A 72,089-nucleotide genomic window follows, 5' to 3' on the forward strand; every position below is an offset into this window, starting at 1 on the left:
TTGATCTTAATTAAGCTTAATCTATTCAATCTTCTCTTAATTCTCTACTCTTTCTCTACAATTGTTCAGTTCTCTCTCTATCTCTAAATTTTCAGCACATGAAGGTGTAGAAAATGAGGTCTTAAGTGTGATTAACACACACACACACATATATAGGTTGATTAAGGCCTCACTAATCACATATGATTAAGATTAATCAATTGGGCTTAGTCTAATCAATTATGATTATTTTATTTTAATTATTTTGATCTGAATCAAATTTTAATTAAACTTACCATATGATTTTAAATATTTCAACTAACATATTGAATTAATCAATTTTGGTTTCTAAATCCATTTGGCCTTCAATTTCGAATTCTAAGTTGACAATTAAACAGATAATTTACAAGCAAACATATAAGTACCAAACAAACACATAACTATGCAAATTATGCCTAATAAAATAATATATAAAAATAATATGAAGGGCCACACTCTCGCCCTTTAACATTTTAATTTGAAATTCCATATTTAAGATTGTGTTTTGCAAACAAGAACTCTTAGCAAAAAATAAAAATTGAAAAACAGAATTCATTTTTTACCTATGTCAAACTACTTTTTCATTCGTTCAAAAAAAAAAAAAAAAAACAAAACAAAAAACCTTTTTCATTCATTTCAAAATTGTCTTAACTTTTTTTAAATATTTCTAAAGCCCTTTTTACTAGCATTTACCTTTTAAGATTTGGATGACTGATCAACAATTTTTTTTCACAAAAATAAGTGAGAACAACTTAAAGTAATAATATGTGTGTTTTGTTTTAGTTTTTTAAATTCAGTTTTCTAAAAATTGTATCTTTTTGTTTTTCGTATTTTTTTGTTTTTAGTGAATATTTTAAAAATTTTAAGTATTTTTTTTTAAAACTTTTTTAGATGCACCACTTAGATATATCTAAAAAATAATTTGTGAAAAAATATTTTTAAAAATTAATAAATACACAAAAATATGAAAAAATATCCTGAATTTTTATATATATATTTTTGTATTTTAGATATTTAGTGAATTTTTTAAAGATTTTTTTTATGAAAATTATACTTTTTAAGTGTATTTATGTTAGATTTGTCTAAAAATTAAAAAAATTACTTAAAATATTAAAAATATTTAGTAAAAACAGAAAAAATATGAAAAATAAGAAAGTAAAAATTTTTGAAAAGTGTTTTTAAAAAACTGTAAGCAAACATAATGAATACTTTCATGAAAATACGAGTCGGAGCAAATGAGAGTTTTGTCGCATGCCACAAATTCTTTTGGTACCAAATTGAAATGCATGCCCATATGTATGAAGTTAACATTACAGGGTTGATCTTCATTTCTTTTTGCATTTTTTTTTCTTCTCTGATTTCCATATGACATTTCAATCAGATAATCTCACTTCATATATGTAAGCAATGAGCAGTCACACTGTACAAGGCAGAACCCACACTGTGATTATCTAAACAATAGTTTCCTACCTCACAAAGAAATATAAATAATTTTTTTAAAAAAAAGAAATAAAAGACAGTTGTAGTTCTAAAGTATGTGTTATTTTTTTATTTTAGTTTTTTAAGTTTTAATTTTGTCATTTTGATATTTAAAGTTGACAATTTGAGTCAATTTTGTCCTAAATTTAACGTCCGCCTACATTGATAATAAAAATGTAGATAAATGACAATTTTGATCTTTAAAGTATGCATTTCTTGAGTCAATATTGTCCTAGATCTAACGTCGGTCTACATTGTTAACAGAATTATTAATAAAAGATAGTTTTGGTCCTTAAAGTACGCATTTCTTGTCATTTTAGTCGCTCAAATTTTTAATTGTATTTTGATCCTCAAAATTGTTAATTTGAGTTGATCAAATTGGCAATTTTGAAGATCAAAATGACAAAATTTTAAACTTGATGGACTAAGGGACCAAAATTGTATTCTATCCAAAGATAAAATACATTTTCTGTTATCAATGTAAATAGACATTAGAGATAGGTCTAAATTTACAATTTTAAAAATTAAAATGAAAAAAATTAAAATTTAAGAGACTAAAATGACCTAAAAAAAATATATATATATTTTAAGAACTAAAATTGTCTTTTATGATATATATATATATATATACCCATTGCAGCGTCAGTGACTGTTAAAGGCCAACTATGGACCCAAAAAAGTAGCTACACCATAGAAAGGCCAAACTAGAGTTACCCACAATTTCACCTTCCACAACCCCCTAAGTTAGTTAGAGTGGAAACATTTCTCCTCTAAGCCCTCTCTTCCTGGTAGATTCTCTTATAGCTTTCAATTGCTCCAACTTGGGTATAGAGTACTTACTATACATAACCCATCTCCCACCTACATTCATTTTATTTTTCCCTTCTAAAAGCTTCCCATACAATCACATATTAGCAAAGTTCATCTTTTCTTGTATAGTGCAATGGAGCAAGCCCGGTATTGGATGTGGTCCAGGCGAAAACAAAGTTTGAGTTCTCATCTTCAAGCATCGTCGACCAACCCTTTGTATGGTGATTCATGGGAAGAACAGGCTTTTGTAGAAGACGCGGCCGGGCCTCTTGGAGGTTGTACATGGCCTCCAAGATCTTATTCTTGTAGCTTTTGTAGCAGAGAATTTAGGTCAGCTCAAGCTCTAGGAGGCCACATGAATGTCCACAGGAGGGATAGAGCTAGACTAAAGCAATCACCACCAAGTCCCCATGATCATGAAGTTCAAGTTCTTCATCATCATAACCCTATTCTGAATCATCAATACCCATCTCAGATTTGCACCATGGTTTATAACCCTAACCCTAATTCGGATCGTGTTGTTTTTGCATCACCTTCCTCATCTTGTAGGGTTTCACATGCACCTACACAAGAGCTTAGTAATGAAAAGACCTTCATCCCTCTTTTCTCTTCTCCTATTCTTGGAGAACATCATAAGAAGCCCTCTATATATTCTCCTCCATCATGGTCAAACCGGTATTTTCATATGACGGATCTGAATAATGAAGAGAAGAATTCAAAATTCATAGGTTCAAACAGTAGGGGTATGGAGGATTGTGTCGCAGAAGATTTGTCTGTGAGCTTGAATTTGGTTGTTCGTCGAACACGCCCAACCTCATCTGGAGGTCAGGCGGAGGCTATTGGTTGCAAAAGAAGGAGAATTGATTCAACACCATTACTATCCTTCCCAAAATCAAATTCAGGTGATGGACAACATGTCCTTCCATCAGAAGCACTTGAACGTAGCTCAGGCTCAGTAGAAGAATTAGATCTTGAGCTAAGACTTGGTGATCGGCCAGAGGTGAAGTAGAACGGCGAACTTTGTGCTTATATAAAGATGCAACTTGTTCTTTTGTGCACTTGTGTTTTTTTGTTTTTCCCTCACTTTTTTCCTCACCTACTTCCCTTTGGTCTAAGAGCCAAGGCCTCTTAGCTTTTAGATTGATGACTAATTGCCTCTCCTTTTCTTTGGGTACTTGTGAATTTGCATGGGGGGTAACAACAATATAAGCATATGGAATTCAATGAAAAATATTGAAATATTATAGTTGTCATATATTAATTATGATGCCCGGATAAATAAATCTTGATATATTTATTTATTGTACCTAGTTTGGATATCAATCGAATTCATCGGTATTAACTAGACATTTTGGCCAGGGAAAACATAGAAATTAACTATCCATGACTGCAGAAGAAAAGTAAAAGTACTTGTCTTCTTGCGATCAATTGATGATTTATAGTATAAAGAGGTAATGTAAGTTAATAATGTAATCAGGGTATGAGACTATTATTCATGTTTTGAGAGAAGAGATGATTTTCTTTTGTGTTAAAGTCCGACAACAAGAAATATCATGCATACATCTACGCACACAGACCACTCCAACTTAAGTGAAGCTTGAAGAAGTTATTTGTAAGAAGGTAATTTTTGTTGAAATTTGGATAAAACTTACATGCATTTTCATGCGTCAATAGATGAGTGCATGTCCAGCAATGTGCTCAAAAAAAAAAAAAAAAAAAAAAAAAAAAATTCCAAAATGTTTTCAAAAAATAAAGTGTGTGGACCAAATTCTTTAAGTACAATCATGTCACACTGTATTTAAATTTATATCATACACTTTATTTTCTAACTATTTTCTGAGCTTTTGTTATGAGAAATTGAGAGAGGGAGGGAGAGAGATCATGTTGAAGTTCAACGCATGGTTTTTAATATGGTATGTATCACATTTTTGTCATTTTGATATTGATTCGTTCAGGAATATATCCATTCACAACTGATTCACATTCAATATGATTGGTTTATAGTCAATAAGATTAAATAGACTATTATAAAAGTTCACCCTTTTTATTTATTTATTTTTTTTTTCACTTTATGAATTTAAAAATTCACAGCCGCGGCTAATTCCTGATATATATGACTCAATACTTTCAATATTTTTTGAATCGAAAAAAAGTACTTTCAATATTTTTCATTCCCAGCAAATATTGCAATTGACACGTCTCCGAATATCACTAAATTTAAAATCATGGTTTTACATTATTAAACCAATGAGTTAAGTAGGTAGGTATATATGTGGGGATTAAGTGGTGAAAGAAACTGACTAAAACCACATGGAATAGAGATATATTTAAAATCATGGTTTTACATTATTTAACCAATGAGTTAAGTAGGTAGGTATATATGTGGGGATTAAGGAGTGAAAGAAACTGACTAAAACCACATGGAATAGAGAGAGAGAGAGAGAGAGAGAGCGATCGCTCTTTTTCCCATTCAGTACCTCACTGACATTCCATCAGAAAACACAACTTAAACTAACCCACAAACCACCCAGACATACACAGTTGTGTTTTCAAGGACAAATAAGTCAGATACATCACAACATGGATTCCCTTTTCTCTTGTACTATTATCATCATCATCAACATCATCATCAGAGTTTACAGATTTTACAGTATCTTCAATTCACATATATCCACTGACTTGTTTCTCTTTTCTCACTTTTTTTCTCTCATACTTCTCAATCCTTCCAAAATTGCCACCAACTCCGTGGAATCAATCCATTTAAGTATTACACACAATTCATCTTCTGTTTTTTAATCACTAAAGAGAATATTATCGCATCATGACTTGTAGGCGCTAACTACGCTTCTTTTGTTTGTTCTTCTGTATCAAGAAATTAGTTATACAACCTATCAACAAAGAAGAATTATTCGAATAAAGAATGAAGAGTGAAGAATAAAGAATGAAAAACTCTTCAAAACCCTAACCCTAGCTGTGGTATGCTAGCGGCTTGTGGCAAATTTGCATTGCTTGAAATCTTGCAGGATACACGGCAATCATTTTGTACACTACTTTCTTTTTAAGAAAAAAATATGATTTTGGAGTTGGATGCATTTAATAACCATTTTATTTGACATAACACATAAGAAATTACCTAAAAAATAAAATATTTGGGTATTATATTGTCACTAATTGTGCGACTTTCATTAGGATGGATAAGACACAAAATACACAAAACAAGATTTAGGTGGTTGAGTCCAAAATTAGAGATACATGCACGGTCACTTTGATTTCACTAAGATAATCTTTCTCCACAACTACATATACATATAATTAGCATTACATGTCACAAGTTGTATTTTCAAGAATCCCGCCTATATGTGGATTGGAGAGGTGCAATTTGGGTCTTGGAGCTCATTTCAAGCCTCATTTAATGAATTTATTTATATTATAAGCTTTTTCCTAAATCATATATGAAAAAAAAAGCTATATTAATTCTATAATTGTAATCACGTAATTTAATCATATTTTTCTGGAAAAATGGATGTCAATTGTAATTTCGAAAACAAAACATTTTTGATGAAATCATGTCACTACGATTATCAAATAAAATTGCCCCTTTTTTTTTTTTTTTTTGGAATGATCTATACATAAGAACATAAAATATGAACATATTAAATATATTAAAAAATTCCATAATAAGCCCAAAAGCTTCGATTGCACCTCTCTAGTGTACCCAAGCATTAGAGAGAAGCCAACACCTATCAAGAAAGTTGATAGAACATTGCTTTTGACTTAAATGGGCCTGCAGATAAACTGAGAAAGAGCTGTTAATTCAGAGGAATTAAGTCGCGCGCAAACAAAAATATCCCAACAAAGGCAATGAATTGAAGATTGTCTTAATGATTTTGAGGGTATTTCTTATGTGGGTAATTTGTATTCTACTATGCATATTGTGAAAGTGAAAGAAAGAGAGAGAAAAGTAAGAAAGACTAGAGCAAAATAGGTGTTATTACATGGATAGCGAAATTTTTTTTTGCTTTGGTTTTGACAAAGTTCTACATCTGTGTAAGATGGGTTTTAAAGTTGATTGGTTAGGGCTTGTCTTCTTTAGGGTTGTTGAGTTGGATGGGTTTGATTAGTAGTAGTAAGTAACAGCTAGCTATAGAAAAGGTCTGATCAGTTGCAGAGAAAGTCTGTTAAGTTTTTTAGAGGGGAGTGAGTGGCCAGAAGTGCACATGGGGCATCAGATGTCATTTTTGTACTCTTACATGGACGCTTTACTATCAAATCTTGTAAAGGAATTGTGGGTTATACTTGGCTAGAATTTTTGTGATTTTGGGTATTTGAAAAATTCCGTTGGATTGATAAAGTATTTTCAGGAAAATATATTATAACAGTATAATCTAAATTTGGGTGCTTTGGAGCAATTGTTTACAATTGTTTCGACAACTAAGGGTATATTTGCATGGGAGAGGGATCCTCCCAATCTCTTACAAGCTCAAAATGTAACATCAATTTTAAAATAGACAAATTATCTCTCTCACATATGGGGGGTGAGTAGATTAAGTATAGAATTGGAACACAAAAAATACAACTATCTTTTTTTTTTGTTGATCAACCAAAGAAACTTTATTAATAGGCATAGACAAAAAATACAAATACTTAAACGTGAGTAAAGCAATTTCTTCAATAATAGACCCCACATCTATATGTATAACAACTTCCATTTTCTATGATTGATTGGTTTTGTATTGTAGAATTATTGGTGGATGAATACAAATACTTAAACGTGAGTAAAGCAATTTCTTCAATAATAGACCCCACATCTATATGTGTAACAACTTCCATTTTCTATGATTGATTGGTTTTGTATTGTAGAATTATTGATGGATGGATCCGAGAAAATTTTTAAATGCTCGTGAAATAACATTCAATACAAATTATCAATTGACATGTTAAATGTTGTCTCTTGAAATAACAATACAAAAGTGACAACTGTATTGATTAAATCAATAACTATCAAATTAAAGTACAACTGGTAAATTTACTCAAAGGTTCACTTATGTTTAGACCACATCTACAAATAGTAGTTACCAAAATTGTCTATAAATTTAAGGTTGTGAGGCCCTGTATGACTGTAGTAATAAAAGAAGTCTGTACCGTCCCACAAAATAGTGTTGTGGGCCAAAGAGCCTATAAATGGGCCTCAGCGAAGCCTTTTTCTCACATCATCAAATAGGGTAATTCGGTTTGCACCTAAATAGTAATTTAAAACGCCCAATTGAATTTTTAAGATTTTAATTCATATTATATATTAATGTAAATTTACTAATAAGTTCAATACACATTAAACTCTAAAATAAAATATTAGTTCCTATTATACCTTAATGTAAATTTACTAATAAGTTCAATGCACATTAAACTCAAAAATAAAATATTATTTTTTTCTCATGGTACACCCTAATCACATATACGTATTATCACTACAAAAAAATTGACTTTTTGCATACTTCTAATGCCGTCGCTAATACTTTTTGCGACGGCAAAATGACTTTTTGCGACGGCAAGAGGGGAGTCGCAACTGCAGGGGTTGTAAAAGAGTTTTTGCGACGGTAAGTGCCGTCGCTAATGTTTTGCGACGGCATTTTATAACTTTTGCGACGGCACCGTGCAGTCGCTAATAACGTTTGAAATTTCTTGACTTTTTTGCGACGACCCTATTTTACCGTCGCTAAAAATGTTATTTGAGACGGCAAAAAATACCGTCGCTAATAGTCTTTTTTTTAAAAAAAAAACACTATTTTTTGCGACGGTGTGGTGCCGTTGCAGAAAGTATAAAAAATATGAAATTTTCTATTTTTTGCGACAGTGTAATGCCGTCGCAAAAAATATTAAAAAATAATAAAATTTTTATTTTAAATAATAAAATTTCTATTTTTTGCGACAGTATAATGTCGTCGCAAAAAGTAAAACCTATAACAAAATTAATAAAAATATTAAAAATTTTTATTTTTTCCGACAGTGGTGCCGTCTCTCACTCTCTAAGAACTGATTATTTACATTCCATTCACAAAAACATCATAACAGAAAATAAAAATAAAAAATTGATCAAACCATCAAATTCAATATTTTACAAAGAATAATTAAACTGTACATGTTCATAAAAGCATATTTAAATTATAAAATTCACCCAAATCCTAAAAAAAAATAAAATAATAAAATAAAATATAAACTTCACCAATCAGCACATTGGATATTTAAATGCTCTTACAAAAAATAAAAAATTTCCAACAAGATCTCAATTTTGAGCCTATTTCAAAAATCAAGCTGCAAATTCCTTACTTCTAGAATCAGATCTTCCCCTCGGCAAAATTTATCCTTTGACCTACAAATAAATAGATAACAGTTGCAAATTATAATCTTTTGGAGAAACCAACTATTTAAACACCAGTAATGAAGACAATGAAAACTGTGGAAAGAACACTTACGTTGTCATCAGGAACAACTGCATATCTCTCAATTGGAGAAACCAAAGCTTTCCCTGCTCACAAATAATAATAATAATAATAATAATAATAATAATAATAATAATAACAATAACAATGGAATTCAATGTAGTCCAAAATAGTGTAATAAACTCTTATTGTAATATACCTGGGGAATTTTTTCATGTCTGATGGGAGTGGGAAGGGTTGGACTTAAAGGGTTCCTACCTATCTTGGATTGTAGAATACACAAATTTATTTGTAGGAACTCACATGCAGAGGGTCCATCATAAAGAATTGTGAGAAGAATACTAATATGTGATTACAATTAACTCTATATATGGTAGTTAATCAGGTGTAACGAGCCAAATTCAGTGGCCAATAACTTCAGACTAAATATAGACATTGTGACATTCTGCGACCTCTTAGTTTGGAAGCACCGACTGACAATTTAGTCGCCAAAATGTAAGGAATTGCCGACCAATGATTTCAGTCGCAAAGGTGTAGAATTTGCCGATCTTTTTTTTAGTCGCCAAATCTCTTTTCTTTTTTCTTTTTTTTGAAAACAATCAATTTTTGTTTATAAACATTCAATCCAATATCGAATAAAATTCATTCAACCCAACCACAATTAAGGAACAATAACATTTAAAAAAAAAAAAAACTTAGGAACAATCATTAACAAATTTCTTTTCTTGTAACTTCACTAAATCATCAAACACTAAAATAGTTTCCATCTACTAGTCTTATATGCAACTGATTAAATTGGGCAGAGTTCAGTTGTAATTTTTACCCCATGGAATGATTGCAATTACACAAAACAGTTTTCACTGCAGGGAATAGATCTAAATAGAAAAAAAAAATCACTCAAAAAAAAAAAAAAAAAGAAAAAAATTTCAACCACTCAAAAAAACATGCGTGGCATTTTAACGAATATGATAACCAAACCAAATTAAGGCTTATGTCCCAGTCAAGTAGGGTCGGCTACATAGATCTTTTTTCACCACTGTGTCGTATTGAAGACTATATGCTTAGTTGATTTTTTTTTTTTTTTTTTCCCTAAGACGTCCCATGTCTATGTAGGTCTTCCCCTCCTCATAACATTTACATTTATAGTGATTACATCACTCTTCCTTACAATTGAATCCATAGGTCTTTGTTATACATGACTAAATCATCTTAGCATCTTTTCTCTCAACTTATCTTCAACTGATAGTACTTCTACCTATTCGTGCATATATTCATTTCTAATCCTCTCTTTCACACATCCATCAGTAATCAATTTAAAGAAGATGATGACAAGGTAAAATTTTATTAAATTTAGATGATCAGATAAGGCAACAGTAACATTCACCAATCAGCATCATGGCAGAATTTGTGCATTGACAGACACATTTGAGACTACTGCATTTCCTTATCTTGGAAAAGTAAGAATTAATTTTTCAGTTAGCCCAACTAGTATGTGGATGCCAAAGCTTTGCTTATGCCCACATAGCATATGCATCATTTTGGTACTATTTTCAGATTGTCTACACCAAAACCAAAATAAAACCATCAAAACAGTCATCAAAAGAAGGTTGGTGTTACATACATCAATTATAGTTATAACAGCATCTGAAAGCAGCAGAGGTCCAACTGACGCATCATCTGTTGTTAAAGTCAACCTTGATGCTAAGTCATCTTTTGAGAGGGTTTCAACCTGCATGATATTTGAACAGTGCAATGTAAGAATAACATAAAGCAACTTCTTCCGTTTGGTGAATAGACTCTGCAGTTGACAGGATGTGAAATGAAGATGGCAAGTCATAAATGCAATGGCTCATTTAGCCCTCTTCTAAGTCAAGTGTTCTCTAAGATGGAAAGCTCTGATCTATACAAGGGGGAAAAAATGAAAATCAATTAAAATATGAGAAGCATTTAAAGAACAAATAGACAGCTAACTGAGTTTTGATCTATGCATACTACTGCATTAAGCTAACACCTAAAAGAAACTCCTTTGAAAACCATTAAAAACATGAGGATGATTAAAAGCATCTTTCGAGGAAAGGAGTATTCATATTCACTCAATGTAGCTAACACCTCATTTGGGGATCCTCTTTTTTGAAGCTACGTTTGTCTTCCTCAAAACCAACTAGTTTATTTGACACTCTACATTCTTTCCATCTACTAGGGAAATACGGTGGAATTTCGTAATTTTATCAAGGCATTGTTTGGAACTTGAAATTAGTAAGGTAAAAGGAAAGGAAAATCTTTATCCTTTGTGTTTTCCCTCCTACTTAAAGCAAAGTTAGATTGACATTTTTCATGTAATAATAAAAATTTGTGCAATGAGGAGAAGAAGAAATTATACTTGGAACAAAAAATTCCTCACATACTTTCAAACAAGGAACAATAATTTCCTTAGCATTATCTTTTACTTTTCCCTTTACCAAATTCATGAACCAAATGGATCATAAAAGAATTTTAATTTGAATACACACTTTTTTGTGGAATTACAAGAGGGTGGAGTATAACTAAAAGAGAGGTTGATGGTAAGTTTAAAATAGTGAGAATAACTACTCATACAATGCAAAGAGAAGTGGCAACTTTAAAAGAAAATCATTTAAATGGAAAAGAAATTGTTGGACAATGTTAAATTAAAGTGAGTGGTGCATGACACTGTTCTATGAAGGTAGACTCATATTCCAAAATTTGCTATTCAAAAAATATGGAAAAACAAGAGACCTATGAAACTTGAAAGGCAATGCCATATAAACAGATTTCCAAATGGGAGTGAGATCAAAATCATTTTACCATCAATTTCACAATTAAACAATTGATGTTGTCTCCATAGTTCAAAAGTAAATGGAAGTAGCATTTTTCTTCTAATATAACAAGCTATCTTCACACAACAGTCTCATTCCATGGTGACAAATCAACAAATAAGGAAGAGTAATGGCAGATTGTTTAGGCACATCTTACAGATAAACTACTAGTAAACAGTTCACTTGAGTTTTTGAGACTTAACCTGGGAAACAACGAAGTCTACAGAATCAGCAATAAATGGTTCATGGGGAACATCTCGCTTCAGCAAAAAAGAAGGGGCCCAACCAACACTGCCAGCCACAATAGAACAGGTTAGCAAGTGAAGTTTTGATATATTCAGGGAACATATGGGAACTTGACTTCTTGAGGTAATGATTGAAGAATTACTAAGCTTTACTCTAATAGTCATTCTCTATCAAATTTTATTGTCCTTAGATAATTTATTGCTTGTACCAGAATAACCTAAACATTAATAATTACAACATTATTTTAGCTAACAGTTTTTAAAGTTAGTAATATTAATTTCACTATTTGACTTATAAAAATATGTCTGTTATATGAAAAGTATAGTGATACGACATGCAAAACTAATACTTGATGGAGAGGATTATTTCATTGTTGGCGACATCTACTGACCATAAGAACAATTCAGCCCACCATAAAACAAACTACAACTTGATGGTAGTTAAATTTTCAAAATTCACATCATTCTAAACCAGGGTTCACAGTCTAAAGAAAAAGAAAAAGAAAACTACTTCATCAGGTAAGTAGAATCCATGTTGTCTACAAAAAAAAAAAATGTAAAAATTCTTCATACAACATTCAAACCCATCACAAAGATAGCATGCTTATCAATTAACAATCAGAATCAATTTTCAGATCAAACAAAACAAATTCATATTTCAGATTCAGATTTAGATTTCAGAATTAATAAAATTAACATACAGATTTCAGATTTCACAACTAAGATCAACATTACACAGTGTGAGACACAACTAAGATAAGATTTTAGATTACACAGTGTGATCAACTAAGATCAACATTTCAGATTCAGATTAACATACAGACATTATAGACATCACTGAATGAGGGAGACATTACACACACAGATTCGATCGGTGCAGTGCAGAGATGAGAGATCAGGGAGAGAGAGAGAGAGAGAGAGAGAGAGAGGCTTACCTGTGAGACAGTGTGAGTCTATCGGGGCAAGAGAGAGAGGGACAGAGATGAGACTGATCTGATGAGATGAGAGAGTGAGGGAGACAGATTAGATCAGAGATATATCTGATATATATATATATATATAACAACCATTGGGCAAGGAGAGAGAGAGAGAGAGACATAGATTGAGAGAGAGAGTTTACCTGTGAGTAGATCGGCGGTGCGATGAACGGTGCGAATCGATGAGATGAGCAACGAGAGAGTAAGAGAGTGATCGGTGCAGAGATGAACGAGATCGGTGCAGAGATAAACGAGAGGGTGAGAGAGAGAGAGAGAGAGAGAGAGAGAGAGAGAGGCGACTGAGAGAGTGATGTGAGAGAGACGATTAGATTTAGGGTTTTTTTTTTGTTCTAAAGAGATTGGGGATTTTGGGGCGCGGGAATGGAAAAAATGGGGGGAACCGAGCGGGCGGGATGGAAAAAAAAAAATCATCATAAATAAATATTTAAATAATAAAAATAAATAAATAATAATTTTTTATTTTCTTTCCATTATTAAGGTTGATTTGTTTCATATATATTTTAATGAAAAATATTTTCACTAAAATAAAAGTTAATTTTCTGTAGTCAATGAAAAATATTTTTCTGCGGTCTATTTTTTTTTATTACTAAAAATCATGAACTAATTTTTTGTAGTAGAGGAAAAGGAGCGGCAGCAGTAGTGAAGGTAGTGGATAAGAGATGATGGTGGTGGTGGTGGTGATGGTGATGGTGTAACAGATTAGTGGTGAAGTTGTGGTAGTGGTAGTGTAAATGGAGTGTCAGGGGTGAAAGAGAGATAATGGTAGTAGTAGTGGTAGTGGTGGTAGTGGAGTGGTGGCGATAGTAGTAGTAATGGTAGTCGTAGAGGTGAAGTGGCTACAATAGAAATAATGGTGGTGGTGGAATGGTGTTTGCAGTAGTGGTGAAGGTGGTAGAGGAGATGGGTGGTGAGAGAGAGAAATGAGTGAGAGACAGATAGAGAAGAGAGAGAAAGACAGAGTGATGAGCGAGAGAGAGATAAAGAGAGAAAAAGATATAGAGAGAGACAGAGAGGCAGAGAGAGAAATCGATAGAGAGAGACATATAGAAAAATAGAGATAAACAAGAGATGAGAGAGACATATAGAAAGAGAGCGAAAAGAGATGAACGATAGAGAGAATAGAAAAATAGAGAGATAGAGAGAAAAGAGATGAGCGAGAGAGACAAAGAGAGAAAAGAGATGAGAGAGATAGAGAGAAGAGAGATGAGCGAGGAAGACATAGAGAGAAGACAAATGAGAGAGATAGAGAGAAGAAAGATGAACGAAAGACACACAGACAAACAGATAGATAGACAAACAGACAGAGAAATAAGAGTGATGAGTGAAAAAGAGAAAGAGAAGAGTGGTGGTAGTTGAATGGCATTTGTAGTAGTGGTAAATGTGGTAGAGAAGATGGGTAGTGAGAGAGAAAGATGAGTGAGAGACGAATAGAGAAAAGAGATAGAGAGACAGAGTGATGAGTGAGAAAGAGACAAAGTGGTCGCTAAAAATGCATTTTCTTGTAGTGGATCGATAAATCGATAGGGAGCTCAATAAATAAAGAAGACAGATAATTCAAAACTCTGTTCAAAACTTAATTCAAATCAATTTTTTAAATATTTAAATATTTTATAAATATTTTAATTTTGTGAGAGACAGATAAAGAAGAGAGATAGAGAGAGAGACACAGAGATAGAGTGATGAGCAAGAGAGAGAGATAGACAAAGTGGTTGCTAAAAGTGTATTTTCTTATAGTGGATCGATAAATCAAGAAGGAGCTCGATAAATAGAGAAGATAGGAGTAAGAGAGTGAGCAAGTCGAACATAGTGAGGGAGAAATAGACAAATAGACAAGTAGACACAGAGAGAGAAAAGAGTGATGAGTGAGAGAGAGACAGGGAGAGAGAGATAGACAGAAAAAGAGATAGAGAGAGAAAGAAAGAGAGAGATGGAAAGATAGAAAAAGAGAGAGAAACAAGAGATGAGCGAGAGATAGACAAAAAAAGAGAGAAATAGAGCGAAAAGAGATGAGCGAGAGAGAGACACAGAAAAAGAGAGAGACAGAAGGAGAAGAGAAATGAGCGAGAGAGATAAAGAGAGATAGAAAGATAAGAGAGAGAGAAAGAGAGAGAAAAAAAAAGAAATGAGAGAGATAGAGATAAGAGAGATGAGCGAGAGAGACAGAGAGAGAAAACAGATGAGAGAGATAGAGAGAAGAGAGATAGACGAGAGACACAGAAAGAAAATGAGAGAGAGAGAAACAGGCAGACATAGAAAGAGAGAGAGATAGAGATAGAGAGAAATGAATGAAAAGAGATAAAGAGACTAGAGAGAGATAGAGACAGAGAGACAGGAAAATGAAAAAATGAATGAAAAGAGAAATGTTATATCAAAAGAGTAAGACGACATTGTTTTTTTTAATTTTTTTTGCGACAGAAAAATACCTTTGAATTTATTCAAATCATTTTGTGACTGTATATATATGAAGCTATCTCAAAACCACAATCACCAAAATCTTTTAAAAATTCACTAAATACCAAAAATACAAAAAAAAAAAAAATCATAATTCAATACATTTTTTTTTTGTATTTTTATGTATTTATTAATTTTTAAAAATATTTTTTCATAAATTTTTTATTTTTTAGATACATCTAAGTAAGGTACATTTAAAAAAAATATTTAAAATTTTAAAAATATTTACTAAAAAAAAAACACGAAAGCCACTTTTTGTGACGGCAGAAAATGCCGTCTCAAAAAAGCAGAGTATTTGCGACGGCACCATTTGCCGTCTCAAAAAAGCAAAGCATTTGCGACGGCAGTATTTGCCGTCTCAAAAAATGAGAGTATTTGCGACGGCAGAAAATACCATCGCAAATACTCTCATTTTTTGAGACGGCAAATAGTGCCGTCGCAAATGCTCTGCTTTTTTGAGACGACAAATGGTGCCGTCGCAAATACTCTGCTTTTTTGAGACAGCATTTTCTGCCGTCACAAAAAGTGACTTTTTGAGACGGCAAGTGTGCCGTCGCAAATAGTTCCGTCTCATATACCCAGTTTTCTTGTAATGTATTGATATTCAAGTCTCTCCATCTTTTTCTTGAAATGTCAATTATTTTTTTTAATATTCTTCCTTACTCCAAAACTCCAATCCACCCTAAAACTCATTATTATTATAAATATCATTGTTTCTTATTATGTTATTTGAACAACATCAATAAAACCTGAGTGATGAGTACTTAATAATGAAAGTTATAAAAAATAATAAAACCTTACCAGTCGAAAATAAATTGCATTACCTTAGGAAAAGAAACTGTGGTAAACAAAATAGTGTATGTTTTTTTTTTTTTTTTTTTTTTTCTTTTGATCAACAAAAAGAAACTTTATTGATGAAGAAAGCAATATATGCAAAAACTTACATTAACAAAGAGGGAAGTGTAAAAAGTATCAATGCTAACCTTAACAATCTCAACTAGGTTGACATCGCTAAGGAAGCACTATCTTTTTCTAACATTTGACCCAAGATTGGTGAGAAACCAATCAAAAGAAACCAAAAAACAGAGAAGAAAAACAAAAACAGAACAACACAACCAGCAGCATCCGAGCAACAGACCGGCAGCCAACCAGCAGCATACAGCCTTAGACCTGCACTGCTAATCAACACACATCAACAGAACTCAGCAGCTCCTAAGAGCTACACTCCCCTATGTCATAGCAGCAGACAGCAGTTCAAAACAAAAAGCACAAATTGAAATCTGTAGTATACAACATTAACAATATATTGCAGGTCAATACAACAGTAGACAATCTCATAATAGCATCAAACATCAGCAGGCCTCCCAAGCCATACCACTCTCACCTGCAGTAACAACCAATAAGCAATACCCCAGCTGTAGCAAACAGACCAGCAACCGCAAACAGACCAGTGACAGCATCCCAATGCTCCTCAGCTCTGAGGCAGCCAATACCTCACTGCTTAGCAGCAATCACACATTCACATTTCCACCCATGCAAACTCTAATCTGATTCATGTTAAAAATAAAATCGTTAATTGAAAACTGGGCTAGTTTAGGTGATGTCTTCGCCTATATAGCAACTCTTATCTTGACCAACTCAATGACTTCATTAAGACTAGGATTTGAGTTCTTGAATTTACACTCATTTCTGAGCTTCCAAATAGACCACAACACTGCAAGAGGTATGTTTTTCCATATCACTTTCTCTGATTTCCCAACTTTGGCTCCACCCCACCAGAGAAGCACCTTTTCCATGGCATTCGGCAATGCCCCAAAAAAACCCCACCACTTTAACATAACAGCCCAAATATGCCAAGAAAAAGGACACAAAAGAAGGACATGGCGAGCAAACTCAGACTCAGACTCAGCTTTGCAAAGAATGCATTTAATATCTGAATTGCTATTCAAGACCCCAATTTTCTACAGAAACTCGGCAGATTTGATTCTGTTCTTCCAAGCCAACCATCTAAAGAATTGGACTTTGGGTAGGATAGGCTTAAACCATACCAACCTGCAACCCCTAACTAAAGAACCAAAATTATCAGAACAGAATTTATACACAGAATAAGTGGAAAACACTATTGAGGATGTCGCAGCCCAACAAGGTGCATCGGCAAAACCAGGTCTGAAGGGAGGCGTTGCTGCTAGTAGATTAAGCAATCTTGATACTTTCAATTTCTTCCACTCATACAGAACCCTTCTGAAAGGTATCACTCATTATACTGAATTTCCTTTTAAATCAGAGTAATACTTAACAGAACCTTCCTTATTTTGAGCAAGGCTGAATAGACCGAAAAATTCTCTCTTGAGACATACATTCCCACACCAATTATCATACCAGAATCTGGTTCTAGATCCATCCCCAACTTGAATCTGAAAGTTCTGCTAAAAAAACTCAACCAAGTCCCATCTCTGATCAACGATGACAATGATGTATTTCTAAATGGTAGAATATCTACTACTTAGATTAAAATAAGGACTGCACTTGTCAATCTCAATTCTATATTTACTATAAATCACTCTCCTCCAAAGAGCACCTGCTTGAAGACCAAATCTCCGCCACATGAGTAAACCATTGTTCACCTCCCTGATTCTCCTAATCCCCAACCTACCTTGATCAACCCTTTTTGTGATCTCCTCCCATTTCACCATATGAATATTCCTTTTCAGGTCATAGCCACCCCATAAGAAAGATGCTTGAAGCCTTTCAATTTCCTTGCTACTCCCTTTGGTATTCTAAACAATGACACATAGTACACAGGTAAGCTAGACATAACTGCTTTGATCAATGTGAGCCTACCTGTAAATGATAGAAGCTTCCTCTTCCACCCAGCAAGTATGGATCTAACTTTGTCCAATATAGGTTGCCATGTTGCTTTTCTTTTAGGATTGGCCTCAAGAGGTAACCCAAGATACTTGATGGGAAAATTCTGGGCAGTGCAATTTAACAGAGAAGCAAAGTTTGCTAGATTGTCATTAGATACACCAACACCACACACCATACTTTTGTGATAGTTAATTTTCAAACCAGATAATATCTCAAATCACCTCAAAATCCTCTTTAAGTTCACCACTTCATCATCACCAGCTTCACAAAATAGAATTGAGTCATTAGCAAATTGTAAGTGAGAGATTAACACATCATTGGATCCAACCTTTACACATTTAATCAGTCCTATATGTAGAGCTCTTGATAACAAGATGTTCAATCCTTCAGCCATTATATTAAATAGGAAAAGGGAGAAGGGGTCACCTTGCCTCAGACCTCTCTGAGGATAGAACTCCTTAGTTGGGGAACCATTAACAAGTATAGATAATTTCATAGTGGTCACACACTCCTTAATCCAAGAGATCTATTTGTGCCCAAATCCAAAATTTGAAAGCATGGCGAATAGAAATTCCCAATTGATAGCATCACAGGCTTTTTGAAAATCCAGTTTAATGATTAACCCCTTTTTCCTTTATTTCTTCCAACAGTCCACTACCTCATTGGCAATCAAGACTCCATCAAGTATATTTCTACCACCCAAAAATTCTGACTATGCTTCACTGATAATTACAGGTAAGACAACCTTCAATCTACTAGTAAGTACCTTAGCTAAGATCTTATACAGTGAGCCCACTAGACTTATTGGTCTAAAATCTGCTAGTTCCATAGAGTTCTCCTTTTTTGGAATCAAGGTTATGAAAGAGCTATTGATGCCTTTTACCAGACTTTCATTTCTATGAAAATCCTTCAAAAATTGAACCATATCACCCTTTATAAGCTTCCAAAACTTCTTAAAATAAAACAAAGTAAAACCATATGTTCTTGAAGCTTTGTTGCCATCACACTCTTTGACAGCTGATAGGATTTCAAGTTCTGTAAACATTGCGTCCAAACTATCAAACATAGGGCTATGGCTGACAAGTTTGAAATCCCCACCAAGTGTACATCTACATTGCCATGACTCTGAAAATTGCTTGACAAAATGAAGTCTCACTTTCTGATATGGAAAAATCTAGTATTTTTATTGCCATTCAAGAGCTAGTTTAGCCTAGATTTTTGTAGCTAAAACCTATCTACCATCCTGCATAACTTCCAAACTTCCCCCCTCACTATAGCCTCCTCCTCTTTTCATCTTCATCAGCTCTTTGATTTCAGCTTCTAAATCAAAGGCATGCAACTCAGTCTCAGCTTGTTTCAACTTTGTATTCATATTCCCAAACACTTCCAAATTCCACTGCTTAAGAGCTAGCTTTAGAGATTTGAGCTTAACTTGGAGCTTGTATCCAGCCCAACCCTCCACATTTGTTTTATTCCACACTTTCTTCACAAAATGAGAGAAATCTGGATGCATAGTCTAAGCATTGATAAATCTAAAAGGCCTAGGGCCCCAATCCCTCTCATCCTCCATCATTAATAATGGGCAATGGTTAGAAATTATATTGGGTAAACCCCACAATTTTACTTTGAAATGTTCCAGCCATTCTGGATTAACCATAAACCTATCAATCCTACTCCATTTTCCACCATCATGGCCATTACACCAAGTGAACTTCCTTTCTAGCAAATTTAGATCTGTAACCTCACATCTATCAATGAAATTATTTAAATCTCTCATACCTCTGTCCTTCCTAGAGCACCCTCTTCTTTCACCCATGTTTCTAATTTCATTGAAGTCTTCCTCTAAACACCATGGTTTAGAAAAATCCCTTCTTAACATGATCAGGTTGTCCCAGAGCTTGCCTCTTATCCCTACATCATTTGGTGCATACATATTTGTAATTACACACTCAAAAGTATAGAAGAGAGTACTTGATAGCAAGATAAAGCTTTACTGCTGCAGCAGTCAACAAGTTAAAAAACCCCAGGGTCCCATATGCATAGAAGACCCCCTGCAAGCTCATCTGTGTTAACAACCATGTATTCCATTTTATCTCTTGCCCATAATGATTGAACCACATCATCAGACTCAACTGCCTTCTCAGTCTCCTGAAATAAAGCACTATCAATTTCCCTCTCTTTAATTATCTTTCTGAGCATCCCTCTCTTCTCTTGCCTTCTCAAACCCCTAATGTTCCAAGATAGTATCTTCATAATAACCAATAATAATACACTCTAGAGACCCCAACTGTGTGCCGTTTACACAACATCAACAACCCTCCCTACTGCCTTTTCCTTATCTTGCAATTCCAGCTCAAGAATTTTCCTTGCCACCTCCTTTTCCTTCCCTTTATAATTGATACCCAATAATTTCCCCATTTCTATTGTTGTTTGAGTTTCATTAAGGATGTGTCTACCTTCTCCAGCCCCGCACTCAATTGATGCAGAGAGGGAAAGTGCTGCAACTGCAACTCTGAAAACCACACTTTTTTTTGATGGATTTGCTAGAGGAAACACCTTTATGACCATATCCTTTGGCTAAATCAAGAGTGGACCTTTCAAATTTAAGTGAGTCCTTCTTCCATACCTGACTTTCTTCTTCCCTTTACTCTTTTTTGGACTGGGTGTATAGCTTTTGGCTCGAGTGCTTCCTCTCATTGGCTTAACTTGGGTCAGTCATTATTCTCTAGAACCCAATTCAGCATGCCTTATGGATGCAAAAACTTCTACTTCATTTGATCTACTAACTCTAGAAATTGGCACAGCAAGCCGTTCTTTTGAATGGGCTTGGCCCAATTTAACTTCTAAGTTTATACCAGGCCCTTTCATACCTGGTTCACTTAGACTCTTCATAAAGCCCTCTATGACAATGTAATCATCTACCTTCTGACACCTGACAAAGGAGCTGTTGATGTTATTTCCCAGCATAATCAATGAGCTGCATGCTCTTCCCTCGATTGCAATGTCTTCTCCACTCTTAGTCTCTTCAACTTTCGTATCATTTTTCCAGCATTGCTCTTTTTCCACCTCATACCTCCTCCTTCTGCCATTTGGATCTCTTTTCAGTACCACCTCATGTCCATGCTCTATGTCATTAGGTGAGTCATTGTCTCTAACACCTTCTTCCTTATCCTCTCCATACTAGTTAACACTGTTTTGTTCTTCCAGATTTGTGAGGCTTTGATCAATAGCCTTATCCGTTGTTTTGCTGAAAGTGTAGTGATCCTCGAACACCCTTACTAGATAGGAGTAACCATTACACTCCAGATTAAGAACTAGATTAATCAGTTCCATACATTTTGTGGCAATTTGAACTTTGCAGCAAGCAAAGAATGCTGGATGACTCATAGTATCTTCAATATTCACCACGTCCCCCCTAAATGCATCCAATCTTGGTTATGGTATCATAACTCCAAAGATTGAGAGGTATGCCATGGCAACTGAGCCATACATATCTCTCTTGATCAAGCACACAGCCTGGCTTCCACTTAGATATGAACTCACATCATTCTTTTAACCATTCATTGATCACTTGCATTTGCTTAACCTTATCCTCTTTTGAACTAAAGGTTAACACAACAGTTCGACCACCTCTTTCCCTAATCAAGACATTCTTGATCTCTCTTGTTTCCAACTCCTTCTTCACACTAAAATTAGCAAATTCTAGTTTCAATCTAATGACCATACTTTCGTTAAGCCACCAATTTCCAATCTCCTTGGCTTCGATGCTAATGATTTTTCTTGCATCAGATTCCTTCCCTTTCGCCATATCAGTGTATGTCCTCAACTGACCATCTGAACCTTGATCATTCCTCCTGCCAGCACTAGGTACACTGCTTCTAATTATCTAATCATGCTTTGGGTTTTTCACCATAGCATCGTCTTTCCCATACTGTACATCTTTGACTGCCAAAGTTTTATCATCAATCCAAAGCCCATTAGCTTTTTGAACTACAACTCTTGCTGCAACCAGACAATCAAATCTGACAAAACCAAAACGTGAGTTTGTCATTTTCCTTCTCTTGTTTGGAATAAACACATCTTTCACTACTCCAAATGTGGTAAAAAGCTGGAACAGTCCTTTAGGATCCATCATGTTTGGTAAATTATCCACAAACAAAGTAAACAGCCTCCCCCTGCTTGCCCCTTCTGTACTGCTTGCCTACCCCTTTGATTGACAATGAGAATCCACCCTCCATTCTGGTCCACCCTCCCTCTGGTCCATTCTCCATTCTGGTCCATGCAGCTTTTCTAATACTCAAAATCTAGAGATTAAATAGTGTATGTACTAGTTATAACCTAACATATCATACCTATGAATTGAGTTTCCTTCCACAAGTAATGTAATAAATCAGTGAACATGTTTTCCGCAAAAACTGGATAAATATCAATCTAATAAAAATGTTATAAAAAAGAAAAAGAAAAAGATTAACAGAATGATATATCTATAGTTCGTAGAGATATGACTTGGGCATGTTATAGAATTTCTCTGTTTGGTTTCATAAAACTTTCTTGAATTGATTTTGAATTGATTTGTTTATTATTTGAATGTATCACAAATTATGATTTTATCTTGAAAGCTAATTTGTGAAAAAACATAGGGTGTATTGAGAGAAAATTATAATTCTAAATAATTTAATAGGAAGCACTAAGAAATTGATCATACTGAATGATTTTTTGGGTGCAAATAGAATCACCCCATTAGATACCATGTACGGTAATGAAACTTCGGCCCAGGGTCATTAATTCAGAAACTGGATTGGGTAGTGATTCTCTACTATAATGAGACTCATAGGGGTGTTTGTTTAGAAGGATTGGAGGGGGGATTGGATATAATTTTTCTTATATGAGTGTGGAACTCACAAAAATATGGAATCCATTTTATATGAAAGAGTTGTGTCAAGTTCTATAATTGATTTATGTATTTCTAGACTTTCCCAACAATAAATAAATATATAAAAATAAAAGTAAAAATAAAAATTGAAGGGAATCAAAGAGTAACAAAATTAAGAAGCTAAATTTTAAGGATAGATGATAAATCCATTGGAAATCACATAACCACTATCAAATTATGAATAAAAATTATTTTCCCCCCACTTTCCCCCAATTTACACAAATGAATATCTTTTACTTTAATATGTTCCAGCAAACTTAGGAACAAAAGGTTTCTTTTGAGCCACATTACTACAAAAAATGACAAGACACTACAACAAACTACACAGTTGGTGACTAAAATTGGCGACCAAAACAATTTTAGTCGCCAAAAACGGCATATTGGGCGACTAAAAACCTGATTTAGTCGGCATTGATTTAATATTTTTAGCTACTAAATTATTTTAGTCACCATATAGTCTTATTGGCGACCAAACTTAGTTTTAGTCGTTGTTTGTTACCATTTTACGCTACTAAAATTTCATTTAGTCACCGTATAATAACATTTTGTGACAACAAATTTTTGTCGCCAAAAAATAGGCGTATTTTTGATGAATTTTGGATGACCAAAACTAAGTTAGTCGTTGTATATTAAACATTCCCGACAAAAATTTGAAATTAGTAGCCAAATAGGATGCTTTTGGCGACCAATTTTTAGTCGCTGTTAAGGATATTTGGCGACAAATAATCATTTAGTCGCTAAAGCTTCAAAATTTTTTTAGAGGGAAACTCATTAATATTGACGCCCAGTATATATATTACACAAACACACATTTTTTTTTCTATTTTGTCTCACACACCAACATACAGAGCAGTCAATACCAAACCTCACCGCCGCTCACTACCGCCGATCATCACCACCGCCGATCATCACCATCACTGGCCACCGGCGCTCGCCACCACGGCCACTGCAAATTGGCCCCACCACTGATTACAGGTATTTGTCTCTCGTCTTTGTCCCTCTCTGTCGATCTGGGTCTATCTGTTTGTATCTCTTTTTCGCTGTCTCTTCCATCCCCGTGTCTCACGATTTCTGTAGGGTTTTTATATGTCTTTTTTCTTTCATTTTTTGTTGATTTCGTAAACAATTTTTTAAGGTTTTTTTCTGATTTCGTGAATGGGTTTGGTTGAATTTTGGATTGTGGATTTTGGATTCTCGATTTTGGATTGTTGAACTATATGACCAAATGTGCCTCTATTTCTGGAATATTCCAAACTAACCCTATATATATATATATATATATGCATGCATAGGTGAGAAATCTAATTAATGTTTTAGCTTGTTTTGTGTGTTAATGAGAGGACCTAAGACCACAAGGAGAAAGCCTCTGCAATCTAAGTAAGCTAAAGAGCTTAAAGTGACATTCCAGTTCCCTTCTGGTTTGCTTTTTGGAGATTTAAGGTACCTTTCTTTGAAAAAAATTTCACTCTAATTTTCTTATAATTTTTTTTTGGTTTGCTCTGATGATTAAAATCCTATTTATGTTGTTCCAACCATTTAGAACAACATATGTTTTGAATGTAATCAAACACTCAAATTTAGAGTAATAGAAAAAAATAATTTATTAGTTGGTTAAATTTGATGTCTTTGTTGAGAATGAAAATCAAACAAGGAAGTATTCTCCATTGCAGGTGTTTGTAAGGCACTTATTGGGGAAATTAAGTTCCTTAATTTTTTTGGTTTTATATATGTCTATAAATATATGAAAATGGTTACATCTTAAATTATCAAACAAGACACTTTATCATTAATCTTAAACTCTCGACAAATTAGAAAGAGGGCAAACATGCTTTTAGTGGATACAAAAATAGTCCTATCCTACACTACACCTCTTTACTTCTCTCAATCAAGACAGAAAAAATGCCTCTTCATCATAATTATTTTGATTGTGAACGTTAGATATCTTATAAATTTAAAAAAAAATTATATCATCAAAAAATTACAACTACATTATAAAAAACTAGAGAGAGCCCCAATAATTTTTAAATATCTACAATTTTTACATACACTAGCAGCACTTGGACGGGGTAGTGGCGGCCATCCTACTATAACCTGCTGCTTATTCAATACCCTATCTCATCCACTATGGATTTAGTAGTAGTATATGGAAAAATAAAAATAAAATAACAAAAAAACTAAACAGAGGATATAACTAAGGTTAACATTCAAAGTAGTGGCAACCATTAAAAAAACTAGGAGTCTAGTCACTCAGATTTCACAGGTGCACCTGATGATGATAACTTCCATTCTGAAGGCAGAGGTTGTTGGCCACCAATGAATCACTAACCAACACAACATTAACTTCATCAAAATTCAGATTAAGTGAATGGCTCAGATTAGGAGGGCATGGCCCAGATTTGTGTATTATATATGCCCCTGAATCTTCAAATATCATTATGGGAGTGTGTCCATTTAATTAGCTTCAGTTGTAATTTCTTAAAAAGTTAGCCTTAGTTGAGAAATCTGTGTCCAAAACATAAGAAATTAGGATTAGAAAGTGTGATTAATCAATAGCCTAAATACTCTCACATCTTTCTAGTGCAAACCTTTGCAACTCCATAGAAACAACAAAGGATAATTTGGTCAATATGACGATTAAAGAACAGGGTCGTCCTTTCACTCAGGATTTGTTGAAAAAAGACGAAAAATAATATCTCTGATCTCCTGGGATAGCTGTAGCCTTTCAACCATACTGTTGATTCTGAAAGCACCTAACTTTACAATCTAAGTTGCACAAGAAGTTGTACTATGCTAGTGTGGAATGGGGACAATAATAGAATGAAAATGGCTAATGTAAGGCAACAAACCATATTCTAACTAGATTTTTTTTGTCTAAGCCCTCAATAGGCTTGAGCCATCTCTGTTGTAGACCAAAATGCCTTTACTGCAAGAACACAAAAGCCATCAGAAAGTAGAGAACTCATAAAGGGGTGGTAATCTATGTAAATATATCACATTCGAACATTCTAGACCAAATGTAGAATGTAATTAGTAGTAGTTGTTGGGCTTGAATTTTGGATTTTAGTAATTGATTATTAGATTTTGTTGACTTTTAACTATTTTAAGTTAATAGTCTGTTTCATGTAATATTTTTCATGAATTTTAAAATTATTTTTCTACTGCTTGGAACAAATATATGGAAATTAGTATAATGTTTGTTAAATATAAATTAATCTTGCACCAAGACTAGCAAATGCCCTTATTAATTAATATAGAATTGATGAATCATATTAAGGGTATATATTTGAAATACTACTTAGAAGGAACAATCAATCCATGTAGTTAAATTAAATATTTTGTAATATGAAAATAAATTTGTTCACACACTTTTTTAGTATATGAACAATACAAAATATAATTATAGTTGAAACATAATTGTTGTCAACTTGATTAACACTATTCTCTAATGAAAAGAAGAAAAAATATCCCAAATAATAGCCTATTGACATATTATGCACAAAATTAGACCCTTTCAACAATCTAACATCTTCGAGCTACCTTCAAAACACATAAACGTCAACTTATTAAAAAATATTATATATTTTTCACAACTTTAGACCCAAATATGCAAGCAGCAAATAGCCAATGGTCATCTACTACACTATACTCACATGAACTTGTACTTTGTCTAGTATTGAATACACTACAACTAGTGCGTAATGCTTAAAAGAGCCTTGAATACACTCTTATTTGTGAATAATGCATAAAAATAGTATTGAATACACTAATATTTGGAGGTGTTAGTTTCACATATGGAAAAGAGCATCTGCTGATTGCATCTTTAATGGGAGTCGCACCAACTAGACTTTTTTGGGTCTTTGTTCTTTGTGATTTGTGCATAACAACCAAATTAATGTATAAAGCAATTACTTTATTTTTTTCAATGTTTCAAAACTTTAAAATTTCGTTACTTTTGTTTTACCCATCTGATTTTCATAAAATTTATGTTTACAAAATGTATTGCTGAGATCTATTCAAGTCCAATCTATATTGAATATCAAATTTAATTTCTCTTTAAATTTGGTTACAATTATATGTCTCCCTCTAAGATGACTTCACATAGAATTGTTCGTGTATGTCACATTTGCGTATGAATACATGCCTAGTTACTAGTGAAATTAGCCAACTATATGCAATTGACAAATAGGCAAAACATCCCTATCTGTTATTACTATTTCATTCACTTCAAAAAGCAATACCATTTCGTTATACAGTTGCACTTGATTCGAAGAGGAATTGCATGTTTTTATCGAACTTGGGTGCACCATGGGAAACATGTTCCCATGTTTCGTGCTCATTCTATTATGTGAAACGATGATATTGAAAGCAACCGAGCTGGAATGACAGCCAATCACGAAAATGTGGGTGAACTTCCGACCATGTTAGAAGAGATTTACATGAGTGGCCCGTAATATTAATGCCTTACAATTTACTCCCATGGAAGCGTATGAAAGATCCATTTGTCATGATGTCATTGCTTATTCCCGGACGATCCGCACTTAGAAGAGACATCGATGTTTACTTGCAACCATTAGTAGAAGAGTTAACTAATCTGTGGGAGCATGGTGTGCAAACATATGATGCCTCAAACGGCCAAATATTTACAGTGCATGCAACAGTCATGTGGACCATCAATGACTTCCCTGCATATGGTTCCTTGTCTGGTTGGAGTACAAAAGGTTACCTGGCCTGCCCTAATTGTAACATGGGTGCATCATCTCAGAGTTTACGAAGTAACATAGGGTATATGGGTGCTCGGCGGTACTTATCTGAGAACCATAATTGGCGAAGAAGTAAGCTATTCAATGGTGAAATTGAGAATCGGTCCAAACCTGTGGAGTTATCAGGAGAACAAATACTGGAGCAAATTAATTTGGGGATGTACAGGCCGTATGGAAAGCATCAAACCATCCAAAAAAGACAAATGACTGAAAATCCAACTCTGAACTGGACAAAAAGAAGCATTTTGTTCGACCTACCCTATTGGAAAACACTTAATCTTCGACATAACCTTGATGTCATGCACATAGAGAAGAATATATGTGACAATCTGCTTGGGACACTATTGAGCATAGATGGCAAGAACAAGGACACAGACAAAGCACGTTTGGATTTGGAGGACATGCGAATACGAAAGGAGTTACACTTGATAAGGCATGCGAATGGCTCTTTCGAAAAGCCTCCGGCATTGTACACATTGTCCCCGGCAGAGAGACAAGGGTTTTCTGATTTCTTGAAATTGATTAAGTATCCTGATGACTATGCGGCAAATGTATCCAATTGTGTTATCGTGAATGGTGGTAAGTTAGTTGGCCTCAAGAGTCATGACTGTCATGTCCTTCTACAACGAAACGACTTCTTCCCATTTGGGATGCGAGGATACCTTCCTACTGAGATTGGGACCACATTGTTTGAGTTGGGAACTTTTTTCAAATAGTTGTGCTCAAAGACATTGAGGGTGACTGATTTGGAGAAATTGCAAGAACAAATCGTACTTATACTTTGTAAGCTTGAGAAGGTTTTTCCTCCTACTTTTTTCGATGTCATGGTCCACTTGATAATTCATTTTCCTTACGAGGCTAGGCTTGGAGGGCCTGTGCAATATCGATGGATGTATCTTATTGAGAGGTATAACTACGAGTCAGAACTTTTTTTTAATTATAGTTCAATATGACCATACTAACGATCAGGCTGATGTTTACATGTAGGATGCTCGGGCTTCTTAAAGGATTTGTGGGCAATAAAGCTCGGCTAGAAGGTTCCATTGCGGAGGGCTATATATTGAAAGAGTGTAGACGTTTTGTTCAATGTATTTGCATGGAGTTCAAATGGTGTTTAACCAGGAAGAAAGGAACTACGATGGGGGTGACAATGGCCCGGGGTTGGCGATTTTCACTCAAAATGTTCGTCCTTTTGGTCAACTCTCAAGGGCAATTGATGTGTCCGTAGCTGACCGTGAATTGGCTCATTGGTTTGTCCTACACAATAGTTTGAAAGTGGACGAATATCTAGAGTATAATTCCTCATCATATATGCAACATACATTTTCTACATGATTTTTATTTTTTAAAGTCTTCATTATTCCAATTACTTATGAATTACATTGTATTAACTAGGGAACACAAGCTCATGTTACAACAAAAATATGGAAGTTCATGCAACATTGCAACGCGAAAATGCAAAGAATTTCCTAAATGGTTCAAAGATCGCGTAAGCTAAAACTCGTTAGTGTATAGTTTGCAGATAACGTTTAATTATTCTAAGTTTGAATTAACATGACATACTTTCTTGTGTAGATGAACCAATTGTGAAATCAAAAATCACCCGAAGCAACCGATGAGATGTGGTCATTAGCCAATGGACCTAATGCCTTAGTGAGCACATATTCGGGATGCATTTTTAATGGCATCCGATTACATACTATTGACTGTGATAACCGTCGTAAATGTCAAAATAGTGGGTTAGTAGTGGAAGGCGATCACCAAGGCCAATTGATAAAGTTCTACGGCCACCTTTGTAAAGTGTGGGAACTGACATATTTATTTAGACATCGGGGTTTTTTTTTTTTTCCAATGTGAATGGTAGAACACCTGTAGTAGTCGAACTTTGCGTGTCGAACCACATGTGACAATTGTTGACGTAAGAAGTCGATGGTATAAAGACGACTCGTTTGTGTTCCCAAGCCAAATTCAACAAGTTTTCTATGTTCATGATACGAAGTTAGGGCCGAATTGGCGAGTCATAGAAAAGTTTCAACATCAATGAATTTGGGATGTGCCAAAGCTAGATGTGCCAGAATTTGATGAAGTGTTGCAAGATGATGAAACCACTACTGTTGTACCAACTGAGCCTATTGATGATGATGTTGTTTTGCGTCGGGATGACATTGAACTTGAAATTATTTCAATGGAAGTTTCTCAGTCCAATAAGCTTGTACAACCCGAGGGCGTTATGGATGATGTTTTCATTTGTGATGACGATGATGAACTAACAATCGCGGGTGATGACGAAGAAGAAGATGAGATAGAAAGTGATTTTAATACAGATACGGACATAGAGTTTTAACTCAGTTTGTTATAAAATTACTTTATGTGTTCTCTAAGTAGATTGTTTCTTTGTTTCTTTGTCCAGCTTGTTTTGTTGATGTAATGGGGGCAATTAAGAATATAGTGTTTGTTCTTCTTGTATTACGTTGTCAGATGTTATGTACAATTCCTTAATTTTGTGCAATGTTCAACCTTTTAAATTGATGAACCTTGTAATTTGAATTTCATGCCTACTCTTGGTTCTTCAGTAAATTAGCTTTAAATGTGAGTAGACTAATTATGTCTTGATTCTTCTTCCTCTTCGGACCCCAATTTCCCAAGTACATTCATATTCTATGAACTTAATACCCTTGTAATTAATTTCCTCTACGATTTCTATGAACTTTGGCAGAAAATTGAAAATCAAATTCATACTCAAGCCAGATTTTCCATTCGGTCAGCTGTGCTGTTTGGTGGACTTTCCCAGAATCTGTGGCAAATTTACTCATCTACTCTGTCTCTGTTTGCTGACTTGGAGAGTTTGCTGCTGTTTTTGTCCACTTTGGTTGCTTGATGCTTGACTGCTAAGCTTAGGTGCTTGCCAATGGTAGGATGGTTGATTGGCTGAGTTAGGATGTCGTGTTAGTTGCTTAAATGTATTCATGCAGCTCTGCTGAGGCCTTGTTTTGTTGTTTTGTGTGCTGCTATTTGGTTGTTAATCTGTTTAGTTGTTATTCATGTTGTGTTGGTTGTTAATCTAACACAATATTTAGTCATTTGAAAATATATTTACTTGCATCAACTGGCCCTCTTATGCATATAATCTCTTTAAAATGTCATCCTTTCCTGTTGGAGTCCTTGGTGTTTGATCAATTATTGTAAGTAGTTCTTGACGTGTATATAGGTCTGTGTACTTGGTGAATCAAATGATTCCAAAAGTACATATCTAACATCTCACAATTGTTTGTTGGCAAGATATTTTCATGCTTGTGATATCCATACATAACACAGTTACCTTGTTCAAATTCTAGAATACATTTATTAAATTTGGATTTCTCTATTTGTAGTGCCTAATTGTCATGGCTTTGTTTTCTTAATACATATGGGATTACATACTGTTGAAGGATACCCATTTTACTTTTCTAAATAGCTTTGTTTGTTCTTGTCTTCTGGTTTTACTAAATATAATACATAAATTTACAGGGAATTCTTTTGACTGGAGCACCTGGAACAGGCAAAACTCTCCTTGCTAAGGTAAGGTGTTACATATTCTTACAAATGTTTCATGGACTTATTGTCTTTTATTTTTGAATTAAGTGCTTGACCAATTGATAAGTTGCTAGGGTTCAGAGTTAATACCTATGTTTCTTTCTCTTTTAATTCTAACTTTGATACACCTCACCTGCTTGCATGTAATGAAGCTGTTTGACACAGTAATTCCATGAGTTCTGTATAAATTGTTGCATGCTATTTAGTTTTTTGAAGTTTGGTCATCAGAAAATTCAGTTCTAGCTTGATAAAGGATCAGAAATGCTAAGGAATTTTGAAATCTAAATGCACTAGGTTTTAATGGTTTCTTTAACCCTTGCATAGTGAGTGTGATTTGAATACAAATTGGTGGCCTGTTTAATTTTCATGTTTGCTTTAGAGCTGAACCTTACTTTTCTAAGTACACATACTAAATGACAACATATTTGTATTTGTTGGGACATATTTTGGATAACTTTCTTTAATCCTTAGGCATGCAGACATTCTTTTTCTTTTTCTTTTTCTTTTTCTTCTTCTTCTTCTTCTACTTCTACTTCTAACACACCACTGGTCTGTAGGTCCCCCTATTTTTAAACATAGATGGTACAAGATGTATGAGTGAACAAAGCCATGGTTAACGAGCAATTTATTATTGAACTTTGACATGTTGTGTCATTATTGAGGAAACTGATCTACTAAAACATTTTGTGTTACTTGGAGATGTGGATGGTTCAATAATTTGGTTGGTTATTAGAATGCAAAAGTAGATGCAATTTACTAGTGTTATTATTTTCAATGTTATGTTACTTTACACAGAGGCTCTACTAAACATTATAAGCAATTACAGCAGTTACACTACTAATGTATGTGACGTTTATTATTCATTTATGTTTGTTACTTAATGTAGGTGCCATGGTTCCTGGAATCAAGACAGGACGGCAGAAGAGAGCAACAAGTGGCAACGTATTATCAGCCTCTAAAGCATGTCCACAGGAGAATGGCACCCCGCTGACGTTCTCTGATGAGACGCAACCACCAGATGATACACAAACAGTGGTGGAGGAGACGCAGCCAGGTGGAGTGGGTAAGAGCATTGAACTTAGTTATTTAAAAAAAATTTGTTTTTTTTTTTTGGGTGCATAAGTCATAAAGTAAGGCAATGAAAACCCCATAAAGACAAAGAAAAACAAAGAAAAAAAAACATTACTTTACACATAACAAGGACACTTACACAACAAAGAAAATATTAGATAAACAAGCTTCAAATCAACTACAATAGCAGCAACAGCCAAATTGAATGTTGCCCCAGCTGCATCGATAGCAGCAAAATCCAAGTTGTAGCATAATTTACCAAGACTTTATGCAGCCAAATAGTAGTAGGCAGCAACAAAACTAACAGAACCCATAACCAGCATTTTTTTTTCCACTTTCATTAGCAATGTTTGTAATTTGTGACTTCCTTCCCCTTTTGTACCAGGGTGAACAAGGTCAACTCGTGTACGAGGACCTACATTAGGCAAAGGAGTGCAGAAAAAATAGCTAGGAAAAAAGGAGAGAAATTACATGTCTATGTCAATCGGGTGTTGAACACAATCACAGGAGGGAATGCCACCCCAGCGACGAATGAGTTGGGATTACAAATTAGACGGTTGTGCCCTCTTCAGAGCGTGAAGTCATGGAGAAAAATTGATCAAAGTACCAAAGATGCGGTCATCGAAGCGGTGCTAGTATGAGATTCATCTTGCCATAATGTCTTTATTATGTTATTTGTAATTGCTTCAATTAATTGATGTACTAATTCTCTTATTATGTTTGTAGGACAAGTTTGTTACCGGCGATGATTTTGATAATGATGAACAAGCTCAACAGATCCTCGATAGAAAGGCATATTTACTATACAAGGATTGGAGGTACAATCTAAAGCAAGAGTTCCTCGAACTTGAGGAAAAGGGTGTTGATGACCCCTATAGTCATCTGCCTAGTGGAGTGAGTTTGGAGGACTGGAAATATCTGATTGATGTTGCTTGGAAAGACGAATCTCACTTGGTAACAAATTATTTAGAAACCCCATTATTGAAATTAATTTGTGTGTTAATATGTAAAAATTCTTCACTAATTTATTTTTTTTTTATTTTTTAGAAACGCTCTAAAGCTAGTACAGCAAATAGAGGTATGCTCCCCTATAATCATACAAGTGGATCGCGATCATTTCCTATAGCAATGTCGTTTATGGTGAGAAGTTAATTTAGTATTGTAATGGATGATTGATTCTTCTTGATTTTGAATATTACCATGTACTAATGCGTCAATGGAATTTTTTCAAACCTAACAGGCAAATGAGGATGGAGATATAGATTTTCCTAAATTTTATAAGAAAGCACACAAGTCCAAGAAGATGGGAGATTGGATTGACCCCAAATCTAGTGAGCTGAGTATTGAATGTTGAAACCAATTGTATTGCATATCAATTAGTAAAGTTGTTTTAAATTCCTTCTGTCATCTTGACTTTATTGTTTTTTTGCCATGACAGGATGATATAGTGAATCTACAAGTGGTAGCCACCGATGTGGGGTTGCCATTGACCCACAAAGAAGTATCAAGGCAAGTGTTCAGGGAAAAAAAATAATTACTTGTGTGGATGTAGAATAGGCCCACAACCCTCTTCCACAGCTTCTAGTGCGGCACGAGCACGTGATAAACATATGGAGTTAATAAGAGCAGAATTTGGAGGTTCTTCGTGAGGAGCGTCAAAGAGATCACGAGGAGTTGCTGAAGGAGAAAGAGGAGCGCCAAAGAGATCACGAGGAGCTATTGAAGGAGAAAGAGAAACGCCAAAGAGATCGGGAGGAAATTATAAGGAAAAGAGAGTAACTGATCAAACAAGTCGATAAAGAAAAAAAAGTGCGGGAGGCACAACAAGTACAACTCAATCATCTGAACGACGTGGTATCACGGCTCACAACCCTCTTGTAGGGTTCAGATGGTGCGATATCTCTATTCCGCAATATGTTAATTGGTCCTTAATATGAGTATGGTTATGTGTTTAACATGATTTTGTGTGCCATTATGTGAAAATATGTGCTTTTGAATTTCTATCTGTTCACCGTAGGAATATCTGTTTGATTATCTACTTTGGGAATTAAATTGAAGACTCTATCGGCCACCGAAACCAAAATTGATTACGCCATTGTGATTAGCGTAATTTTTTTTAAGCCTACGGTGAAATTTAATTGAAAATTGATTCGGATCAGATTAAATTGATTTAATTAGTGAATTAGTGCTATATTATTATATATTAAAATAATATAACAAGAGGGGCTTTTTTATGAGCACTATACACTCAATTTCTCTTCTTTAGCTTGACTTGGCTAATTAAAAACTCTAAGGAAAAGGAGAGGGTCGGCTAGAGAGAGAGAGGGTGATGGAAATTGGAGTTTTGGCCTCAAAGCTTGGTGATCTTGAAGGCACACTCAAGAATTTACCATAAATTGTAAGGATTAAGCTCCTAGGTGAGTAATCACCCCTTGGTTCATAAGTTTGAACTTGTGATTTTGTGTATTCAAACTAGTTGGGTGATCAAGAGTAAGAGTTAACATGATTTGAGTTGGTTTTGTTGATTTGGTAGTCTATATGCACATGCATGTGAAGAATTGTTTTAAAATGGCATGTTTGAGCACAAAATGTATAATCCATGGGAGATTTTGATTAAAGTTCTTATTTTGACCTTCTCTTCATCATCTAAGTTGAGAATGAGAGTAATTTGCCACATGCATGTACAATTCACAAGGGTGTAAGTGTTGAATGCATGAAATTATTATGTTGGTAATGAATTTGGTGTAAATTGGGACATGCATGTGATTAATTTGTGAAATTGAGCTTCATAATGTTGTGATTTGGTGTTTATACCATGTTAGTACATGTATATGGGATGTTTGAGCCAAAAGCATGCATCTAGAACCTTCGAATGTCGAATTGAAGCTCAAGAACATGTTTTAGATTTTCCAGAATTTTGATTCCCGCTCGAGCGGGGAAACCGCCGCTCGAGCGTGAAATTTGTGTTCCTAGTATTTTTTGCAGACATGGTGTCAGCTCGAGTGGGGAGCCATGTAGAGAGGCCTTTCGCTCGAGTGCCAGAGTTCGCGATCGAGCGTAAATTTGACATATCCAGTACTTTTGCAGGCCTCAAGGGTCCGCTCGAGCGGGGACCCTATTTTTTGAAATTTTGAAAAGACATTCTATGTTTCATTTTCTGTTCTCTTTCACTTCCAAGTACTCTTAGGCATGCATTAAGCATTGTAATTGAGTTAAAGACATAAGAATGAAGCCTAAAGGGGAAAATGTGAATTTAGAATGGATCGAATTGTTTGTGACCCTTTTGTGTTCATGAAATGTGTAGGGTCGAGCTCTAGGGCAAACCAACCAACCGATCACTGTGAGTAATATCTTAACAGAGATATCTGAAATATGTTGTTGTCCAATTGCTTACTTCTAAGTAAGTTTTATAAGTTCATTGATTTGATTGGTGGACAATGTTTGCTATACAAAATGAGTGGGCCAGAGGCCAGTCTAATCTGAATAATAGAATGAATGGGCTAAAGGAAGTTTTGACATGAATGGATGGGCCAGAGGCTGTTTTGATATGAATGAATGGGCCAGAGGCCGTTTTGGTATGAATGGATGGGCCAGAGGCCGTTTTGACATGAATGGATGGGCCGGAGACCGTTTTGACATGGATGAATAGGCCGGAGGCTGTTTTGACATGAATGAATGGGCCTGAGGCCGTTTTGACATGAACGAATGAATGGGCCAAAGGCCATTTTGTCATATGAATGGGCCAAAGGCCGTTTTGACACAAATGAAAGTTTGAATGGGCCAAAGGCCAGTTTGTTTGGAACCACAGTCACTTGACCTAAATTGTGTATATATGTTAAATAGAAACATGAATTGGGCCTAAGGCCGTTTGAAGCATGTTATTCTGCATATCGTTTGTATAGCTTCTTTAATTGATATTATTTACTGGGCTTTCGCTCACGCTCATTCATGTGTTTGTAGGTGAGCCAAGAGAAGTCCAAACCCAGCCTCAGCAAAGTCTATGTGGAACAACAAAGGTTTTGGAAGAGTCAGCCCTTGTGTCTCACACACGAGACCCGTCTTCGCCCTTTTGTTATGTATTTATATTCTGTTAGGTTGGTGAAGGCTTTGCATCTGTTGTATATAGCCGTGATGGGTTGACTTAGACTTATATGATCCTGTATGCACAGAACCTTATGTAGTACATATTTTGTTTTGAGTTATTAATATGCATATGTATGGTTTGTTATGATGTGCCATGTGAGCACAGCTCTATGGACAAAGTTTTAAATTGCTTCCATTTGGCCCCCATTAACTCTGTTAAAATACGTTTGGTTTGGTTCAAGGTCGTAGGTAATCTCTTGATTACTGGCCGGTTATGTCCTTAACTCACGGGGTCAGGTTTGGGTCATGACAGATGGTCATCCTACTATTCGGTAAACAAAATTTTATTGATAAGCTATTATAACTTCTACAAAAAATATGGATCATATTGAAATAGAATTGGTTTCTAAAGTTGCTATGCAAATTTTTTTTTTTTGGTTATGTGCTTCGAATAGGTTTTGAGCCATAATGTGAGTAGACTTTGCAGTAGACGACCTGGTGTTTTGATACATTACACAAAGGATCGTGATCTGATTTCCATAAGGTAACCACATGCTTTCAATGAAATATTAAGTTTCCCAAAATTGGGTACGATGAGCCTATGAATATGAGGCCAGTTACTATATTAGGAGCCCCATCCAGTTGAATGCCATTTCAGATTTAAGACTAATTGAATAAACCAAGTGAACTTGGAATGAATTTTGAATTACTATAATATACCTAGTACAACTAGACTGGTCTAAAGTGCATGCAAGCCATTATTGGTTCATAGTGATGAGTTTGAGAGAGAGAAGAACTGTGAAGATAGAATGCAAATTGAGAGCACTTAATAAAGAGAGAAATTATTACTTGCATTATTTTGCTGACACCTTTAGAGTAATTTTTACCCAAATAGGATTTTGCTTGGGTTGTCCTAGTTATTCATATTGAAGGGTATGTGGTGTAAATTGCACTCATGGTGTTGGGGCATTTTGGCATTATGATATTCCTACTTACCTCTCTTACAGTGTGATGTGCCATGAGTGCAATTTAAGGCAATCTGTCCAACACTTACTTCCTACTTACCTCTCTTACAGTGTGATGTGATATTCCTCTCCCCGCCAATACTTCTTAAAGGTACAAAAAGGAATTGGTCAATTTTAGTGTTGACAATAAAACTGAACTGAAAATCGATTTTTTAGAAAATTAAAATGTTATTTGAATTTTTAAGTTAGAAACAGTCAGTAGGTTTTAGTCGAGTCAATCGGTATATATTTTTTTAACGCTTCTATATACAATGAACCTAGTCATTGTTTCTAGAGTTTTGGGGTCTGTTATTGGACAACAATTATGGTTATTATATACCCAACTGTTTAACAATATTTACATTTCATAGGTATTTTGTTTGCCATGTCTCAATAATTCCACTATAAAATTGTAATTTTTGTTGCCTAAAAAGGATGCTAATACGTGAAATAAATTAATGAAAGCCTCATTGTGCATTAGGAGTTCTCAACATTGAATCATGATTTTATTTGGGTTGTAATCAACATAATTCCGAGTCTTTTTCCCCCTATTGACCATGTTGAATCCATTGGACAATTACGAGCTTCATTATTGTCACATTGGAAAAATATATTAGTTCAATTAATATTAGATCTCCTATGTTATTTGTTGTGTCTTACCAAAACGCCATAAACTTAGCCGAAGAAGGCCTTCGAGGGCCGAAAATCGAAAGCAGCCCCCCGAACCACTGTAGGGATGGCACAGGTAGCTTCCTTGTGTCAAACAGGACCTGTGGGGACAGACGGGACGTAGTTAGCACGTATACGTTGGGAGTTGGCGTGAAAAACGCCATAAACTTAATCGAAAAAAAGCCTTCGAGGGTCGAAAATTGAAAGCAGCCCCCGAACCACTATAGGGATGGCACAGGTAGCTTCTTTCTGTCAAATAGGACCCGTGGGGATAAACGGGACGTAATTAGCACTTGTACGCTGGGAGTTGACGTGAAAAACGCCATAAACTTAGCCAAAAAAGGTCTTTGAGGGCCGAAAATTGAAAGTAGCCCCCGAACCACTGTAGGGATGGCACGGGTAGTTCCTTGTGTCAAGTAGGACCTGTAAGGACCGACGAGACGTAATTAGCACATGTACATTGGGAGTTGGCGTAAAAAACGCCATAAACTTAGCTGAAAAAAGGCCTTCGAGCGTCGAAAATTGAAAACAGCCCCCAAACCATTGTATAGATTGCACAGGTAGCTTCCTCATGTCAAATAGGACCTATGGGGACAGATAGGACGTAATTAGCACGGCTACGTTGGGAGTTGGCGCGGTAAACGCCACAAACTTAGCCAAAAAAGGCCTTCGAGGGCCGAAAATTGAAAGCAGCCTCTGAACCACTATATGGATGGCACGAGTAGCTTTCTCGCATCAAATAGGATATGTGGGAATAGAAAAGACATAACTAGCACGGGTACGTTGGGAGTTGGCGTGGTAAACGCCATAAACTTAGGCGAAAAACCCTTCGAGGGCCTGAAATTGAAAGCAGCCCCCAAACCACTGTACAGATTGCACAGGTAGCTTCCTCGTGTCAAATAGGACCTGTGGGGACAGACAGGATGTAATTAGCACGGCTACGTTGGGAGTTGGCGTGAAAAATGCCATAAACTTAGCCGAAAAAGGCCTTCGCGGGCCGAAAATTGAAAGCAGCCCTCGAACCACTATATGGATGACACGGGTAGCTTCCTCACATCAAATAGGATCTATGGGAATAGAAAAGACGTAATTAGCATGGGTACGTTGGGAGTTGGCGTGGTAAACGCCATAAACTTAGCCGAAAACCCTTCGAGGGCCTGAAATTGAAAGCAGCCCCCAAACCACCGTAGGGATGGCACGGGTAGCTTCCTTGTGTCAAATAGAACCTGTGGGGATAGACGAGACGTAGTTAGCATGTGTACGTTTGGAGTTGCCATAAAAAATGCCATAAACTTAACCGAAAAAAGGCCTTCGAGGGCTAAAAATTGAAAGCAGCCCCCGAACCACTGTACGGTTGGCATGGGTAGCTTCCTTGCATAAAATAGGACCTATGGGGATAGATGGGACATAATTATCATGGGTACGTTGGGAGTTGGCGTGGTAAACGCCATAAACTTAGCCGAAAAAGGCCTTCGAAGGCCGAAAATTGAAAGCAGCCCCCGAACCACTGTAGGGATGGCATGGGTAGCTTCCTTGTGTCAAATAGGACTTGTGGGGACAGACAAGACATAATTAACACATGCACATTGGGAGTTAGCGTGAAAAATGCCATAAACTTAGTCGAAAAAGGCCTTCGAGGGCCGAAAATTGAAAGCAGCCCCCGAACCATTGTAGGGATGGCAGATGTAGCTTTCTTGTGTCAAATAGGACCTATGGGGATAGACGGGACATAATTAGCACGTGTACATTGGGAATTCACGTGAAAAACGCCATAAACATAGTTAAAAATGGCTTTCGAGGGCCGAAAATTGAAAGCAGCCCTCGAACCACTGTAGGGATGGCACAGGTAGCTTCTTTGTGTTAAATAGGACCTGTGGGGACAGACGGGACGTAATTATCACGTGTACATTGGGAGTTGGCGTGGAAAACACTATAAACTTAGCCGAAAACGCCATAAACTTAGCCGAAAAGGCCTTCGAGGGCCGAAAATTAAAAGCAGTCCCTGAACAACTATAAGGATGGCATGGGTAACTTCCTTGTCAAATAGAACCTATGGGGTTAGACGGGATGTAATTAGCACGCGTACATTGGGAGTCGGCGTGGAAAACACCATAAATTTAGCCGTAAAGGCCTTCGAGGGCCGAAAATTAAAAGCAGCCCCCGAACAACTGTAGGGATGGCACGGGTAGCTTTCTCACGTCAAATAGGACCTGTGGGGTCAGACAGGACGTAATTAGCACGCGTACGTTGGGAGTTGGCATGAGAAACGCCATAAAGCTTATAAATATATATTAAAGCTTATATATTAAAACTTATAAATATGTATGTTCTATAAGCATCTCTATATATGTACATTTATGAATAAAATACATATATGTTTATGCTTTAGACTAAACTTCACTTGGGGCTCATGCCTGACTTGGGAAATTTCTTTACACTTTAAATTTACACTTATATTTAAATTCCTAAATTCAAACTATATTTAAATACAATTTCGATTACAATTGACATTCTTGTAATTTGTGTTTTGTAGATGGTTGTAACTTTTTGTTTACAATTTTTGTTTACAATGGAACTAATGGTTGTAATTTTTGTTGTGTAGATGGCTTTTGGCATTGACATATGGATCTTTTATTTTTTTGCCCATAAAATAATTCACATTTTTGCAAATTTGGGAAGTTTTTTGTCGTCCTATACTTTTTGTGTGAAATTTGGAAGCATCGTACATATAATTTTTGACGGGGTACATAGTATTTTTGAAACTTGTATTATTTGCTCTGGTGGTATATATAGATTACCTTTTGTCGTGGTACATATTACCATGGTACTTTGTACCTTGCCAAATGGTCATCACAATGCATAGTATAGTAAAAATATTTTGTGTAGAGAGGACATTATTTTGGTAACGTATTGGGAATGTATGACGTTATTATTTGTAATTGGAATATATATAGTTGGTTTGTATATAAGTTTACATTAGAAGGTGCTCTTTTTTGTTTGATGGTTGTAAGTGAAACATGCATTACGGAATATGTGATAATATATATAGGTTGTATACCTATTACAGGTTGCGGTGGATACATACAAGTTGTGACAAAATTAATTAAAATGAAAAAAACAAAACAAAAATATAAAATGACGTTTTTGGTGATAAAACAATTGATAGCCAAAAAGAAATAAATCTTTTGGCGACTAAATATTTAGTAGCCAAAACAAATCGAAAACAATTTTGGCGACTAATTGTTTAGTAGCTAAAACTCAAAACACTTTTGGCGACTAAATATTTAGTAGCCAAAATGAATCGAAAACAGTTATGACGACTAATTGTTTACTAGCTAAAACTCAAAACACTTTTGGCGACTAAATATTTAGTCACCAAAACATAATAAAAAATCATAGGCGACTAACCTGTGTAGTAGCTAAACAAGAATCAACCTTTCTGCGACTAAACATTTAGTAGCTGAAATAGCACTATTGGCGACTACTAATTTTGTCGCTATAGATATTTTAAGTTTTCGCAACAAAAGATTTAGTAGCTGAAGATGTGAGTTAAACGAATTGATGTACCCTTTGGGCGACTAATATGTTAGTCGCCAATGTCAGTCATCAGCGACTAAGCCACTTTTCGTCGCTAATACCTGTTACTTTTGCCTACTAAAATATTAGTCGGTATTTTTGTAGGACTTTTGGCGACTCAATGTTTTTTAGTCGCCAATACCTTCGATGATGATGTATCCACAACAAAGCCAGCGACCAAAATTTTTGGTCGGCAAAGTATTTCGGCGACTAAAATCAATACTTTTGGCGACTAAAAAATTAGTCCCCAAAAGTGTATTTTCTTGTAGTGAGAAGCAGGATGATATGGCTACTCGTAAGCCCAAGACCCAAGTGAGCTAATAAAGTAAAGTAATTTAATATTTTAGTTGAATATTTAGAAAATAAGGGAAATTTAATTCGTTTGCGTATAAAATTATAAAATTAATATAGACTTTATGTTATACCACTTCTTAAGATGTTCGAATAGCTTAATGAAGATAAGAAGTAGAACTTTAATTTTTATTAATTAATTTACATTTTACTTAGTTTATAAACTTATTTTATATCTCAAGGAAACAAGGTTGTGAATCTTTTCAAGACTAAAGAGCCACTTTAACACATAAATTAATAAATAAAAACAAAAAGGAGAAGGACATTAAATAAACCCTTTGACCTATTAAAATGTGACTTTTCGTTAGTGTGGGGAAGTATTTTATGAATGACAACACGTGGCTAAGGTGACGCTGGAGTAGGGATGGCAATTTGAACCTAGCCCAACGGGGACTTGATCCCCCGACCTTGAATTGAACGGTTTTTCCCCGAAAAATATCCCTAACGGGCGAGGGATGGTATTTAAAAATAATCCCTGATGATGTTCGGGCCGGGGATGGGGATGCATTTTCAAACCCCGGCCCTGGTCCCGCCCCGTTTGGCCCCCCGATTCTGTTCATATATGTATAAATATATGTGTGTTGTGTGTTTATATATATATATATATATGTGTGTGTGTGTGTGTGTGTGGTGTGTGTGTGTTTGGTACAACAAACATAACACAGAATATATTATATATATGAGTGTGGTGTGTGAGTTGGCACGCATCATCTGGGGAAAGCCCCCATCATCTGGCCCCTCTCTCTTTCTTTCACTCTCACTCTCTAACACACAATGCAGTTTCTCTGGTTTCCTCACCGCAGACTCTTTCTCTGGTTCTCACCGGCAGCTTCTCATCGCTGATTCATCTCCCTCTCATGGTATCTCTGTCTGTCTCTCTCTCTCTATCTCTATCTCTCACGGATCTCTTTCCCTCTCTCTCTCTTGTTTTTTTCTTTTGTTTTTCAGATCTGGAAAATGGTGGAGATGAAGATGAAGATATTGATGGTGGAGCTGTTTTTTTTTTTTTGGCTTGGGATTTTTGGGGTCGGGGAAACCCGATTCCCGTTAGGGGGCGGGGGTGGGGGCGATAGTGGGTTCCCTGTCGGGGATCGGGGCTGGGGACGGGAGAGTTTCCACCATCGGGGATCGAGGACAGGGAGGGTGATCCCCGGCCCCGCCCCTCCCCGTCCCGTTGCCATTCCTACGCTGGAGTGTCAGCCGAGGTGCCACATGGCATGGTCATGGTCGGCTGGGCTAAGATTATCTGCGGAGATACCAAAATCTGAGATAAGCAGATAAGGGACAAGAGTCCCAGAACAGTGGAGGACTTGAGTTTGGATAGAGATAAGGCTCAAGAAGAGTTTATCTTTATCTTGATGAAGGTCTAGGATGAGCATAGAGCCTGAGTCTATTGAAGTGAGGCTTCTAGGGGGATTAGGTCACTGTTGGTTATAAAAAGAAAGCACTCTCGTGGGTCTGAGTAAGTTCATTCTTGTGAGTTTATGCATAATTTACTATCTTTGAGAGATATTGATTACTGACTTGATCGTCAAAGTATCCCCAGATAGACGAATCACCACCGAATTATCATCTTCTTGTGCAGGTTGTTGGGCTTAATCTATTCTGCCGGTGCTCTTCAGCTGAATTCCCCCTTTTGGTTGTGTGGTCGGAAATCTACACCCACAATTTGGCGTCGTCTATGGGAACTTAAAGAGAATAGATAGCCAACGACGGACAGAAAGAAAAGATTGGGGATGACATTAATAGTGAGAGTTGTGAACATAGAGATCCTAATGTCGGGAAACAAAACCGTAATGAGGAAGCACATGATCCGAATCCTAGAGAGAAGGTCGTCGACAAAGCGGGGAATGGCCTGAAGAAAGCTAGCCAAAATGAGTACTGCAACGAAAGAGACCTCCAGGTATGGAAGGATAGATGCTTGAAGAAGGACGGCGAGATGAAAGGGATGGAGAACAATTTGGAAGACCTATAGTCGGTTGTCAACTTCATGATGCAGAACAACGTGATGCAACCATCGTTCCCGTTGCAGGGCACATCGGTACCAACGGCAAAGACTGACGCCCAAAAAGGGGGGCAAAAAGCAATTCCAGAAATCTCGCAACATGGTAAGGAAAAGGAATGCTCACATCGGCCCTCATGGGATGTCGGGCGAGTAGAGTAGATGAGAGGTGAGTCGCAGAGGACACCACGAACCAAGGGAAACTATGCCAAAGAACCTCGACATATCCAAGGGAATGGACTTTGCTTTGATACAATGAATGAAGAGAAGTCTGAGAGAACGCACAATGACGCTAGGAGCAACGCGCCAAAAAGGCTGAAATCTGTTGATAGCTGAGCTCTCGGCTAAATGAAAGAGGATCTGAGGGACTACCGCCAGAGGAAGCGACTCCACGCCGAGGTAACATCCCCTGTCAAGCCGAGAATGTCGTTCTCAGTGGAGTTAGATAAATTTAAGGCCGCAAAGAGATTCTATATACCAAGGTTCCAGATTTATGATGGTAAGTCTGATCCAAATTTTCATGTTGACTAATATGTAAATTCAATAGCTTTTTATAGCGGGAATGAGCAATTACTGTACAAGGTGTTCCCCTCGTCCTTTGGGGAAATCGCATTGGATTGGTTCCATAAGTTACCGAAAGGAACTATGAAGAGTTTGGAAGGCCTGGCCGAGATGTTTGTGACTAGGTTTGTACCAAATAAGTTACAGCTACTAAGGATAGACTCCCTGTTAGCTTTGAACATTAGCGAGGGTGAAAGCTTCAGGGCTTACACCAAATGGTATTATGAGGTGTTGAACCGAATACTGGCATGCAACCAGGAACTGGCGGTCGTATCTTTCAAAAATAGCCTGGAGGATGAATGCCTACTTCAAAAATCACTGGCAAAAACTTTACCAAAAAGTATAGAGGAATTAATGGCACGGATCGAGAAGTATGCCAGAGCAGAAAAGGACACACTAGGGACGAAGGCACCAAAACAGGAGAAGAAAAATGGCTTGCCAAACTGAGGCCGAGGTAACACTGGTTTTAACAAGCAGGAAACAAGGTTGAGGGATGTACAGGCAATCACCACTGTATCCAGGTCTACAAAGTCTTGGAAAGGATCAGGAACCAACCGTATTACAGAGCACTAAAGAAGATCCCTGGTGAGTTTATGGGAAGGGGCCTTGGAAAACATTGTGCTTACCATAATAAATATAAGCACTTGACTTAAAGATGTAGGGCTTTGAAGACACACTTGGAGGATCTGGTCAGACAGGGTCACTTAAGAGACCTAGTAGATGAAGCCAGAACAAGGGAAGAGTAAGCAAGGCTACCCAGGGCACCGGCAGCACTACTTCCACCACCGCTACCACAATAAGCAGATGGACCTCGGGTGATCAATGTGATTCACTCAAAGGTTAATGAGAATGATGTACGTATAGAAAATAAAAGGGTAAAGCACCTATTGCGTATGTACCAGTTCTAACAAAAGAAGCCTAGGACGAATGAGTGAGGCAGACCTGGATATGGTGCAGCATCTATACAATGATGCCTTGGTGATAACGCTAAGGATTGGAGAGTGCCAGGTGAGGCATATACTGGTTGATCAAGGCAGTTATTGTGACATCATGTATGTTTGATATTACAAGGAGCTTGGACTTCACCCATATGACCTAGAACAATCCAACCGCTCGATGGTTGGATTTAACTAAACTCCAACGTGACCTCTAAGAGCCACGAATTTAAAGGTACAGATAGACACGAAGAAGGTAAGCACGGAGTTTACAGTGATTGATACCCTCTCCCTTTACAATGTTATTTTGGAAAGATTATGGTTGCACGCAATGAGGGTTGTTCCCTCAATGCTGCACCAGCTGTTGCGGTTCCCAACGGAGCATGGAATTGAGGAGATCAGAGGGGATAAGGTGCAGGCAAAAAATTACTCCGTGTTAACAATGGAGTCCACCTGTAATGTGCGAGAAATAGAGATAGTTGAAATTGAAAACAAGGACATAGAGGTCCTAGATGATGTCGGCAAAGAACCAGCTGACAAGAGTTAGAAGGCTTTGAAGAAGATTCTAGTCTAGGAAGATAAGCATTTCTTCCTTCTCAGCTCAGGCTTACCCAATGAGGAAGAAAGGGAGTTGGAAGCATTCTTGTGAGTGAACATAGTAGTGTTTGCTTGGATGCCCTATGAGATGCCAGGCATCAACTCCGAGGTCACTTGCCATAGGCTCAATGTAGACAGGTCGGCTAAGCCTATCGTCCAGCGGGCAAGGAGGCCGAGGTTAGTACATGTGGAAGCAGTTGAGGAGGAAGTGGACAAGTTGTTGGAAGCCAAGGCCATTCGGGAGGTGAACTACCCAATTATCCAACACAGTAGTTGTGAAAAAGAATAACGGCAAGTGGAGGGTCTACGTCTATTTCACCAGCTTAAATAAGGCTTGCCCCAAAGACAGTTTTCCACTACCTAAGATTGATCAGTTAGTAGATGTCACTTCAGGGCATGGGAGGATGAGTTTCTTGGATGTATACAGAGGTTACCATCAGATAGCAATGTATGCCCTAGATGAAGAGAAGACGGCATTCATCATCCTAAAAGGACTCTATTGTTGCAGCGTAATGCCTTTCGGGTTAAAACATGCGAGAGCAACCTACCAACAGTTAGTGACCAAGATGTTTAAGCATCTGATTGGAAAGACAGTAGAAGTCTACATTGATGACATGGTCGTGAAGACCAAGAAACCAGGGAACCATTTGGCCGATTTGAAGGCAATTTTTGATATCCTAAGAACATATCGGCTCCGACTCAATTCTTCAAAATGTGCATTTGGAGTCGGGTCTGGTAAGTTCCTAAGGTACTTGTTCACCAGAAGGGGTATTGAGGCAAGCCCAAATCAAATCAAGGCCATTCGTGATTTAAAGAGTCCAACATCGGTCAAGTAGGTCTAAATTTTGACCGGCAAGGCAACAACCCTAAATAGATTTATCAGCCGAAGTTCTAATAATTGTAAACCATTTTTTCAATTGTTGAAGAAGGCCACAGATTTCTTATAGATAGAAAAGTGCGAAGTCGCCTTGGCTAACTTGAAAAGGTACTTGACAACAACTCCAGTTCTATCAAATCCAATATGTGGAGAGGAGTTGTTCCTATACTTAACAGTTTCAGACCAAGCAGTGAGTGCAATGGTAATCCGAAAACAGGAGGGAGAACAAAAGACGGTATACTATGTGAGTAAAACCCTAACAAGTGGAGAAACAAGGTACCTACCCTTGGAAAAGTTAACACTAGCCCTGGTGATGGCTTCCAAAACGTTGAATCACTACTTCCAAGCCTACAAGATTGTGGTGCTAACTAAGCATCCCTTGAAGTCCCTATTGCAGCATGGAGATTTGATAAGTAGAATAACCAGATGGGTAGTGGTACTGGGCCAATATGACTTAGAATTCAGGCCTAGAACAACAATCAAGGGCTAGGTTCTGGCCGACTTTGTGACCGAGTTCACTCCTAGCGCAATCCCAAGGCGAGCTCTGGTGAGCTGCGACTTAGGATGTCCAAGATAGCAAGAAGAAACTCAAATGGGGCCAAAGAACCCCACACCAGCAGTGCAGAGGAAGGAAGAGAAACCAAAACCCTGTGTGTAGACACCCCATTTTTGACTGGCCATAAGACTTGGGCGCCACTAATTGCTTACTTGATGGTGCAGGCTATCTTGTGCAAAGGTTCGATTTCTTCGGCAAGGAGAGCATCAAATCCTAACCCGCAACCCATTTTTGGACCAAAAATATTTTGACCAAAATGATTTGAGACCTTAAAATCCTCTCTTTCAAAATATTTTTGTTAAAAGTTCCTACGATGTTCTGAGGCTCGCATTTCGTTAAATGTTGCCCTTTTTGGTAAACTGAGCAAGGACAAAGTGGAAATAAATGAAAGAGAGGTGAAATCTTTGGAAAAAATCTTTAAAGCATCTTATTTAGAGGTTTGGAGTTAAAGAAAGGTGGAGGAGAGGGAAGAAACCTAGTTGGGGAAGAAGTTGGGCATGAACCGTTAAGAAAGAGTCGAGCAGCCCTCGCTAAATCAGGCTTATGCTTTTGTACACTTGGATTTCAGCTATTAGGCCACCACCATTGGAAAGAGGACTTTTGGGGCTTCATTTTACACTCAAGAATCTCCTCAAGCCGAGGCCAGATGAGGGAGATATGGCTAGTTGAAGTTGGGCATCAATCCGATTGAGCTGAAAATGAGCAGTCTTCACTAAAATGAGCATAACTTCTTACACACTTGGAATTTTGATGTGAGGCTACCACCATTGGAAATAATATTTCTGGGGCTTCAATTTAGGCTCAAGAGTTACCTGCAAATTAGTTTAGATGAAGAAGATATGCCTATTGGAAGTTAGGGCCAGAAACCAGTTTTTGCTTTCCAGCCACTAGTGAAGCTTGTCAACCATGTATCGGCCATAAATGGAGTTTTTCGGCCATAGGTCGGCCAGGAGTGACCATTTTCGGCCACAAGTATCCAGAAAGCTCAGATTTTGCAGATATTTCTCCTCCAGCTGTATCACACTGCTCCAGCTGTCCCATTTTCAAATATTTTCGACCAAGGCTCTATTTTTTCTATATATAGAGGCCATATCTCTCATATTGCAAGGTTAGAAAGATTTGGGAGCCTCTCTCTCTACAATTCTCTATCTCTAGATTTCTCTTTCTCTTGAACCTTTGTGCATACAAGTAGAGATACACTTCTAGTTTACCTATTAACCCTTAACCAAAGTTGCTTACCTTTGGGATGAGATTACTTAGAGCCTTATTTGAGCTCAAGGTGGATTGAGCTTGGTTTGCTGCCTATTTTGTGCCTAAGTGGTGCTTTGCTTCAAAGGTATAACACTTAACTTATTTAAGCTTGCTTTGAACACTTGTTTTGCCATCTTCTTCTACTGTTTTTGGCCTAGTTTTCAACTGAAAAAAACTCTGTTTTTGAGACCTAAAAGTGGTAGTTTGAGGCTATTTTGAGTTAAGGGCTTGTCCACCCTTCTTGTCTCTTTACTTGTTAAGCTTTTGTGCCATCTTGTCATCATTTTCAATCAAACTTTTCTGGCCTTTAAACCACTGAAATTCAGAGTTATTTCAGTGGTGGAAAAGATGTTTTGAAGTCCAAAATTGGAGGGGTTAGCCTCCCCTCTTTGTGTCTTGCTTGCATGCCTAGATAGCTTCACATGTGAGCATATTTTTCTAGCTTAACTTAGCTTAATCTCAGCATGTTTTTGCCTCTATTTTGACTTGTTTTGGCTCTGTTTTGGGCTAGTTAATTCAGTTGAGGCTTGTATTGTATGGTTGTAGTGCAATTTCCTTCACTAGTTTATTGTTTCAATGCTTTGATCATCTTTTTTTTTTTGAGTTAATAGCATGTTTTAGTGTTGTTTTGCACTCCATTCCAGCACTTAACATCTCTGCAACCTCCCTCTTTGCTTCACTTTTTCATTTTCTTTGAGGGTTATTTCAACCTTAGGGTTGTTTAAGCTTGAGGTTGAGGCTCATGCTTAATGGTTTAATCCTCTTTTGAGGGTTCATTACCAACGACATGAAGCTTCCCTCATGTATTGAACTTTCCCTCGGTTGACACTTCTTTCGCTTTAGAAAGCACTCACTTTTGGACTTAATCAATTAAAGAATGGATTGGTAACTAAAATGAGTAAATAAAACATGGCAAGTAAAAGAGGCAAGATAAAACACCTTTCATGTTTCATTGCATGTGTTCGAATCAGATGTTAATTCGAACACGAGGCGAATGAGACGTTTCATACTCAAAGTGATGAAACGTGCCACTTTCCTTGGTCACCATCACCCTTGATCAAGCATGATGGGGTAATGGTTTTGTTGAGTCTTGTTTTGCACTCATTAAGCATGTACAAGCTTGGTTCCTTAGCCATCATGCATGGAAAATGCTTGGTTGATGGTTTGAGGTCCGAGAGCTATACTCCTTTGAGCTTGTGTGATGATAAGGAGGGTAGCAGTACATACACTCCTTGAGAATACACTACCTTGCCTCTGTTTGCTCTCTGTTATAGCAAAAAAAGAAGTTCAGGGAAAGGGTGGCTGACCGGCCACCAGTAGCGGCCAACCGGCCATCAGTAGCAGTCGATTGGCCGCCAATGGTAGCCGACGGCCACCATTGGTAGCTGACCGACCATCAATGAGGAAAGTTGTTCGGTATGCTCCTAAGGTGGAGTAGAGATGTTCTGGAAGTTGGCAGCACTGTTGGTGATAAAACAATGTGCAAACAGAGGCTGCAATGGCAAGGCGATGGCATTTTCGGGAGGAGAATTCGAGCATGCATGCATCCCTTGCTTCCCGAGGCCATTTAATTGTTTTGTTTAATTAATTAGTGATAGCTAATTTACTTGCTTTGTAATTAGTTAGTAAAAATGTGTAGCTAATTAATTTGTTTTGTAATATTTAATTAGCTTAGAATAGTTAGTTAATTGTGTTGTAATAATTAGCGTAGCTAGTTAGCTTATTTATTTGGACCCTCCTTTGCGAGGGCATAATGTTGTAATAAGTGTGCATGCATGTGTGCATGTCTTCCAACCCCACGTCTTTCTCCCTTTTATTTATCCGCTTTTGATGGTTAGATTAGTGATCATGTTTCGATTAGCATACCTTAGGCTTGCATGCTTGCATCCATTCATTTGTCTTGCATGCACCGAGGCTCGGCGTATCATTCAAACTGCATTGTAATTTCAATACTTCTTTGAATACGTGTCTCAAAGCATGCTATCAAAGTGTTGCATGCGCCATATTAGTAGTCGAGCCTATTAATTTCATATTGCATGTGTTGCATTAGACATCTTGTATATTTAGGATCATGCATTGTTTCTAACTAGTTTTTGTTTTGGCTTGGAGTACTCGGTAAGTTCTTATGCTTTAGCATGCTTGCATGAGTATGATTTCCATATTGTCATATCTAGCACGCTTGCCATGAGGCTATGTGCTTCTATACTAAACTGCATGAATGTCTGTGGATGAAGGCTTGTTGTTTGAATTGGAACAATTCAATAAATGTGAGTTTTAAGCCCACTTTGTGAAGTGGCAAATTGTAGAGGTCCCCGAATGTCCCGGGAGGGAATCCCTCGTTTTGTTCATTGGGCTCACTACAGTTCAGGACTCAATGTCACGGTCTTGTATCTAATCTCGCAGAGTGCAATGCAAGACCGATGATTCATCAAAGAGTCCAAATCCGACAAATCGTTTTGAAAACAGATTTTTAGAAAGAAGTGCTAAACATGGACGGCTTTGCTAGATATAGAGTCGCCACCTAAATATTTTATTTTGGGGGAATTTAGAAAACCCTGACTCGTGCCTAAGGCCTCGTGTCCGTCATCACTAAAGTTGCCTCGGCTCGGGAACTTGGGTACGATTGGGGAAGGTCACTTCGTGAGTACCCCCGCTCGCCCGATCAAAGATCGGCCTCTACTAGCCATGATATCGAGTTTTGAAAACATTATGTGCTCTTATTCCGGTTTATTAGCCTAGAATTACTATGTGATGCGCACAACATACAAGTATAGACTAGGTCTCCTGAATTGGAACAAAACATCTCTTGTTCGTTTTGAAAAACGATTTGCTATTCTCAAGTAGGCTAAAATGCGGATTTTTCCACCCTCAAGTGGGCTTAGAAAACATGGTAATTTGCCGCTCTCAAGTGGGCTTAAAACTCGCAATCGATGAATTGTTCCAATTCAAATAATCCAACCTCCACCCACAGGCATTCAGACAGTTATATCACATAAGCAAATTGCCTCATGGTAAGCATGCTATCATGGCAGTCACTCACACGCATGCAAGGATGCTAAAGCATAAACACTCACCGAGTACTCCAAGCCAAAACAGAAACTAGTTAGTAATCAATACATGATCCTAGTTCATGTTAAGATGGCTAATGCAACACATGCAAAATGCAACTAAGATAGGCTCGGCTATTCTAAACATAGCATATGAAATGCAACAGATAACATGTATTCAACTTGGAATTGAAATACAATGCAGTTAGTATGATGCGCCGAGCCCGGTGCATGCAAGACAGATGAATGGATGCAAACATGTGAGCATAAGTATGCTAATTTGAAACATGTCCTAAACTAACCATCAAAAGCTAGTAAATAAAAGAGAGAAAGACGTGGGGTTGGAAGACATTCACACACGCATGCACACTTATTACAAATTCGCCCTCTCGACGGAGGGTCCGAAAGAATAATACAAACCCAATAAATAATTAACTACTCTAGCTAATTAATTATTACAGACCCTTAATTAATTAACAAATTAAGTACAAAATAAACTAAGTATGCATTTCAAAAGGCCGCCGAAGCTTCGCCTCGAAATGATTGGATGATGCATGCTTGATTTGCCTTGCTCAGAAATCCGTTGCCATGCCTCTGTTGCCTCTGTTTGCACTGTTCTGCACCTTTGATAATTGTGAAAATTCTTGGGATGCTTTTGAATTACTCCCTGATCATTATGGGATATCACCGGCCAAGATAACGGACTACCGGCTATGGAAATATGGTCGTCGACTAGAAGTTGGCCTATCGACTAGACTTTTGTGGTCGGCCGGTACTGAAAGTTGCCGACCGGCCATTTCTTCCTGCAGAATACTGGTTTTGCTGCAGTAGAGGACAGACAGTGCATGGCGTGAAATTTGCAAGCCAAATGTATGCACGACCACCCTCCCTATCATGCTATGAACTCAAGGGAGTATGGCTCTCGATCCTCAGGCCACCAATCATGCATTTCAACGCATGATGGCCAAAGGTGTCAAAGGTGCATATTAATGTAAAATGAATGCAACAAAACATATGAAAGCCTAGAACTCTATCATGCTTGGATCAAGAGCGTCGGTGACCGAGGATTAAGGCGTGTTTCGTCACTTTAAGTATGAACACACCTCATACCTCATGTTTAGTTTGACACCCCAAACCGAACACAATGCAATGTATGTATGCAATATGGCTCAAATGCGCAAAATAGCTCATGTATGCAATATGAGACTAAGTTAGAAAAGTATGCCAAATGCAATGCAACCTAAACATGCAAATGTATAATGTGCTAAGCATGCAAGATGCAATGCAATGCGACCTAACATGCAAGCTAAGCTAATGTAACACAAACAAACCAAGTATGCAACAAGGTTATGTGATGTGACTAGCTAAATGACATGCAATATAATAAACACGCAAACATGGTATAATGCAAGCATGCAACAACACACAAATGCAACATGTCAAACATGCAACTATATGCATAGATGGGCTTAAACCGAAATGGGAAGACCTCAGCCAATCCCAAAACAGTGGCCAAAATACCAAAATTAAGGCACCAAAATGCAAGATAAACATGCACACATGTTGGTCCATCAATTTAGGCCACGATGCACAACCTTCAAACATGAGCAAGATGTGATAAATATGAGGATATGGCATTGCAAATAAACTCTGAAATCACATGAAGAATGATGCCAAATCGACTACACAACGCAAAGATGGCATGTTAATGGAGTTAAAGCTCAAAGCTAGCTACGGGACTTAAACCATGACTATGTCAACCAAGCCCCAAATGGTCGAGGCAACCCAAAACAGTCCCGAGGCAGACCAAAATGAAGCTAAAACTCATATGGAATAAAGCCAAAACATGCTATGAAGAAAGGCACAAAACAAAACGCATACAAGGCCTAAAAGGGCAAATGCACTACACCTCTTATAACCGAACATGGCATGACTTAGACTAATGAAGTCAGAGTTAAAACAAGTCAAAATAAGCCCCAAAACCCATTGATATGGCAGCCCGAAGACTTAAACAAAGAGGCATGCATAATGGCCTAAACATGGAGTATAAGACAACAATTCTTCAAAGTATTGAAGGGGTGTTAAATGCAAGCATACAAGCATGGAACATGGACTGAAATGGCATGAGAAGTGATTCCAAATCACTGAAATAACCCAAATGAAGCTTGCTCAAAACTCACACACCCAAGGCTAACAAGCCAAAATGCAAGGTGGCTATACAAAGCATGGCAAGCATAACCAAATCGACACCAATTAGAGCTTAAACATGGTAAAACATGACTAAAAACTTCACAAAGCTAAGTCAAAACATGCAAGCATGGTGGTCTAAATGCATGATGCATTTCTAGGCAAACTAGAAGAATGCAAGGCAAGTGTATTATGCATGCAATGGACTAACAATCCAACCAAAAACAGAGGTATAATATGATCAAATAACACCAAAAGCCCTCTGAAATAAAGCCAAACAAAGCTATGCCAACATGCTACTATGGTGAGCCCTAAATGTAAGCAAAGGAGGCTCAAAGGGAGAGGGGTGTCCCTCCCCTATACAAGACCTCAAAACCACTTCTTCACCACTAAAAATCCTTTGGATTTCAGTGGTGAGAAGGCCAATACACGAAGGTACCAAAGCTCAACAAGAAAGGTACAAAAAGAGGCCAAACAAGGCCTAAGAGGGGGTAGACAACCCCCAACCCCAAAGCAACCTTAAACAAACATCTTAAGCATGAAATACAGAACTTTTATTAGTTGCACACTAAGCTTAAAACAACATGCAAGATAGGTTAAAAGCTCGTGCAAAAATGGGGAATAAAAGGGTAAGTTTCTCACCCTTGTAGACCTTCTTCAAGAACAATGGTCCAGCAGGTTTTTTGAGTCCAAAGCAACCCAAGAACACCAAAATCAACCTCCAAGGACCTCAGCTCCAAGAGGATAGTGTAATGCTAGGTGTTTGTGTGCAAACGTATGAACAAAACAACCTTATACACACAAATATGTAAATAGAAGAAGATATAGAGATAGATAGATACAACTATTTCTAACCCAAATTTCAGACCTCTGGAACCCTTGAGGAGAGAGGAGTGCCTCCCCTCTTATAGGAATCTAATTCCTAAGCTTCTAAGAAAAGCTAACTAAGAGACAAATCCCTCCATACACGTGTATGGAGGGGGTGTAAAGTGGATGCCGGCTGTGACAATTGGCATAAAATATCTGCCAAAAGCAGATAGAAAGGGGTCGGCTGGAAAATATGGCCGATTGACCAACAAAAATGGCCGGCCGACCAAAATATTTGGCCGGTAGCAAGAAAAGAGAGCCGGTGGCCTCAAGTCAAGGCCGGTGAGGTGTGGGGATGGCCAACAAGCTATTTCCTGCCCTCAGAAGCAAAAACACAAGTGTTTGGTGTATAACCAAGCACAAAACAAACAAGTCGAGAGGTCTTAAGGCAAGGCGCGCGACCGAAACCTCTGAGAACTCAAGACGAACACGAACATGGATGATCACCTAGTGTTCAAACGGTGACGTCCAAGTCTTGAGGACGGTCAAAAATGGGGTATCTACAGTTGCCTCTCTTTGATAGAACTCGAAAGTCATAACAATGACGGGAGTGAATGTCAAAGCCCAGGGACGACCCATTTTTGACAAGGCCGAAAACTTAGACAAGCATGCAAGATAGCAAGATATGTGCCTGAAGCTAGGGGGAAAATGCAAGAACAATGCACAAAGTCGAACATAACTTATGATCATGCAAAGAAAGCTGTAACAAAGCAAATACATACAATAAATTCAACAGTTTTAAGTAAGCCAAAAAAAAAAACCAAACTACATTACAATGTAGAAAGGATGTAAGAGAATTATGTAATTCTCGCTACGTTTGATGCAGAGAATACAATACCTGTGCGGCTTGTCTGGTCGTGCTAGCTTCAAATGAACCGTACATACAATACCGTTCCTGTCCGGTTCGTCTGGTCGCGCCAGCCTCAAATGAACCGTACATACAATATCGTGCCTGAAAAGGAAAGAGAACTTAACAGGCACAATATCCTTAGATACATGCATAGCAACGCAAGTGAAAAGTACGTGACAACGCGAGTGAGAGGGTGTATGACAATGTGGGTGGAAGGGGTGCATAACAACGCAACCCGAGTGTGTGCATAACAATGTAATGCACTAACAAGTGCAGGTAGAGTGCGCAAGATAGCGCGATGCGCAAAATAACGTGAAATGAAATGCATGCAAAATGCAATGGGATACACAAAATAGCGCGATGACAAAATAGCGCGATTGAATGCATAGGACAATGTGATGCGCAAAATAGCGCAATTGAAATACATGCAAAATGCAATAGGATGCGCAAGATAGCGCGATTGAATGCACAAGATAGTGCGATGTGCAAAATAGCGCGATTGAAATGCATGCAAAATGCAATGGGATGCACAAAACAGTGCGATGCGCAAAATAGCGCGAATGAATGCATAGGACAGTGCGATGAGGTGATAGTGTAGTAAATACAAAAAGGGTGTGTAAACACATGTAAGTAAAGCACACGCGAAAACGTATGCAATGTGTATAATAAGAAACATTTGAACACATACAAGTAAAGCACGACGCGACAACGCATGCAATGTGTATAGGAACTTGAAAAAGGGAAGAAAAGTGCATAAACACAAAGCACACGCAAAAACGCATGCAGTGTGTGTCACAATGCAAATAGGGAGAGAAAGGGGTTAGTAAAGGTTAGTAAGGGTTAGAGTTAGATACGTCCACACGCGGCACGCGAGTGGAGAAAAATTAGATAATGCGAGAGATTGATATGCATGATAATGCAAATAGAAGATACATGACAATGCAAGTTACTCGAAATGCAAGACAATGTAAATGAGAGGTGCATGATAATGCGTGTGATTGAAATGCATGATAATATACGATTTATTGAAATGCATAACAATGCAAGTGAGACACACATGATAATGCATGAACTGAAATGCATGACAATGCATGTAACCAAAATGCATGACAATGCAAACTATTGGGATGCATGATAATGCCAATGAGACTGGAATACGCGACGACGCACGTTTCTTTTTTGAAATGCATGACAATGCAAATGAACTCAAATGCGCGACAGCGCACATTTCTTGAAATGCATGACAATGCAAATTATTGGAATGCATAACAATGCAAATGGAATGCGCATGACAATGCGAGATGAGGAAAATGCATGACAATGCATGTAAGGAAATGCATGACAATGCAAATAAGGTGCGCATGGCGATGCGACCTAAGGAATGCGCATAATAGTGCAAGTATGGTGTGCGTGACAACGTACAAAATGTGTTCACAACAATGTGAGTGGAATGACATATAACCAACACGCGTTCACGACAAAACGTTGTAATGCAACGTATGTAAAGCAATTTCTGAATCTCTCAAGAGACAAAAGGATACGACACAAAAAGGATACACCTCGTACGTATCAAGTGCCATGCACAGAAGACACGGCTCGAAGTCAACACGGAGACCAGTTAAGCTTTGAAAATGCATTTTCTTGCACGATCTTGAGTAATGAAGGGTCCGAACCACATAAATGACCCAAACAAGGGTGTGAGAGGCTCACCGACCATCAGGAGAGTCCACCGGCCATCCACCGGCCACAAAATAAGGCTATCGGCCAACTTGTTGGCCAATCGGCTAACAATTTGGCCGATCGGCCAAAAATGCCTGTGTCGGGACAGTTTTGTCAATTGGCCGCAGGTCTTTAAATATGAGGTTCTAAACCTCATATTCTTACTTTGCCCTAGCTCGAAAAATTCCCCCCCTTCTCTCTCGGTGATTTTCCTCCTCTCGATCCCCGTCTTTCCTTGGTTTTCGGGTCCTTTTCGTCGTTCGATTCGCGAAAACCTCCTCATTTCGCACGTTTTGAACCGAACAAATCTTAGTTTCAGTGTACTTTTCTCAATTTCCACCACTTGGGGTTTGTTTCCCCTGAGTTTACCTCGGTCTTTGTGCCTTTTTCAGACTCTGACCTTTTTGCCCATTTTTCATCCTCTCGGGGTTGACTTTTGGGTTGACTTTCCACATTCTTGCCCGGTTTTCACACTTTCGGCCATTTTCACACTATTCTTGAGATGGCAGACGACATTCCAAGCGGTGGGGCTCCCCCGAAGTTGGACGTGGATGCTGAGGCTGAGCTCCTGCCTTTTCATATCCGGCCGTTCGATCTGGCGGCCTACAGGCCGGCGATACATGTGCTTCCTCCTGATAACCTCCGTCACTTCAGGAGCTATGAGCGACGCATGCAACTGGAGCTTCTGCTGCATGAGCTAGAGTCACATCTGTCCTATGGCGCTTCTGAGATACACTCTTCCCTGTTTTATTTTTTACAAAGTAGAATACATAATTGCAATAGTTGATTTTGTCCTTTAACTGTTTGGCCCGGATACACTGATACATCGCATGTTGTAGTTCACTGCAAGCACACCCGCACCTGATATCTATCTGAATCTAAACACGTGTACACATGCTGTATTTTCCACTGAACCACTCAAACACACTGATACATCACATGCTGTAGTTCACTGCGAGCACACCCGCACTCGATATCTGTTTGAATCTGAACATGTGTACACACACTGTACTTTCCACTGAAACACTCAACACTGTATTTGTAACACTACTTCGCAACTGTTTGTTTTGACCACAGGATTCCCATGCTTTCCGGGGGTATAAGAATGTTGCCACCAGAGGTTGGTACATGGAGCTACTTGACGCAGTTCGTTGCATCATTGATCGAGCTGGCTTTGGGACTTTTTGCATGGGACTCTCGCGCCTCACTGTGAGTAGGCCCCTCCTTGCTGCTCTGGTGGAGAGGTGGTGGGACACCACCAACTTCCTCCACCTTTCTGCCACCGGGGAGATGACGATGACTCCCTTCGACTTCTCCATGCTCATAGGCATCGGAGTGGGGGGTGATCCGATCCCCTTTTGATATAAACATGGACAAGTGGAACGCCGCTCAGATATACTTGCTCGGCGCTCAGCCACCTCTCACTCGGGCAGGGTTCGTGCGATACTCATGGTTCGAGGATCATTTCTGGATCTAGGCACGTACTACCCAGGAGGAGGAGGAGCAGTACGCTCGCGGTTTTATCATGTTTCTGTTAGGGACCACGCTTTTCGCCGACCGGGCAAACACCGTCGCCCTCTATTTGCTGAGCACGCTTGTGGATGTGACACAGATCCGCCGCTATAATTGGGGTGGCGCCAGCTTGGCCACTCTCTACGGGTACATGAGCTCATCTTCCTGCCTCAATGGGTAGTTACTCGGAGGCTACTGGCGAGCCTGGGAGGTACATGTTCCCTTTTCTGTCTTTTCAGTTATGTTTTACATTATCTGCACTCTATACATACTGCGCACACGCAATCTGTTCTACATTGACTGTACATTGCATACACTGCACAACACACCGCACACATTGCACAATACACTGCATACTGTTTTCTGATTTCTCCTTTTATCTGTACACTGCTTTATCTGATAAGCCTACTGGTGTTTGCTCTGTTTCGTTCTGTAGTTGTGGGTGTATGCCTACTTTCTGAGGCTTTCCCCAATATTGGACGAGGAGATGCCCCCCATGGTCCCATTTTCTCACCGTTTCAACGTGAGGTACGAGCGGAGGCCGCGGGAGCCCTTCACATTCTTCCGCAGCTACTTTGTCACTATCACCGTAACCGAGGTATGTCAAACATTTCAGTTTGTTGGCTTTTCTTTTCAATGTACCTTAAATATCAGATAACAAACTGTATTTACTGCTATTTGCTGATCACTTGGCAGCCATGGGCGTCGTTGCCCATTGCAGTTCGAGAGCGGTATGCCGGCGCTCAGGAGACTGCCCGATTCAGAGTCTTATTAGAGGGGCCGGTTTGTCGTACCTGGTGCTATGGGGAGCGCTTCTTGCGGCAAACCTTAGGCGTGGTGGAGCAGCCGGTTCCAGCACCTCCTCCTACCCATGCGATGGACACTGAGAGATATACCTTAGCGGAGATGATGAGTTACACCATCGGCTGGAGTTATGAGCACTATGTAGACGAGGGCGACTACGCGGAGTTCGTCTAGACCTATATCATGCGGCCTGTGGCCGGTACCGGCTGAGTTGAGAGAGAGAGACCAGCAGCGCCAGCTGCGAGAGTGGGAGCATCGCGGGCACCTCGGGCCCGAGGTAGGAGTGGGTCCCGGAGAGGGCAGAGAGCTGGGTGGCCCGAGTTGCCTACTATGATGACTTGCCGAGGGCAGGGTGGGGAGACTTACCAGATCCCCATTGTTCCTCCTCTACTTGATCACGAGCTAGTTGGATTCTACGGCTTGCCTCCGGTATGTACTACTGTATTTTGCATCTTGTACAGTCATTTCATTTTATTTCTCTTGATGTTCTGCAGAATACTGATGTTTCTAACACTCGTACAGACTTCCGCTGAGTACACTCGTCAGTCTTTGGAGTTGATTGCTTCCGTGATGGGGATGCTACAGCGGAGCCTCGACCTACTGGCTATTTACAGTATCCCGATAAGCTCCTTCAACCACAATCTCAAACTGTGCATAATCTGTTTCACAAATAATCTGATGCATCGCACTGTCAACATGGCGTTTGATACGCGGCCCTCACGGCATTTGATACACTGTAACCCACAGACTGCTCATAGCATTGCTTATGACATTCATACACTGCACTCAGTCACCGTACTCTGTACTGACACACTGCTCATAGCATTCATACACGGCATTCTGCACTGATATACTGCTCATAGCATTCATTCACGATATTCTGCACAAATATACTACTCATAGCATTCATACACGGTATTCTGCACTGATATACTGCTCGTAGCATAACTGATGCATCTACTATTTGTCCTTTTCAGCCCCCATTCCAGATACCGGCTGCAGGAGGTTCTCCAGTAGGACCATCTGTGTCTGCCAAAGAAGGAGGGAGAGTAGGACGAGGGACCACTGTACCCCCTCGCACCAAAGCAGGGCGCACTCATGTTGGGAGCATCTCGCAGGCACCGATTCCAGATGATGATGAGTCTGAGATAGAGGCAGAGTCGTCTGAGGATGAGATTGGAGATAACTCGGGCTCGGGCTCAGATGGTGGGGATGGCGACGACTCTCCTGGACCTTCGTCTAGGAAGAGGACGAGGACAGACTCTCATGCCTGAGACCAGTTGACATTGATCTAGACTTTTGCTGCTTTTCTTTCTTTTTGCTTTATTTTCCTTTTAGCTAGTAGTTTGAGCACTTTGTACTGCTTGAGGCAGGTTTTACTTTCCCAAAACTATGTATTTGAAAGGATGATGGAATGAAACAAGCTTTTTGCTAAAAAAGTGTTGCATTTGTAAATCGCATCACATCGCATCGTATCATACCATATCGCATAACAATGTAATCGAATGGAAATCGAACATGCATGTACTGCTGGGTCAGGTAGACCAACATAACAAATTAACTCAACAAGAAAAAATGAGACCTTAACAAGTTTACAACTCGATAAGCAGAGAGCAACAACTCGATAAGCAAAATTGTGACAACTTGGTAATCAAATGAGTAACAACTCAATAAGCAAATGAGTAACAACTTGATAAGCAAATGAGCGACAACTCGATAAGCAAAATGAGCAACAACTCGATAAGCAAATGAGCGACAACTCGATAAGCAAATTGAAGTAATACAAGTGTGACTTTGCAAAATCAACATCGGAAGGCACTGGAAATGGAACTAATCACAAGTTCTCAATATGTTCAACATATAGAGTGTTCGTTTTGAACACACCGCTCCCAACACAATACTCTGTTCATTTTGGTCATACGGCTCATGCAGGACACTGCTGATTCTGAATACACAGCCCATTCTGAACATTACTCATTCTGAACTTACAGCCCATAACACAACATTTGGTTTATTCGACCTACAGCTAATTCTGAACAAACAGTTCGATTCGAACAGACGGGATGCAAAGATAGGACTGGCAGAAGCTGAAACATACTCAGATGCTCTAAATATGGAAGAACAAACGTGGGAAATGGCACAGCACTCTGAGCACAAAGCGATTTATTTTGAAAATGAGAAATGAATTCCTGGCCGGGTATTGAGTCTACGACTGAATACAGCGAAAAAGACTCAATAACAGAAAACAAAAGGTAAACAACCTAAAGACAAACACAGACACTTGAAACGACTCAAGACAAAAAAATAAGACAAATGAAAACAAAAGACACGACACTTGGACGTGTTACAAAGGCGAGAGGCCTTTCAATTAGCGAGGGGCCAGTTTCTCCGGGTATTATTTCCCACCCTTTTTCATTTGTGATTCTCACATCACTCTAGCACTCAATCTCTGTTTTTTCTTAAAAAAAAGCCCTTTCCTCACTTTTTCTCTCAACGCACATCTCTCTATTCTTCAATCTCTCATTTTTTATCCCTCCCCTGGGTGGTTTGATGGATAAACAAAAGGTTGTGGGTTCATGCCCAACATTATTAGCTCGTGGCTATCTCCTCCGGTGTCATTTAGTTAAGGCCCCGGATGAGGGAGTGGAGTAACTTGATCCACTCGAATTCGTGCTTCGCACTTGGCTTGATACCTCGTTGCTCGGAGGATGTTGAGAGCTTTCGGCCCTTTGTTGTTAACTTCAACTGTGCGCTTTTCTGGCAGGTAGAGTGCCCTTTCTGGCAAACGCATGGATAACGGGGAGAAGACAGGAAGCCTGACTCAACTGTGCCCCTAGTTCATCATTTTAACCCTTTTTTGTTTTTGCTTTCTACTAAAACAATTTTGATCAATATAAAAGTTCGATTAACATGCTCGTTCAACTTTCTGACTTAAAATCATGCAAGTTAGGTTGTGAGCACTGAAACTTTTCCTTTTTGGGTCCAAGAAAATGGTCAGATTTTTGGAAAAATAGAATAATTTTTGAGAAAATTAGTCAAGCTCAGTAAAAATTCTCAAAAACTATTTTTGCAAATGGCCACTGCTCTACGAGCACGGAACCTACTCTTGAGATGTACAACCTCATATCCAAAACAACGAAAAATTGCCCCTTGTCTGAACGGCATCGCAGCACACTGAATGACAACGGAAAGTTGCACCTTGTTTGAATGGTATTGTGGCGCATTGTAATCAGCCTTCAGAGTGACGATCACAACCAAACTCTCGGATATAGAGAAAACAAAGATGAGCAAAACCATTACATGGACACAATCCATTTGGGAGTATTTGTGGCTGGACTTCAGGATGAAGTTGCCTACGTATCCCAAACATGGGAATCAAACCTTACGTAGTTCCGGTTAAGGGACACTCGGGTATTAACCTCTCCTTTTATGCTCTAACTTTTGCCAAGGCCGCCCTTCTAGGTTTTCAACCTTGCGAGCTTTGTTCTTCTTTTCTTTTCATTTCTTTTCATTTTTTTTTCTTTTTCATTCTTTGCATTTTTTTTTTGTTCTTTTTTTTTTGCGTTTTTCTCTTTTTTGCTTGCTCTAAGTTTTGCCTGGGTCGCCTTCCGAGTTTTCGGCCCAGCGAGCCTCTCAATGGTAAAAGTGTAGCTTTTTCCATGTCAAATGGCTTTGATATCTCGAAGCCATCCGAATCCAAGAGAGTGGCTGTTATTTGCTGATGATGTCGGAGTCCATCCAATGGGGGCTGAATTTGCCCCTAGTGTTGTGGATAGGAACTCAGTTGTTCCCTGGTAGTACTTTCTTCTTTCCTCCTTTCTGGGATTTGGCATTTTCGCCGATCTTCATCTTGGACTCTTCGAGTGCATTATCTGACGTCTTTTGCCCCTTGTTCAAGAGGTGCTTCTGATCTGGCCATACAAGTCTTACATTGTGGTTGACCGTTTGAACATTCTGAACGCAAGTTCAACTGTTTGAAAGCAAAAGGGGGTCGAGTCTCGAGGTTGAAAGCGATCCTAAGCTACACGATCTCAAGAGCGATTCCATACAGCTCATCGCAGAACCGTGCAACACAATTTTTTGAAATTTTTTAAGAAAGCGACAAATCGCTCGCGCTGAAGACAGTGTAAAACCAATCTGGATCAAGTCAGGATCCTTCTCAGTACTCATATTAACAAACATGATCTCATTCATTAAGGGCTTAGCATGCCTCTCTTTCTCTTAATTTGATCAAATTTTGCAAATCCCGAGGAATTCCTTCCTCTTTGTTTTCACCGCAGTGTTCGGAAAATATTTTGAAAAACTTAGGTCAATGCAATGGTTTGAAGGCACAGAAGAGCAGGTGAAATGCACTGCCGTTTCATTCAAGATTCTGGCACAACTGGCGCAAGGCAAAAGTAAACACAAGAGTGTGAAAATTACTGCTGTTTCATTCAAATCTTCTGGTGTAACTGGCTTCAAGACAGAAACAGACTCAAAAGAAAGGACGAACACAAAACAAAATAGTGATATCCGAAGCAACAACCCCGTAATCACCGAACTTCTATACAACAAGACTTACTCGATACAATAAGACAGACCCTTAATCAAAAAGATTGACTCAAAACAAAGAGACAGACTCAAAACAAAACCACAAAACTAACTCAACACCCGAGTCAGAACCTACAAAAGTTAGCATTCGCAGATACTCAAAACAGTACGTGCCACATGCCACATCTGAAGTAAACCGAACACTGCCCGCAAGTGGGCCAACCCCTAATCACATACTTGTATTATCTTCGAAGTCCAAGAACTCAGTAGTGACGGACTTTGTTGAGCTAGGTGGGAGGATGACCTCATCATCGATCAAGTCTTGCACTTCGTGGCAAAGACGAAAGCAACTGTCGGTGGTGTGACCAACCTGTTGATGGTATGCGCAGTACTAGGTAGCATCATGACCCGGTGGAAGATGAGCAGGGAGAGGCCGAGGCTCAAGGGGTTTAAGATGTCCCTTTTCAGCAAGGATTTGAAGCGCCTTAGACAAAGGCATGTAGAGGGCATGAAAAACTTTGCGCCCTCGGGGCAGGTACTTTGAAGTCTGTGGATTTTTACTGGACGCACTAGCAAAAGGATCAGCAGGTGCTGCCTTGGCTCTCTAATTTTTCCCAGACATAGGGTTAGGATTAGAAGGAACGGTTTTGGTACAACGATCTCTATCACGATTTTCCCTTTGGCTTATACTGCTCTCGGTCTGGTTAGGGAAAATGTCATCCACAGTTTTAGCCACAATCGCGAGTACTTGCTGCTTATTCATCCCTCCGGCTTTCAAAGCCTCGACTGCCCATAGCAGTTGTTCAACAGGATCAGCGTCTGTTCCCATTTTGTTCTTACCTCTAGCCTCAGCTTGATCGAAGGTTTGGGTTGCTATATCAGGGCGGAACGCGGTTGTTGTTGACACAATTACAATTTGCCCCAATAGCGGGGGCTCTTGGGGTATAAAATTCTCGGCATACGATGCGGTTGGCGGCGGAGCCGACATTCCATAGGCGAGATTAGCCACAGACCTCTGGAGGTCACCAATCATTCCTATCAACTCAAATGTGGTGGGTTCACGAGCTTGAAACAACTGGGGTTCCCAGATCAGGCGCACAGCAGGCGACCTGGGCGGGTGTGATATCTCAACATCGGTCTCACCCTGTAAGATGATCCCTTGGTTTAGTGCGGCTGCCATAACCACAACTTCCTTTGAATTCTGTGACATCATAAATCCGCTGAACTGAATAGAGGTGATGTGACTGGTGACTTGATTGATCAGATATCTGCCTTGCTTCGGCGAAAGAGAACACTGGCTATTCTGAACTCAGATCTCTGAAACTCCCCCCTCCTCCTGAAAGAGAAAACAGGCAGCGTCTCAGCCCAATTTTACGCAAACAATTATAAGCACAGTTGAATAACGGTATTCGATCACTGATCATTGTTCCTCAAAACTACTGCCCCAGAACTGAATCTGATACCCGCAGATATAACTGATTCTCAACACACTGAACTGATGCCTGCATGCCTAATGCCCAGACTTACAAACGAATATGTGCGTTCACTGTAGAGGTCAACTCTAAAAGCACATATAACAAGCAAATGAGAGCCAAAACACCCCTATGGAGGGATGAGGTTTCCCTGTCTTATTTTGTCAGGAGCTAGGGTTTCACTACGCACGCAGTGGTTTCAAACAACCTATAATCGGGTAAACAACCTGTCCTAGCTTGGAATGGTCACTATGGATTCCGAATATGCACTAGATCGAATGGTCAAAAAGGGTGCCCCGGTAAAAATTGGGGTTTGTGTTCCCATCGTGACAGAGCCTGTAACCGGTCAGCCTTATGGCACGCTTCTCGAAGCGAACCTCCAACAAACCGTTCAGGAATAGCAGACGGAAAACACTGTGTCCTAAGCACACCAATGCACATGCAATGCAAAGAAACACATAAGTGTAGTAAAAACAAGATATCATGAGTTCGAGTCAAGTTCTTTAACTCCCCAGCAGAGTCGCCAGAAACTGTAGACGTCCCCGAACATCCTGGGAGGGAATCTCCCGTTTTTTTCATTGGGCTCACTACAGTTCAGGACTCAATGTCACGGTCCTGTATCTAATCTCGCAGAGTGCAATGCAAGGCCGATGAATCATCAAAAAGTCCCAATCCGGCAAATCGTTTTGAAAATAGATTTTTAGAAAGAAGTGCCAAACATGGACTGTTTTGCCAGATACAGAGTCGCCACCTAAATATTTTATTTTGGGGGAATTTAGGAAACCCTGACTCGTGCCTAAGGCCACGTGTCCGTCATCACCAAAGTTGCCTCGGCTCAAGAACTTGGGTACGATTGGAGAAGGTCACTTCGTGAGCACTCTCGCTCGCCCGATCAAACATCGACCTCTACTAATCATGATATCGAGTTTTGAAAACATTATGTGCTCTTATTCCGGTTTATTAGCCTAGAATTACTATGTGATGCGCACAGCATACAAGTATAGATTGGGTCGTCTGAATTGGAACAAAACATCTCATGTTCGTTTTGAAAAATGGTTTGCGACTCACAAGTAGGCTAAAATGCAGATTTTTCCACCCTCAAGTGGGCTTAGAAAACAAGATGATTTGCCGCTCTCAAGTGGGCTTAAAACTCGCAATCGATGAATTGTTCCAATTCAAATAACCCAACCTCCACCCACAAGCGTTCAGGCAGTTATATCACATAAGCAAATAGCCTCATGGTAAGCATGCTATCATGGCAGTCACTCACACGCATGCAAGGATGCTAAAGCATAAACACTCACCGAGTACTCCAAACCAAAACATAAACTAGTTAGTAATCAATGCATGATCCTAGTTCATGTTAAGATGGCTAATGCAATACATGCAAAATGCAACTAAGATAGGCTCGGCTATTCCAAACATGGCATATGAAATGCAATAGATAACATGTATTCAACTTGGAATTGAAATACAATGCAGTTAGTATGATGCGCCGAGCCCGGTGCATGTAAGATTGATGAATAGATGCAAACATGTGAGCATAAGTATGCTAATTTGAAACATGTCCTAAACTAACCATCAAAAGCTAGTAAATAAAAGAGAGAAAGACGTGGGGTTGGAAGACATTCACACACGCACGCACACTTATTACAAATTCGCCCTCTCGACGGAGGGTCCGAAAGAATAATACAAACCCAATAAATAATTAGCTACTCTAGCTAATTAATTATTACAGACCCCTAATTAATTAACAAATTAAGTACAAAATAAACTAAGTATGCATTTCAAAAGGCCGCCGAAGCTCCGCTTCGAAATGATTGGATGATGCATGCTCGATTTGCCTTGCTCAGAAACCCGTTGCCATGCCTCTGTTGCCTCTGTTTACACTATTCTGCACTTCTGATAATTGTGAAAATTCTTAGGATGCTTCTGAATTACTCCCTGATCATTATGGGATATCACCGGCCAAGATAACGGACCACCGGCTATGGAAATATGGTCACCGACCAGAAATTGGCCTATCAATTGGACTTTTGTGGTCGGCCGGCACTGAAAGTTGCCGACCGGCCATTTCTTCCTGCAGAATACTGGTTTTGCTGCAACAGAGGATAGACAGTGCATGGCGTGGAATTTGCAAGCCAAATGAATGCACGACCACCCTCCCTGTCATGTTATGAACTTAAGGGAGTATGGCTCTCGACCCTCGGGCCACCAATCACGCATTTCAACGCATGATGGCCAAAGGTGTCAAAGGTGCATATTAATGTAAAATGAATGCAACAAAACATATGAAAGCCTAGAACTCTATCATGCTTGGATCAAGAGCGTCGGTGACCGAGGATTGAGGCATGTTTCGTCACTTTAAGTATGAACACACCTCATACCTCATGTTTGGTTTGACACCCCAAACCGAACACAATGCAATGCATGTATGGAATATGGCTCAAATGCACAAAATGGCTCATGTATGCAATATGAGGCTAAGTTAGCAAAGCATGCCAAATGCAATGCAACCTAAACATGCAAAAGTACAATGTGCTAAGCATACAAGATGCAATGCAATGCGACCTAACATGCAAGCTAAGCTAATGTAACACAAACAAACCAAGTTTGTAACAAGGTTATGTGATGCGACTAGCTAAATGACATGCAATACAATAAACACGCAAACATGGTATAATGTAAGCATGCAACAACACACAAATGCAACATGTCAAACATGCAACTATATGCAAAGATGGGCTTAAACTGAAATGGAAAGACCTCAGCCAATCCCAAAACAGCGGCCAAAATACCAAAATTAAGGCACCAAAATGCAAGATAAACATGCACACATGTTGGTCCATCAATTTAGGCCACTGTAGACACCCCATTTTTTACCATCCTCAAGACTTGGACGTCACCATTGGAACACTTGGTGATTACCCTTGTTTGTGTTCGTCTTGAGTTCCCGGAGGTCTCAGTTGCGCACCTTGCCTCAGGATCTCTCGACTCGACCGTGTTGTGTTTGGTTTTGCACCGAACACTTGTGTTTTGCCTTGGAGGGGCAGGGAATGCCTTGTGAGGCATCCCCACACATCATCGGCCATGGCTTGAGGCCACCGGCCAGTGATTCTATGCCATCGGCAATGTATATTGCCGGTCGGCACTCTTTGTTGCCGATCGGCCATTTATTTTGTCAAAGTGGCAATTTGGGATGGCCGACCACTGTTCATCTAATTTTAGTAGATATTTTGTGCCAGCTGTGATAGCTGGCACCCACTCTGTTCCCCTCCATACACGTGTATGGAGGGATTTCCCTCTTGGATGGCTTGTTTTGGAAGCCTTACAAGAGGGAGTTGCCTATAAGAAGAGGGCTCCTCTCTTGGCATTAGGGTTAGAAAAAATTGTTAGGGAAGCTCTGGTTCTAGGTTTAGGGTTTTGTATCTATCTTATATCTATACCTCTCTTTCTCTTGTATTGTGTGTGTTTAAGCCTTAGTTTTGTACACAAACACACACTACCACACCTTTCCTTGGAGCTGAGGCCCTTGAGGGTTATTTTCAGAGTTTTGAAGCTGGTTTGGACCTAAGGAGACAGCTGGTCCACCATTTGTGAAGAGGGTCTACAAGGGTAAGACTTTTGTCCCTTTTTACCCCATTTTTGCATAGCTTTTTATCCTATCTTGAAATTGTTTTTGAGCTTTGTGTATAACATAAAAAAGTTCTTTTTTTAGGCCCTCTAAATAGCTGTTTAAGGTTGCTTCAAGCTTTGGGGTTGTTTGACCCCTCTTAAACCTTGTAAGGCTCCATTTTGTGCCATTTTGGGAGACCTCCGAGACCTTGGTATTTGGGCCTCCTCACCACTAAAATCTTGAGGGATTTCAGAGGTGAGGATGGTGCCTTGAGGTCCCAAGAAGGAGAGGGCCACCCCCTCTCCTTGTTGTCCTTGAAAAGGGCACTTTTTGCCTCTTGAGGGAGCACCTAGCTTAGGCTCTTGTTGACCATGCCTTAGCTGTTATTTATGCTTATTTTGCCATGAAACAGCATTGTTTTAAGTTGGTTTTGGTACACCATGCTTGCTTAGCATACATGCCTTGTAATGCCATTTTGTTGCCTTAACATGTCTTAGGTTGTAAACCATTGTTCTAGCATGCTTTAGGCCTAGCTTTGTGAAGCTTTCATGTTTATTTTGCCATGTTTAAGGTCTGTCCTTAGTTGTTTGGGTCGACTTTAGCATGCATTGCATAGCCTCTTTGCATTTTAGCTTGTAGGCTTCAAGTATGTGAGTGTATAGCATGCATTACTTGCTTTGATTTAGTGATTTGGGACTATTTTCCATGTCATTTCAGTCCACTTAGCATGCTTGTATACTTGCATTTCATGGCTCTTTGACGTTTCAAGAGTTTGTGTTTCATGCTCCTTGAAAGTGCATTTGTGCATGCTTCCATGTGTGAGTCATTTAGATGTCATCTAAGTGGTTTTGGGGGTTCATTTTGACATGCTAAAACCCTGATTTTAGTTGCTTAATCCATGCCATGTTTGGTCTTGTTAAGTGTGGTTCAATACCCCTTTAGCTTGCTTCGAATCTTGGACTTTGCTTGCATACCTTGATTGCATTGTTTGGGTTGGTTTGGCACCATGTTCTTGCATGATTTTCAAGGCTTAATTTGCATACTATATGTCCATGTTTGCATCCTCTTGAGTGTGCTTGAGAATTGCTCTTTAATGCTTGAAGTGTTGGAGATCATTTGCATGCGTGTTTGTGTGCCTATTAGCCCTTCATTTTCGAGCACCTTGGCCACTGTTTTAGGCCTAGTAAGGGCTACCTAAACCATGTTTAAGTTCATCTCTTTGCTTGTTTTCATGCTCACCTCGCATGGTTGCTTGCATACTTGCATGTACACATTGCATTGCCATGTTGCATCCTTAGCTCGCATGCCTAGGTTGCATTGCATTGTGCATGCATTGCCTCACCTCTTGAAGTGAGTCATGATAGAGGTAGAAGCCCTTTTGTTTGTTGGTTTGCATTGCATTTGAAATCAACATGCATAATTTGGTCTCTTGGGCCATCACGCATTGAAATGCGCGATGGATTGTCCGAGAACCAAGGACTATGTCCATTTGAGTAATAAACATGATAAGGGATATGGTTGGTGCATACATTGCTTGAATTGCATTGCCATGCAAAGCTCTATCCTCTGCTGCTGTCAAACAGATTCTGCAGGAACGTTTTGCCGATCGACTGCACATAGTGCCGACCGGCAATCCATCCGTGGCCAATATCTTCATCAACAGCCGATGATCACATCTTACTGCCAGTGGCCATTCTCCTCAGCCGGTGGTGTCTCCCAATGTCCAGGGAAGCAATTCTGAGACTTTGGAAGTTTTCAGAGGAGCAGAGCAGGGAAAACAGAGGCAGCCTGCGCATGGCAGTGGACTTCCGAGCAAGACCCAAGTGCGCGTGCATTGGGCCCTCTTCCCGAGGCCCTTTTTCTTGCTTTCTTAAATTAATTAATTTGTTTAATTAATTTAGTTGGTCTGTAATAATTAATTAGCTAGGATAGTTAATTCATTATTCGAATTGTATTATTCTTTTGGTCCCTCCGAGCGAGGGCGAATTTGTAATAAGTGTGGGTGAGTGTGTGCATGTCTTCCAACCCCCACTTCTTTCTCCTTTTTACTTACCTGCTTTGATGGTTAGTAATAGATCATGTTTAATTTAGCATACCTTATGCTATGCATGCGTGCATCATTCATCAGTATTGCATGCACCGGGCTCAGCGCATCATGCTAACTGCATTAGTATTTCAAATCTAACTTGAATACATGCTACTTGTGCATTTTCGCATGTCATTCATAGAATAGCCGAGCCTACTCTAGTGACATTCCGTATGCGTTGCATTAGACATTTAAACATGGACTTGGATCATGCATTGATTGCTAACGAGTTCTTTGTTTTGGCACGGAGTACGATGTAAGTATTTATGCTTTAGCATCCTTGCATGCGTGTGAGTGTTGCCATGATAGCATGATTACCATGAGGCTAGCTGCTTATGTGATATAACTGCTTGAATGCTTGTGGGTGAAGGTTGGATTGTCTGAGTTGGAATGACTCATTGAAATCCGTGTTTTAGCCTACTTGCGAGTAGCAAATTCCAAAACATTTTTCCAAAACAAT

At 38.5% G+C, this 72,089-nt stretch overlaps 3 protein-coding genes across 3 annotated transcripts; 2 read left to right on the forward strand and 1 right to left on the reverse strand.

The window, feature by feature from the left end:
* The first annotated feature begins 2,182 nt into the window (after positions 1–2,182).
* LOC114291855 (zinc finger protein 10) lies at positions 2,183–3,611 on the forward strand. The gene has a single exon (XM_028235739.2). The coding sequence runs from the start codon at positions 2,441–2,443 to the stop codon at positions 3,314–3,316; it is 876 nt and encodes a 291-aa protein (XP_028091540.2). The 5' UTR covers positions 2,183–2,440; the 3' UTR covers positions 3,317–3,611.
* A 15,241-nt stretch (positions 3,612–18,852) lies between these two features.
* On the reverse strand, positions 18,853–19,653 carry LOC145821356 (uncharacterized). Its single transcript, XM_082917861.1, has 2 exons — positions 19,380–19,653; positions 18,853–19,265 (listed from the first exon to the last, which is right to left on the reverse strand). The coding sequence occupies exons 1-2, from the start codon at positions 19,651–19,653 to the stop codon at positions 18,853–18,855; spliced, it is 687 nt and encodes a 228-aa protein (XP_082773987.1).
* Positions 19,654–28,940: 9,287 nt separating this feature from the next.
* On the forward strand, positions 28,941–36,736 carry LOC145821357 (uncharacterized). The gene is made up of 11 exons (XM_082917862.1): positions 28,941–29,083; positions 29,229–29,322; positions 29,896–30,142; positions 30,244–30,296; positions 31,341–31,391; positions 32,293–32,348; positions 32,863–33,112; positions 33,204–33,431; positions 33,525–33,617; positions 33,718–34,368; positions 36,438–36,736. The coding sequence occupies exons 1-10, from the start codon at positions 28,941–28,943 to the stop codon at positions 33,829–33,831; spliced, it is 1,329 nt and encodes a 442-aa protein (XP_082773988.1). The 3' UTR covers positions 33,832–34,368; positions 36,438–36,736.
* The last annotated feature ends 35,353 nt before the right edge of the window (positions 36,737–72,089 follow it).

Source organism: Camellia sinensis, chromosome 3 (genome assembly GCF_055761805.1).
Source record: "Camellia sinensis isolate YWXY chromosome 3, ASM5576180v1, whole genome shotgun sequence".
NCBI lineage: Eukaryota > Viridiplantae > Streptophyta > Magnoliopsida > Ericales > Theaceae > Camellia > Camellia sinensis.

Coding starts and splice junctions, on each gene's coding strand:
- LOC145821356 (XM_082917861.1), bottom strand. CDS start 19,653: ATGCATCCAGATTTCTCTCATTTTGTGAAGAAAGTGTGGAATAAAACA. Junction 19,266..19,379: donor TTTGGAAGTTATGCAGGATG/GTAGATAGGTTT, acceptor AGCAATTTTCAG/AGTCATGGCAATGTAGATGT.
- LOC114291855 (XM_028235739.2), top strand. CDS start 2,441: ATGGAGCAAGCCCGGTATTGGATGTGGTCCAGGCGAAAACAAAGTTTG.
- LOC145821357 (XM_082917862.1), top strand. CDS start 28,941: ATGGTGTTTAACCAGGAAGAAAGGAACTACGATGGGGGTGACAATGGC. Junction 29,084..29,228: donor GACCGTGAATTGGCTCATTG/GTTTGTCCTACA, acceptor TGTATTAACTAG/GGAACACAAGCTCATGTTAC. Junction 32,349..32,862: donor AGAGAGCAACAAGTGGCAAC/GTATTATCAGCC, acceptor CTTTTGTACCAG/GGTGAACAAGGTCAACTCGT.